Raw genomic sequence first — 72,089 nt, forward strand, 5'->3', positions numbered from 1 at the left:
AAGAGTTGTAGGCTTTTCTTGATTTCTTGGAAAAGGAAAGGGAGATGGAGAGGAAGAAGGGAGGAGAAGAACTTTTCTTCTTTGTGCGTTTCTTTCAGAGAGAACTCTTATTTCAGTCAAAACCAAGGAAGGAGATGAATCCTATCACCATCCATCTATAATCCCACGTACATGGCTGAGAGAAATTAAGAGGAGGGAGCTGTAACTCCCTCTCTTTAATTAATTAATATTAATTTAATAAATTTAATTAATAATAATTATACATATAATAACAATCTTATCATATGTATATAACCTATATGTTATATTGATAACTGGTAGAAATTCAAGTTATTAAAGCTTAAATTATTAAAACAATGGGAGAAAGCGATGGTAAAATAAGTAATATTATATTTGAATGCGCCAAACTAAAAGAAAATTGTGATCGCTAACACTCATCACATAAAAACAGTTAAATTGCGTTATTCCTGCAGGTTTAATGCGATGGTGCGTTTGAGTTGGCGATCCAAGGGTACAATGCGATGGCGCGTTTGAGTTTGCGATCCAAGAGTACAATGTGATGGCGCGTTTGAGCTTGCGATCCAAGGGTACCTCAAAGATGATCGCGTGATGACTTTACATAAAGGCGGTAGCCTAATGTAATGAAACATGATGGGACGTAAAGCTGATAACAGTCAAATCGGAAATGCAGTTGACGGCCATTGAAGACCATACTGTTACAAATACATTGAACTTCCAGTGACTATCAGACGACGTAACAGGGTATGGAAATTAATGTTGCCCATCCATGCAATCATTAGTGAGAAGAACTGTTTCGCCTAAAAGTCTATAAATACCCAATGTTACCAAACCTGAAAGAGCGCGCGAGGAGGTGAGGTGAAGCCGAGGGAAGGGAATCTTTGAGAAGAAATTAATTTTCGGAGAGGTTGAGAGACTGCCGGAAATAACACGAAAGAGAGATACCCAATCCTTGCGAGAGCAATATTCTACAATTCGGGAAAGAGTTGAAGTGATAAGAGCAGTGTAAAAAGCCAGAGGAAGCAAGACATTGCTTACCTGGCTTGATACTTCTTACACCATTTATTGCTTTGTACTTAAATACTTTATTTGCAAAATTGAAAACTTCATTTCAATTTATGTTCAGTCTCTCCACACCATGCATGAATAACTAAATTTGTGAATAAGTTGAGAAGTACTTAGCTGGCATGACTTAAGCTATGCACTTTAAACGATCATCTTGTCTTATGTATGCTTCATTCATCATTTGGAGTTCTTGAGAGAGTAGTTTGAAGACAAAATCTAGGCTTGAGAGAGTCGGATTAGATCGCATAAGCAAGAATGGAGACTTAGAAATAAGTTTTATCTGCTACATTCCATACACATTCATGCATCCTAGAAATAGGAAATGTGGCATTATGCATTGAGAAATGTAGTGCTTAATATTTGTGTATAGCATGATCGCATGACTTGTACAAAATCTTAAGAAATGCTAGCTAAATCTCTTCTTAACCCCTTCATCGCATACTTGTTATAACACCACCCTTTCATCGTTACGCATTAATTCCATCGCATTAGAAAATCTAAGTTAAATCACCATCTACTTCTTTATCACCATCGCAATAGGATCAGAGAGTCCGTCGCATATCTATTTAGTAATCCCTGCATTCGACTCTGGACTTACCAGGACTCTAAGAAGGCTTATACTTGGGCTTTGTTAGGAAAACTTGCATGATCATTGCATCCACACATCCTTTCATCGCATGATAAATCAACGCATCATATATCCTATATAACACATAATCTATAGTTACATATTATATAAAATACAATATAATCTATAGAAATATTTTCTTTCAACCATACATGACATTTAATATAAATCACAGTTATATTAAATTCACTTATATGAATCTCATTCATATAATTGACATTTGGATCATATCCAAATATTTAATTCCTCTCAATATAAATCATATTTATATTAAATTAATTACATGAATCTCATTCATATAATTAGTATTTGAATCATATTCAAATTTCTCTCATGTTACCTTATATTATAATGTATCAAATACATTATATTAATTATATCTCATATATAATTAATTTAATTAATTATATCATATATAATTAATTCCCTCAATTAATTTGAACACTTCAAATTAATCCAATAATAATTCTCAATTAAATCCCTATTAAGTTACAGAGGAGATCTTATGGACTTGTAGATTGAAGCTCTAATGATACTCAGGTAATTAATTAAACTCTTTAATTAAATTATCCAACATCCGTTAACTGTTGGTCATTCCACTAAAGACCGACAACTGCACTCTTGGCACTACAAATAAATTTATGTGTCCATTGGATATAACCAATCAAAAGTGCGATGACCTTTCACAAATTACTCGTAAGTACACTTGGGCCAAAATACCGTTTTTCCCCTGTAATTACATCTAACTCCTTAAGTACCACTGATTCCTCTAATGAACAATATGTCATAGTCCAACTATGACCAAGTCCTTCTTAGGCCAGGAGAGGGTGTGGCCACTATGTTCAAAGTTCGGAATCAGCCCTTAAGGGAGCAATTTATCTACATGCCCCTGCATCAAGAAATGAGTGAATTCCGTCTTGTGTAGCTATGTTCTCAACTCCCTAGTCAAACGAATCCCCAAATGGTAGGCTTGTTGAGTTGGCAATCTAGCCACTCTCACCTATCAAATCAAAGGACCGCCTTCATGAGCAGGAGTTCACACCTCACTCAGTATTCAGTTTATGTCACCTATGGTCATCCTAATGAAATGTAAGTCTCTATTATTAACGGTGTAATATAAAGAGACTAATCATTTCATGGTCCGGTCTTATATAAACTCTTTGTATAGGATAGCCCGCTCACATATCTCCACATGAATGATCAGGATCAGATCAATTGTAGCACTTTACAACACTTGTAACACCTGCAAAGGGGTCGTATTCGTAGTGTCATAAGGATAAGGTACCCAGACTTATCCATCTACTACAGATCATTTAGGTTATTATTTAAACAAGATCCACTTGTATGTCTTTACATACTTGTTTAAATTACATGAAATAACCTCGGATCTTAGTTTATTGGATTGAGTATATGTTTATAAAATAACACTTATTTTATTAACAACAATATGTTTATACAAAGTTTACAAACTACAATATTACAAGAGATTTAGGACACCAATCCCAACAATCTTTTACTTGTCCTAAAGCTTAGGGAGCCTTATGTACAATACAAATAAAGTACAAAATCACAATAAACTATGGCATACACTATACCTTAGTAACATCTCCCATTTGCCCTAGACAGTATGCTGCATATCCCGTAGACCCAAACTATCTAGATGACCCTCGAACACTTTAGCTGTGAGAGCCTTTGTAAACGGATCAACAATGTTATGCTCCAAAGCAATCTTCGTGATAATCACGTCACCTCGATGCACAATTTCCCGAATCAAATGATATTTTCGCTCTATGTGCTTGCCTCTTTGGTGACTCAGGTTCCTTAGAATTTGCCACAGCACCACTATTATCACAATAAAGTGTAATGGGCAAAGACATATTTGTAACAACTTCTAAATCAGTAAGGAACTTCTTAAGCCAATCAACCTCTTTAGCAGCTTCACAAGCTGCTACGTATTCGGCTTCCATAGTGGAGTCTGCGATGCATCCTTGCTTGATGCTTCACCATACTATAGCTCCTCCATTTAGAGTAAACGATGACCCTGATGTGGATTTCTAAGAATCCCGATCAGTCTAAAAGTCAGAGTTTGTGTATCCTGTAAAGACCAAATCTTTATCTCCATACACGAGCATATAGTCCCTCGTTCTCTGAAGATACTTGAGGATTATTTTGACCATCGTCCAATGATTTAATCCTGGATTGGATTGATATCAACTGACAATCCTTACTGCATAGCACATGTCAGGTCTAGTACATAACATTGCATACATAAAACTACCAATAGCCAATGCATAGGGGATTCATCTTATTTCCTCAATCTCTTGAGAAGTCTTAGGACACTGTTTCTTAGACAATACAATTCCATCCCTAAAAGGTAATAAACCCTTCTTGAAATTATTCATCGAATATCTGACAAGCATCTTGTCAATATACGATGCCTGAGACAAGGTCAATCTTTTATTCTTATGATCTCTTATAGTTTGGATCCCTAAAACAAACTGCACCTCTCCCAGATCTTTCATTTGGAATTGGGTGGCTAGCCATTTCTTTACATTAGTCAGAAAACCTACATCGTTCTCAATGAGTAGGATATCATCCACATACAACACAAGGAAAGCTACTGAGTTGTTGATGATTTTCTTGTAAACACAAGGCTCATCAACATTCTGATCAAAGCCATAAAATTTGATCGTAGTATCAAATCTTATATTCCAAGATCGAGATGCTTGTTTCAGTCCATAAATGGATCGATTAAGTTTGCAAACCTTTTGCTTATGATCTTGTTCAATGAATCTTTTTGACTGATTCATGAAGATGGTCTCTTCAAGATTACCATTCAAAAAGGCAATCTTGACATCCATTTGCCATATCTCATAGTCATAATATATGGCTATAGACAAGAGAATCCTAATAGACTTTAACATGACAATAGGTGAGAAATTTTCTTCATAGTCCACTCCTTCAACCTGGGTATAACCCTTTGTCACAAGTCTAGCTTTAAAGGTTTGTACCTATCCGCATGCACCTCTTTTCCTCTTGTAGATCCATTTACAACCTATAGGTTTTACCCTCGTCAGGTTTATCTATAAGCTCCCAGACAGAATTAAAGTACATGGACTCCATTTCTTGATTCATGACTTTAATCCATTCATCCTTGTCAACATCTTCCATTGCTTGTATATAAGACAATGGTTCATCAACTTCATCATCAATTATGATGTTTTGGGCTTCTGTTAAACCCATGTAGCATACAGGTGGGTTCATAACCCTCCCACTATGTCGAGGCAATCTCAATTCTTGAGATGGATGACTAGATGAATTGACATCAACAACCCTTATTGATCTATCAGCCCATTCAACAACTCTTGTTAAAGTCTCAGCAGATTCATTAGAAATCTCACATAAAACCAGTTTACTTCATGGTTTATGATCCCTCATGTGGTCTTCCAAGAAGGCAGCGTTTGTCGATACAAACACTTTATTTTCACTTGGATCATAGAAGTATCCACATCTCGTTTCCTTGAGGTAACCTACAAATAGGCATACTTTTGAACAAGGTTCCAACTTTTTGGGGTTTTCCATTAGCACATGGGCAGGACATCCCCAAATTCTGAAGTGGCGTAAACTACCTTTACGACCTCTCCATAACTCAAAAGGTGTTTTAGAAACACTCTTTGAGTAGAGATGTCCATAGGGCTGGGGATGTCATTCCCTATCCTCGTCCCCGCTCCCCATTTCATTCCTCATCCCCCGTGAAATTTCCCATGGGGATCGGGGCGGAGGTTCCCCGTAGGGAATTTTTCCCCATTACTTTTTTTTTTTTTTTTTTGTAAAATTTCAATTAATTTAAATCACTAATGTGAACAATTTCAATTAAACAATTACTTTATCACTAAATTGTTTATTATGGTTAGTTTTACACAATTTGAATTTAAAGAAAAATTACTCAAATTTTGGCCTAAAAAAGCTAATTGATTTTTTTTCGTAGAAAGAAATAAATATAAATCAAATTATTGACATATATAATCTAAATTTAAATATTAAATTTAAACATATTCGTTATCTTTCCCAATAAATAATCAAATTTGAGATTTAAATGTAATATTTATATAATAATAAGAATAACATAACATTAGATAACTATACTAAATGAATACGTAGAAGCTAATTGGGGTGCGGGGGGAGGGGGAATGTATTCCCCGTCCCCCTCCTCGTTCAGCTCATGAGGAATTTCTTTCCCTCATTCCCTTCCCCCTTCCCCGCCCCGTCCCCATGGGGAAATTGGATATCTCTATCTTTAAGGGAACGTTGTTCAAAATATAAACTGCAGTCTCTACTGCATATCCCAAAACGAGTCAGGAAGATGAGCATAACACATCTTAGATCGAACCATGTCCAATAGGATTCTGTTTCTCCTTTTTAATATACCATTCTTGAGGTGTACCTTGGACTGAGAGTTGGGATATGATTCCATGTTCTATCATATAGTTTTGGAATCTTAAGTCCATATACTCTTCACCACGATCATATCATAGTGTTTTTATCTTTTTACCTAACAAGTTTTCAACTTCAGTCTTGTACTCCTTGAATTTTTCAAGAGCTTTAGACTTATGTTGTATTAGGTATAAATACCCAAATCTAGAATAATAATCTATGAAAGAGATGAAATATTCATACCCACCTCATGCTCTTACATTCATCAGACCATAGAGGTCTGAATGTATAAGCTCCAATGTTTCTTTGACTCTATAACCTTTTTCAGTAAAAGGTCGTTTGGTCATTTTGCCTTCAAAGCATGACTCACATACTGGTAAAGAGTATTCTTCTAAACCATTTAGAAGTCCACTTTTCACCAACCTCTTAATCCTATCGAGATTGATATGACCTATCCTTAAATGCTAAAATGGGCATTTTCTTTAGGAGAAATTCTCGGTCTTTTTACAGTTGTTGCCAACATTTCAGTATTGAGCATAGCTTTTATGACTAACGACCTTAGTACATATAAGTTATTTTCCATTGAACCAAAACCCAACTCCATTCCATTCTTAAAAATAAACACTTTATTCTCAGATAAGGATATTGAATATTTTTGTTCAATTAGACAGGAAACAAAAATTAGGTTCCTCTTGATATGAGAAACTACATATACGTCATCTAATAACATATATCGTTTCTTGTCCAAAAATAACTTAAGTCTGCCTACAGTAACAGTTGAAACGGCCTCGCCAGTATCAACTCTAAGAGCCATTTCTCTCATCTTCCAATTGTTTCTAGGAATTAAATCCTTGATAGGAAGAACACACACGGTTAGTAGCTCCTGAATCAACTATCCAGGTAGAATCATCATTCTCTACTAAGCACGTTTCCCTAACAAATAAATCAAATTTATTTTCTTTGGAGTTCTTTCTTTTCTGGAAAGTAGTAGGACCAGCTCTACAACCCAAGTCATAATCTCCAAGTTTCATCTCAAAGGACAATCCTCGTCAATAAACTTCATCAGAGTTGGCAACAATTGCTTTCTCTATTAGTCCCTTGACATTCAATATGGAATGGTGATTATCATGGGAACTGACACTACTGATTTCATTGTCATCAATCCCTTTTTTGCTTGAATCGTGAGAATATTCGTTCAAACAATTCTTGCATTGATTGCATGATCTCATGTGCAATTACCATGTTCTCAAACCTTTTGGCCAATAGCTAGACGCATTTATCTCTTTAGCACAGATTAAGTTACTCGTTTAATCCATATTAATTACCAAGGTATTAAGAAAACTTCATGGAGAAAACGACTAATGGAGGAACGGAAATAGACAGAAAAGTGGAAATGAAAGTGATCGAGACATTCAATAAAACTATTTAGCATCTGATACATGATTTATGAATGAAGAGATTAAGAGAATGAAATACAATTGATGAAATAGAGTTAGAAACAAATACAAATAAGTGTCAACGTCTTAGCGCCGATCTGGATGGAGATTTGCTTGCCGGTGTAGATGGATTGTGTGGAAGGATGAGCTTCCCTCTCAGGCTTGCTCAACTGGTAGCAGGGATCTAAGCACAGAGCTTCAAGGCGGGGATTTGGCAGAATTGCACTGAGACTCACCTCTCGGCCTTGTCTCTTCTCTTCCCGGATTTTTTCCGATCAGTATTCAACTCAGCCTTTCTCTCAGTAATCTAGCATCAATTAGCCCTCATATCCAGTATATATTCTCTGAATTCTATGGGGGTATTTATAGGTGAAAAGCTTTGACTCTTGGCTTGTGGACCCCACTTCTTGTTATAGAAATTCCGAAGATGGAGGAATAAATATTCCTTATGTTATGCAATCAGACCGTCAAATCTGCACAACGGTTAGTTGTACATGTGTCACAATCCTCTGCGTTTGCATTGCTCAGCTGCATCTTTCGATCGATTGCTCGCATGCGGTGTTGTTTTTATTACCGCATACGGTTGACATTCAGCTTGGGATCAACTGTCGTATTACGCCGTCATTGCGTTAATCGTCTCTTCATTGTTGATTGACGGGCGCAATGTTACAGAGATGCGTTGTTCAGTTTCTCGTTGAGTCTTGATCGCAAGCGGTAACTTAGTTTCCTACAAAACAGAGTAGAAATATCCTCTTCTACCATTTTAATGATGTTAGTGGGTGTAATTGTGATAATTTATATTTATTGTATTTCTGAGCTAATTTTCATACAATCGACGCATATTCCTTCTCTTTTGGCCGCAATATCTGAATAAGACAGCATAAATAACTTGTATTTCTATAAGTTATCACTAATGCATCAGGTATGCTTGCCAAAATGTGAACTCGGGTGCTCAAATTAGCCTTCATCTACACCTCATATGCATTACGAACATTTCGTGGTGCATCAGGGGCTGGAACTTAGGATAATCCTTAGTCATGACAATTTTGAGGTCGTTTACCACGAAAAACGTTAATGGATTCTTTCTACGTCGTGTATTTGAAATCAGTTAAATTAGAAAAGGCAACTAACGAAAAAATGCTATTTGACATATTTGCTGGAAAAATAAACACATTAATCTACATTAGATTTTAGCATAACTCTTATAAAATCCAATCAGTTTCAGCAAAATCTAAATGAACCCCATTTAACATCTAATTTTGCAATGACGCTTTAGTGATTTAGGACAAAAGTCACCGAAGGGTAGTCAATTGTCCCTTCACTAAATTGAGACACTCTTAACCAATCATTACACCAGAATAACTCTTATTCCCTTGTACTGGGGTTTTTTGTGCCCTAGTTTATTGTTTTGTGTACTTGTAATTTGATTATCTTGTACATCGCACTCGCTTTAGGACAAGTGTGAGATTGTTGGGGTTGAAGTCCTAAATCTCGTAGGGTTCTATAGTTTGTAAACCTTGTATGATTAAACATTTTTATGATTAATAATATATGATATTTTATTCACTTCTGTCTATGAAATATGTGATATTTTAGTTGCATTAACCACAAACCAATAAACTAACATCCATGGTTATCGTTGTAACTTAAACATGTATGTGGAGGCATATAGGTGGATCATGTTTAAGTGATAACCTAAATGGTCTGTAGTATATGGATAAGACTGGGTACCTTATCCTTGTGACACTATGAGTATGGCCCGCTTTGTAGGTATTACAAATGTTGTAAAGTACTACAAATGATCTGATCCTGATCATTCATGTATTAGACATGTGAGCGGTATTCTATATAAAGACCACGAAGTGTTTAGTCTCATTATATAATGTCGTTCATAATAGAGACTTTCATTTCACTAAGATGACCATAGGTAACACGACTTTAATCTTGAGTGAGTTGTGAACTCCTGCCTATGAGGGCGGTTCTTTGATTTGCATGGGTGAGAGTGGCCAGATCCCCGACTCAACAAGCCTACCATTTTGGGGATTCGTCTGATTGGGGAGTTGGGAACTCAGCTACACAAGATGGAATTCACTCCTTCCCCAAAGTAGGGGTAAGTAGATAAATCGCTCCCTTAAGGGCTGATTCCGGGTCTTAAACAATGTGCCACCACACCCTCTCTTGGCCAGAGAGAGGTTTAGTCATAGTGGGACTATGATCTATTGTTCATAGGAGTTAGATGTAACTACAAAGGCAAAACGGTAATTTGGCCCAGTTGTACTTACAAGCAATTTGTGAAGGGTCATTGTACTTTTGATTGGTTCTATCCAATGGACACATAAATATATTTGTAGTGCGAAGAGTGTAGCTGTCGTCTTTAATGAAGTGTCTGGCAGCTAACAGATGGTGGATAAAGTAATTACAGAGTTTAATTATTTATTCACATACCGTTGGAGCTTCAAGCTACAAGTCCATAAGGTCCCCTTGGTAGCTCAAAGGATTTAAGCTGAGAATCAGTTTTTGGGTTAATTTAATATGTTTAAATTAATAAGAGTGAGTTTAATTATATATGATATAATTAAATTAATTCAATTATATATTATATAATTGACATGATGTATTTGATACATTATAGTTTAATTGGAGGAACAAATATTTGAATATGATTCAAATATATTTTCTATGAATAAGATTCATAGTCGTTAAATTTAATATAAATATGATTTATATTAAATGTCATAAAATAAAGAAAAAGAACTATGGTTTATATATTGTATATGATGCAATATTAAAATTATAGGCTATAAATATAATATGATAAATTGGTTATCATATTTATTTATATTATTAATTATTTGATAATTAATTTTCTTTTTCTCTTTAACCATCCTTAGTGGGATGTTAATGGGTTTTATGACAAAAATGGGATAAATGAAAATACGATTTTTATTACTCTAAGAGATAAGCATTCATGATTGAGAGACTATCGATCGCGTAAGAAAGCCTATGCGATAGACTTGATCGCCTACACGATAGAACAATACTCCATGCAATAGTGTTAGTTCTTCCTCGATCGTCTTCCTCCTCCATCCCACAAACTCCTTCTAACCAAAATAGCCAGAGCCCACCGCTCCTGGGTTCTCACATCAAGAATACCAAGGTCACCAAGTGGTATCGTCCTCCTTTGGTTCAAGTTATTGTTTGCTGCTGTTCGTTTGGAGTGTTCGTGACTTGTTCGACGCGTTCGTGAACGTTAGTTCGAGGGATTTACTTGAAGAATAGTTATTCAAAGGTATAATCTCTAAACCTTGTTTATTGTTAGAAAGCATGCTGTAATTTATGTTTTATGCATAATCTATCTGTTTTACTATAAATGTATGCGTTAAATCGAAATGGGATTTGGACGATCCGCTTCCACTCATAGGTTTCTGTCAAAAGAGTTCCTTCACCTATAACAATTATTCATTATTTATTTGGTTAAGAAATCATTAACATACTTAATAATTTCTTGTAAGTGTGACCCTCCATTTTAGATCCTAGAGTTCGCCCTAATGAGCCAATCGAAGGAAAAAACCGATGGGGGCAAGAACTAAAGCGATCTTATCCATTTCTGGAGTTTGCCTTGATATTAACCTACTGCAAAAACCATCTGAAGGGGGCTGCTCCCAGGGCGCCTCGAGGTTGTGTAAGAAGGTCTCACATTGTAAACTAATGAAAGTGACCGTAGGACATGTTAACACACATCCCTCTCCCACTTACTATAAATACTCTCTCCATTCACCTTGATATTGACCGATGCAAATACCATTCGAAGGAGGACACTCCCAGGGTGTCTCAAGGCCAAGCATGAGTCTCACGGTGTGAATATTAAGGGAGAAACGTAAGTGGAAAAATTGACGCATAGGGTCCTATAGTTTGTAAATGTATTGAATAAACCCATTGTCTATTTAATAAAATATATGATATTGTATTCCATATTTTTGTTGCATTAATGATGCGTTGTGAATTATGATGCAATTATGGTGTGAGTTTGCAGTGATGTGTTATGCGTTTCACATGCAAGTTTTCCTAATAAGACCCAAGTATAAGCCTCACTAGGTTTCCTAGTAAGTCCAAGGTCGAACACAGGGACTACTGAGTAATTATGCGACAGTTACTTCGATTCTCTTGCGGTGGTGAAAATAAATAAGTTGGATGGTGTTTCAAACAAAGAGTTGATGAAATTGAGAAGTACAATGAGTATGCGATGAACGGGTTGAGAAGGGGTTTAGCTAATATTTCCTAAGATTATGTACAAGTTATGCGATCATGCTACCCACAAACAACAGCATGTCATCTCTCAATGAAAATGCCATAATTCCTATTTCTAGGACGCATGCGATGTATACGAAAAAGTCGATAGGACTTATGTCCAAGCCTTTATTCTTGTCTATGCTATGATGCATGATGCACACATAAAACAAGGTGACCGCATACTATCATATCCTATTTCTAGGGTGCATGCGATGTGTAAATAGCGATAGAACTTATGTCTAAGTTTCTATTGCTTGCTTATGCGGTTTTAATCTGACTCTCTCAAGCCTAGATTCTAATCTGACTCTCTCTCAAGTCTAGATTCTATCTTTAGATTACTCTTTTAAGTATCTTTAAAGGGTGAATGACGCATACATAAGACAAGATGATCGCATAAATGTAAATCTTAGGTCATACCAGCTAAGTACTTCTCAACCCATTCGGGAATTTAGCTACTCATGCAAAGTGTGGAGAGATTGAACATAGATTGAAATGAGATTTCCATTTTCTAAGTAAAGTGCTGAATACAAAATAGCAACGAAATTTAGAGATAAGAACCCTGGTAAGCAATATCTTGCTTCCTGTGGCCTTTTACACTGTCTTTTTCACTCCAACTTTATCCAGATGAATTTTCTTGCTATCGCAAGTGTTGGCCCTCTCTCCTTGTAGCGCTTTCCCGCAGTCTTTCGATCTGTCCTGAATGATCTCTCGGCTTCTTCGTCTCCTAGCTTGTCTCCGTCCTCTAAATCTAAGTATGTACGTGAGCAGACTAACGGCTCTCTAACTTGTTCTTTATATCTATTTGTTTTTTTGTTACAATGGTGGCCTTTGGTATTTATAGAGCTCAAGGTGAAACAACCTTTCTCTCTAATGATTGCAATGATGGGTGGTCATTAAATCTCCTACTCTGATGCACCGATTAATGGTCACCGAAAGTTGAGCGTACTTGTGACAGTGTGGCTTTAACGACTTGTCAACTAAATTCGGATTCGACCGTCATCAGCTTTCCGTCCTATCATGATTTATTATGCTGTCATCTTGATGCGCAGTCTTCATGCGGCCACCTTTCTGAGTAACTTCTCATGAACGCATATGATCGCATAACTTTGCGATCGCCATCTTTTAAGCGTGTGGACGCCTAATTCCTTGGATCGCAATTTTACTTGTGCCAACACATTTTTCTTGTACAAAATAAGTAAATTAACTGCTTTTATGCAATGGGCGCATGCGATCGCAATTTCTTCAGTTTAGCGCTTTTGGACATGATATTGTTTATTTCTACCGTCGCATTCTCTCATTGTTTTACTTATTTGCGTTGTAATAACATGTATTTCTACCCGTTATCAATTAACCACAAACCAATAAACTAACATCCAAAGTTATCTTGTAACTTAAACATGTATGTAGATACATATAGGTGGATCATGTTTAAGTGATAACCTAAATGGTCTGTAGTAGATGGATAAGGTTGGGTACCTTATCCTAGTGACACTACGAATATAACTCGCTTTGGAGGTGTTACAATTATTGTAAAGTTCTACAAATGATCTGATCCTGATCATTCAAGTATAGACATGTAAGCGGAGATATTCTATATAAAAGAGTTTATATAAGACCGGACCACAAAATGCAGTCTCATTATATAACACCATTCATAATAGAGACTTACATTTCACCAGGATGACCATAGGTAGCATGACCTGAATCCTGAGTAAGTTGTGAACTTCTGCCTATGAGGGCGGTCCTTTAATTTGTATGGGTGAGAGTGGCTAGATTGCCAACTCAACATGCCTATCATTTTGGAGATTCGTCTGATTGGGGAGCTGAGAACATAGCTACACAAGAAGGAATTCACTTTCCTCGAGGTCGAGATAAGTAGATAAATTGCTCCCTTAAGAGCTAATTCCGGGGATTGAACAATGTGGCGTCACACCTTCTCTTGGACCGAGAAAGTTTAGTCATAGTTGGACTATGATCTATTGTTCATTAGAGGGATCAGTGGTACTTAAGGAGTTGGATGTAACTATAGCGGCATAATTTTGGCCAGCTGTACTTACAAGCAATTTGTGAAGGGTCATCGTATTGTTGATTGGTTATATCCAATGGACACAGAAATATATTTGTAGTATGAAGAATGCAGTTGTCGGTCTTTAGTGGAGTGCCCGACAGTTAATGAATGGTGAATATTTTAATTAAAGAATTTGATTAAATATTCATGTACCGTTGGAGCTTCAAGCTACAGGTCCATGGGGTCCCCTTGGTAACTCAATAAGATAAAATGGGAATCAAATTTTGATTAATTTGAATTGTTCAAATTAATAGAGGGATTTAATTATATATGATATTATTAAGTTATTTTAATTATATGTGATATAATTATTATAATGTATTTGATATATTATAGCTTAATTAAGAGGAAATATTGAATATGATTCAAATATTATTAATATGAATTGGATTCATGATTGTTAAATTTAATATAAGTATGATTTATATTAAATGTTATATAAGAGAGAAAAGAATCTATAGGTTGTATTGTATATGATACAATATTAAACTATAGATTGTATGTTATATTTGATATAACATATAATCTAATATATATGATATGATAAGTTAGCTATCATATATATATATTATTTTATTTTAAAATGAGGGAGGGAGTTACAACTCCCTCCCGCTCTTTTTACGTGGGTGGTTGTTGCAATTTTGGCTTTTAGGAAGAGAAGAGAGAGTCTTCTTATTCACGACACACACTGTGAGAAAGACAGAAGAGTTCTATGAGTTTTGGATTTTTGGTTAGTTAATGATCTTCAAAACTTCTTCCTCTCTGTTCAAAACTTTCCCTCATTCCAAAATAGTCAGAGCCCGCCACTCCTGGGTTCTCTACCTGAGAATACCGAGGAAGCCTTCGTGGTAGTATTTGTGCTCTTGATCGAGGTTTTCTTGAATAAAGTCTTCAAGGCGTTTATGTACTGTTCGAGGGATTCTTGAAGAAAAGTCTTCAAAGGTAAGGTTTCTAAAACCTAATTATATAGTATGCTTTAATTTCTGTAAATGCATATCTTGTTCGTATTTTACTGTAAAATTTACATTCAATGAAAAATGGGATTTGGGATGATCTTTCTTCCGCTCACGGTTCCCTTCAATTAGGGATCCTACATATCAAAGGATACTCAAGGCTTAAAAGGCTAGGAAGGGAGCTAACAAAGGGTGAGTGGCTTCTAACTCTTAAAGTATTTGAACATAATGCTTTTACTAGTTTCAAGTCCTAGCATGTTGAAAATGGCTAAGTATAGAATGTTGATGAATGTTTCCAAGCATGTTTTAGACGAATTAGTTCTCAAACATGTTTAAGTTTTCTTAAAGACTGCAGTTAAATGCGTAAGAGTTTTATGAAGAATGAGTTCATGGAATGTTTTCTCTTATGAGCTAATGTATGTATTGCTAAGTTTTAAAGATGTTTTCTTTTAAGAAGTGTCATGCATGAACTTTAGTTTTATGATGAATTATCTAAGAAAACATGATTTCTTCAAGCTCTATTTGAACACATGATAAGACACTTATGGACGCATGACTTAAGATTTCTAATTCTAAGTTTCATGAAGCATGCGTCGTTCAACATTCCTTTATTCCATGCTAGTTATTACAGTAAATGCTTTTAAAGCTTGTTTTAGTGGAATGCTTGATATTCTAAATTGAATGATTTTCCTAGAAGTTTAACTAGTATGATGTGATGAGGAAGCCGATACTGAATGAAGATGAGAAGGTGTCTGGCTTATGATGAAGAAACCGATACCGAAGGACTATGAGAAGGTATCTGGTCCCTGGTACCTAAGGTTGATGGTACCAAGAATATTACCACGTGCACATAGGTATAGTTTGATGTTGGTCGTGTTGAGATTACTCCACACGAACTAAGGATTTCATCGTTGAGTGATTGAGCAAAATGACTCTCCTCAACTATGGTTATAAGGTGAAGAATTCTATTTGAGATTTTCAGTATTTTATGCGATATGATGATTTACATGTTTTACGACATAATATTTTTAAAACCCTGGGTTTCAGTGTTATATGTTTTTCAAGAAGAAAGATATGTTTTGAATCATTTGAATGTCGTTTTCAAAAGTTGTGTGAAAACATAGATTTTCATGGTAAAAACATATGTTATTTTTTAAAGTATGCCACTCACTGAGCTCCCCAACTCATGTTTTCCTATGGTTTCATTTCTCCCCTGGTAGCAGAAAAGTTCCAGGATTCCAGGGTTGCGGGTTACTTGACAAAGATGATTCAGTCTGCCACCATTGTAAAAGAGTTCGATAGTCAAGTGTGTTAGGCCCTACCTAATTAGAGTATGAATTTGGTCTATAATGAAATATATCTTGAGTGATAATGTGGAAATAATATAAAGTGATGATAGGTTATGTTGAGTTATGTAATGGTTATGACGTTTTACAGATTCAGTTGGCTGAAGATGTCATAAGAGGGTTGACATTTGCTGTTTTCACATGTTCTCTTGGATTAAATAGGTAATATGAGAGGGGTTGTGATATAACATCTTAAAACTTGGGACAAATGAAAATTAAATTCAAAACCTAAATATTAAAAATATATATTTTTTTTCAATATTTTATTCGTTAGCATATATTTATGTCGATTGAGTTAGGCTCATCTTAACGAACTTCATTTAATTTTAATTATATATTCAGCAAAAAGATTGGTGTAACCGGATGTGCCAAAATATTTTTGCTTTGATTTATTTTAAGAAAAATAAATTTTAATCCTTATCCCTTCCTTTCACCCTTTGGCCTTTGTCGCAATCCGACGCGATCACACGTGAGTTCAAGTCCACGAAATTTCCACTGTCACCATACCCCACATCTCGCAGTCACTCTCCAACCCAGTCCCTTTCTTTTTTTCAAAAAAGAAAAAAAGATTACCTTTTCGGTTTATTAATCTTATTTTAAATTTTAAGTTTAATTTCTATTTCACTCTAAATTTTTAAATGTTATATTTTTTTTTTTAAAAAAAAAATCGAATCTAATATTCATTTGATTATTAAATTTCAATATTTTACAAGTTTACTTTCGAGTTTTCGCTAATGCTCACTTTGATCTTTTACATTTTCACTTAAAAAAATTTAAATCATTTATTTAAAATAATCATGGAGTTAAAATTCATAACTATATAGTAATGAAAATTAGTTAAAACTAACTAATTAAAATTATTTTGGTTCTTTTAAATTAATCAATAGATATTAACACTAGGGGCTAAAGTGTATATTTAGTGAAAAATCAAGTTTAAAAGTGTGAATTTTGAAATTTAGGAACCAAATAGAAATAAAGCTCAAAATTTAAGGGTATAAATGTAACATTTTGAAATCTAATTACTAAAATAAAAATTAAACTCAAAATTCAGGGATAATTATGTAATATTTTAAAACATATAAATCAAATCAAAACTAGACCCAACGTCTAGGGATCAAAAAGTTAATTATCACCTTTTTAGGCATATTTTCACTTTTCTAAATATTGGTTGAATTATATGTTTGGGTTATAACTTCTGTTTTGGTTCTTTAACTTTAAAAAAATATTTAATAGGTGTGTGAACTTTTAATCTTGTGTTTAATAGAATCCTAAGTATTAAAAACTATTTAATATAACCTTTAAACATTTAGTTTTGTGGGAATAGGTTCTCCAAATTTTAATGTTCTTTCTAAGTCTTTAAAGGAATTCAAAGAAAAATTGTAATTTAACCCATAAATTATTCAATTAGACCGATATAAATACAATCGACAACTTTATGTTAGATATAGGGAAAAAAACAAGCGAAAAATAATTGTTACACTCTTCGTCCAAGTGTTGAGGAGTGCAACAACTACAATTTAATAGTTACATTGAATAATTTTCCTTGCTAGTCTCTCTTGTTCATGTTCGAATAACAATGTAGTCAATATTTTTATAAGTTTGGATATATAATGAAATTTTAAAGATGCAAGTTTAAACTTCATTTCAATCCTTTCAATCTTCCTTTTATATATATATATATATATTCTGTCTTAACTATTATAATTCAGAAAGTATCGACTTCGTTTTTTAGTATTTTTTTTACTTTGCAGCATCTATTTATTCAATACTCGTCTCTAAAACATGTGGTTCAAATATAAAGTTATATCATAACATGTATACAAAAATTCAAACGCGCGTGATTAATTCATGGAAGGAAAAAAAGAGAAGAAGCAAAATGATTAGTTTTCTAAAATTGAAAGAACTAAAATAAATATTTTGAAATCTCAACGATATAAATAGAACAAATTTATAGAGATGGAAATCGACGTTTTTGAAAGCGAGTTAAACCGCGTGGAATGAGAATGAGATAAATCGATAAAAATTTGAACTTAGCATCAAATAGCATGACGCTAAACCCACATTAAACCAAAAATGACACTTTCTCAAAGTCCATAGGGGAATGAATTCTCTCTCTATTTCTCTCAGACGCGTCTGTGTGCTGACTGTTTGCTAGGGATCCTCGCTTCGTTGGCCTCAAAAGTTAACCCTTGTCACTCCTTAACCGGCGACCGCCGGCTCTCCTCCGTTTCCCCACCCACAGCCTTCCGCCAGACTTGCCTCCGCCTCCATTTCTGTCACGCCCATCTTCTTTTTCTTCTTCAAATCTCATCGAGGAGCAGCCAAAATCCAGAACCCACCTAGATCTTCCTCTATATAACATCTGCTATTCATCCCCCTTTGCAGATCTTTCTACTTTTCTTCTTATTCTTCTCGACTGTACTTTAATCTCTTGGTTCCTCTGTTTGTTTCCTACCCTTTTGGTCAAGTTTTTGACTGGTTCTGTTGATTGGGGTTAATTGGGGTTTTGGGTTATTTTTATTTATTTTTTTTTTTAAAAAAAAAATTGAATCGTTTGTGGGTTTAATTTGTTGAATGTGAATTCGTAGACTTGGTTCTAGATTGATTAAGTGTTTTCTCTGACCAATCCGCATAGAAATCTGGTGGAGGAAGTGGGTTTGGCTTTGACTACTATTCTGTTTCAAAAACCTCTTGAATCTTCAACTTCGACTTTGATTTCGTTATTTCTTTCTTTTTCTCTATTCATTGTTTGTGACCAGTAATTTTCCTGGGGTTTCTGGTTGGGATAAGAGGCAGAGAGGGGTTTTGGAAAATATCTCCTTGACCCCGATTGTTATGATAAGCAGAGGAATAAAGAATGAGAATTCAGTCCATTTGTACGGTAATGTTTTATTAGTACATTACCTACGTTGTGTTTGACTGAGAAAGGAGAAGGATATAAAATAAGGTAGGGGAAAAGCAAAACCTTCTGTGATTGGAATTTTTTGGTTTGAATAGAATCACTTAGGGAGGAGTATTTTTCTTTCAAAATGTGGAGGATTTTTTGGATGAGATGAGGGATGTTATCGGAGTTGATGAACTTTTTGAGGGCCTGTTTCCAGCCTAGCTCTGATCCGTATGCGGCAGCGGAAATCAGGGGGCGGCAGGACGGGCTGTTATGGTACAAAGATAGTGGACAACACTTGAATGGCGAGTTTTCAATGTCTGTGATTCAGGCCAACAATTTGCTTGAAGATCAGAGCCAGATTGAGTCGGGCAGTTTGAGCTTACACGAGTCTGGTCCCAAAGGAACATTTGTTGGTGTTTATGATGGCCATGGAGGCCCTGAGACTTCTCGGTATATCTGTGATCATCTATTCCAGCATCTCAAGAGTGAGACATCTACTTTCTGCACCAATTCAAAACTCAGAACTTTCTTATTGCAGCTTTATATTTTCTGTTTCCTATTTGATCATGGAGAGAAGGGAAAGAAACTAGTTTGTGGATCATTTAGGTATATTCCCTGTTTTTTAATGAAAAATTTCACTGATTTCCTTCTCTCACTTTCTCTCTTTCTCCTGTTTTCTTTTTTTCATGAAGTATTTGCCTGAATATATGATTTTTTTTCAATGAGTTTTTAAGGTATCGTGCACATCAATGATTCTGTAATAGTTCCTTTATAAAAAAGAGCAACTTGGAGTTAGCTACCGTTGATTCAGATAAAAGGTGACAGGCAATTGGGATTATGTTTACTAGGACAGAAGATTCTAGTTTGCACCTATAGTTTTCTTAATTAAGATGCTCGCTTCATATGCGATAAAAGGAATGTATCCCTGTCATAGATTTTTGGGTGGTCAGGGATACATCATTGATATTTGAAAGTTTTATTGATCTGTTTTGTGTAGGATTGACTTCTGAGCAAGATTTAATGTCTGCTGATGTAATACGCAAGGCATTCCAAGTGACAGAAGAGGGTTTTCTTTCAATAGTTCGAAGTCAATGGTCAACAAATCCTCAAATTGCAGCTGTTGGTTCATGCTGTCTAGTTGGTGTAATTTGTGATGGGACTCTTTATGTTGCAAATCTAGGTGATTCACGTGCTGTTTTGGGTAGAGTAGTGAAGGCAACTGGCGAGGTTCTAGCCATTCAGTTATCAACTGAGCACAATGTTTCTAATGAATCCACGAGGCAAGAGCTGCAGTCTTTGCACCCTGATGACCCACAAGTTGTGGTTTTAAGGCATAATGTTTGGCGAGTAAAGGGCATAATACAGGTTTGTATGTACAGATCTTTGCACTTCTCTAGTCTGTTGTAAGTAATTGATTGATTGGATTTGTGTCTGCTTTTCATATTCTGTATTGCTCCTACCTTCTATGTGCCGAATCATAGTAAGAGCAAAGGCCGAGTTTTTCTTGTGCGTATTGCGTCAAGTAACTTTTTCCTGCTCCACTCTTTGAGCAGAATGGAATTCCTGGATACACTAACCTTAAGGGCGTGCAAAGAATGAGTCTACATTGATTCTTTGGCATTGAAAGTTTCCTCCTTCCTCATATTTTCAATAGCAGTTTAGTTAGAACAGACAGCCATTAGTTATCCTCTTAGGTTCTTACAGATTCAGTATCCTTCGACCTTCCGACCCTAGCAGCTGCCTTCAACTCCAAACATTGTGCTTGCTCCTGGATGTGTAACCAAAACTCTTTTGGATTATTTTTTAAGGAAAAATGAAAATAACTCAGGATGTGGACTGCATATTTCTGGTTTTTATGTATTGTGGTTTAGAAAGGACATGTTGCATCCTTTTGATGAACACAAATTAATAACTTAAGGGTCGATGCTTAGGATCGATAGTTCAATTATCATTCAAGCTGAAAGTTAACCGGTAGGCCTTAGAGTTGATAGTCATTTGCATTGAATGGTATCAGGCATCAGCTTCTCCATTGTTAGCCGGTTATGGGGGAAAATAGCATAACACTCGTTTCATTTTGGAGAAATTAGAATGCCAAAAGATGTCTTTTCTTCTCTTCTTTCTGTTTCGGTTGCATTTTGGAAATATAAATTAACTTTAGAGACAAATGAATTGGATATTTTTATCAATGAACGCCATACACTAGTAGGATAGCTTGTCTAACTATTAATGCTTCTCATAATTCTTAGACCCATCTGGAGAATGCTTTCTTGTTGGGGCTATGGTTTTAATCTTCAGAGGTTTTACTATTACAGATTTCCAGATCTATAGGCGATGTGTACTTGAAAAAAGCTGAGTTCAATAGAGAACCGTTGTATGCAAAGTTTCGAGTTCAGAAACCCTTCAAAAAGCCATTTTTGAGCTCTGAACCAGCCATTTCTGAGATCCAGTTGAAGCCAGATGACCAATTTGTTATATTTGCATCAGATGGGTTGTGGGAGCACCTTAGCAATCAGGAAGTGGTCGATATAGTTCATAGCCACTCTCAAAATGTGAGATCTCAATCTAATTTTTCTCGGTTTCATCACCCTTTCCATTTAACAAGATATATAATTTTATTTTTCCTTATACTCATGCGGAGAACTAGAAGTTCAAACTTGCATTACTCTTCTTTTTGACGTAAGTAGTCTTGTTCATTGCGGTTTGAAGGAAGTTTGTTGAAGGATCTTGGATGTGATGAATTTTATTTTCCATCATGATGGCTAGAATTTGCATTTCATCTTTATTGTCTAAAAATTTGCACGAACTGATTTTGAGATTTAATAGGTATTGCCATAGATTTTCATCCATTTCAAATCTCTTTTTCCACTGATATACCAAGGATTGATTTTTTAGATGATTTCACTGTGGTCGACAAGCTTTAGCGGTTTCTTAGCCATAAGAATCTCTAGAACTTTTAAACTTGCAATTTCGTCCAGAAATTCTTTTTACCAATATCAGATGATTCTCAAATGAAATCTTCCATTTAGAGGTTTACCCAATTCACCAGTCTTCCCTTTTCAATTTTACCCAATCGTTTTTAAAATTCCAGGACTTTTTATGATTCCCTATTTAAGCACATATGAACAAATCTAGAGCCAAGGACCATTCTATTCTTTTTAACATATGCTATTACTTTTGCAGGGAAGTGCAAGAAGACTGGTCAGAGCTGCTCTTCAAGTAGCTGCAAAGAAAAGAGAAATGAGGTACTCAGATTTGAAGAAGATCGGTCGTGGTGTTCGTCGCCATTTCCATGACGACATCACCGTGGTGGTTGTGTTTCTTGATACAAATTTGCTCTTCAAAGCCAGCTCAACAAAGAGCTCAAGTGTCTCACTACGAGGTGGTGGAGTCAACCAGCTTCCTAACTCTTTATCCCCCGTCACTACGCCCGTGTAGAACCCAGAAAACCCCTGATTGAAGGCTTGGTATGGATCTTCTGCTGTATTCCCCCTATGTGAATAGTAAGTAGCTTCCAATAGAAAGAAAGAGCTGCAAGGCCCATCCAACTTATTGTACTAGATTCAAAGCTCTCAACTGAATAGTCTCATGTAAAAGAAGAGTAAACTTAAAAAAAAGGTGGTACAATCAGATATTTATTAGTGGGTTAGATCTTGTAATGTAAAACTCTATGTAACTCTGCCTGTTCCACCCCTTCTGGTATATTTCAGGTCTTCAAGTTCTTTATACTCAGTGTTAAACTTTTGCCCTTTTCCACTTAGAAAATGCAACCAACTTTTGTAACTAGCTTCAATTTGAAAGACACTAATACCATTTAGCCTTTGTAAATGCATCATGTCTTAACAGGGTTGAATGGCTTGAAAGAATTCTAGTTCCTTTGTAGTAAGGTGTTTTCACTGGCTCTATTGTTTCAGCCATACTAACTGTCCCTAATTCTCTACCTAGATGTTCTAAACCTATGTTAGTACGAATAGAAAAAGACAAGAAAACATAAGTAATTATGGCTTTAGATTCATTTGCATGGTTGTAATTTTTAAAATAATTGTTAACTATTTTGTTTTAAAAAAATCAATTGCGAACGAAGTAAATTAGTATTTGGTAAATTTAAAGTTGAAATCTAAAAAAAGTAGGTATTAGCGTTTGATAAATAAATATTAAATTATATTATTCTAGCTATAATTATAATAACTAAAATAAACTTACTACTAAATCTTTTATCTTTTTTTTAAAATATATAATTTTAGGTAATTATTTAGAATGATATATTTTGTTTATCGTAAATTAATTTTTAAATATTAAGAGTAATAACTTTGTTTTTTTAAAAAAATTGATATATTTTTTTTAAAAAAGGAGATGCATTCAACTTATGAAAAATAGAAAGTATAGACTTGATTAGGTGAGGAAGAAAATAAGTGTATGAAATAAATCTTAATTCTAAAAAATATAATTAAAAATTAAAATTTAATTTAAAACTATATCTAATTTTACGATAATCCAAAAGCTTGAACGTGCGATATTAAATGATTTAAATCCTAATCTATTTTACCAAAACACAAAAATCGTTAAGATTTGCTTTTAATTACTTTTGTTCATCCCAACATCAACTACAAACGATATCGATGAAAAAATTACAAATAATAATAACATTTCAAAAGGAGTTTCTCTCAAGTCCTACAATGGACGTTCCCTCCAAAGACCCTCTCTCTTATTTATAACCAAAATCCTCTATATAATTACCACTTTATCTCTTACTAATATCCTATTAATATTTATAATATACATCCTTACTAATAATCTCACGATCTAGCTTTAAATGTGTGGTTGTTGGCTTAGGTTTGAATTGAGGTAATGTTTTGTGCGTTAGGTTGATCTCTTAGGTTATGAGCTTGTTAATCTTATAGATTACAGTTTACACAAATTAATGTTACATGACCTTAAATTTATAAAATCCTTTCGATGTTATGTGTTGGTATTTACAAATCATAAACCCACAATCGTGAAATATATGTTATCAATCGGACCATACCTCGATATATAAGACATTTATTATTTTACTTTCGAAAATTCAATCTTCTTTTACTCCACTTTTCTTTATGTAAAATAATAAAATAAGTACATAATTTGAATACGAAAAATTATTTTAAATGACATAGATGGTTAAAAATATTTACAAATAATAATAAAATATTACAATCTATATACGATAGACTATTATTTGTATCTATATAAACACATTTATTGCAGTCTATGGACAGTGAAATTTTATTATTTTTATAAATATTTTGTCTCATTTTCATATATTTGAAAACAACTTCTTGAATAGATATTACATATTTTGATCATGTTTATATTTTGTTTTATTACCACTTTTTGATAGGGCCAAATTTTGATAAATGGTTTTAAAAACTTGACTTTTTTTTTTTTTTTTTTTTTTTTTTTAATTTAGCTTAGAATTCAAATGTACTTAAAAAAAACAAACAAAGTGGAACAAGTATAATTTTTTTTAAAATAATAATAATAAAAAAAAAATAAAATAAAGCTCTATTTAATAATCATTTGATTTTTAAAAATTATACTTGCTTTCTTCTATTTCCTTACTATAATTTTCTTCTTTGTGAAGAAAACATTTGAATTTTATAGTCAAAATTCAAAAACAAAAACAAGTATTTAAAAACTTTTTTTTTAATTTCCAAAAACTTGCTTTTATTTTTGGAATTTGAATAAAAATTCAAAATTTAGAAAACCATACCAAAAAAATTAAAAGCCACATTGTTAACTAAGGGTGCCAAAATGATTATCTACCTCAAATTGTTCAAATTAATTAAGAGGATGTTTGACTCAAGGAGTTGGAGGTAGAAAAGAGTGGATGGAGCTTCTGAACTCCACTCTTGTTTGGTTCAAGGAGTTTGTGGGTCACATGACTAAAAAACATCAAGTTTATACTTTATTAACTTCTTAAACTATGCGCCGTAACTTCACGACTCCACTCCTTATCCCAAACATCCCATAAATCCGTCCTCTAGACATAGCAAGGTGCTAACATAGAACTACTTCGAGAAACATTGACATGAAACGAGAACTTAAAACCGGTAAAATTGGAATGATCAAATTCTCTATAAAACCAGTACAACTACTTGGGACTGTATTCTTTTCACTTCCATAATCTACAACTCAAACTGGAATCTTACATTGCAGACACAGGCTAAATCAGCATTGAACAGAATCGATATCTGCAGAGTTAACAAGTTTCAAAAACTTTCTCAGAGGGATAACATGGACACCTACCAGAACACTTCCTGAACAGTAAATTGATCATAACTATGTCAAGAATTTTTGTTCTGTTTCCCCTTTGTACAATATGAAATGATACACATCCTCAAAAATGCTAACGTATGAACATGTGAATGAATTTACATTGTTATGGAGATTTGACTATAAATCCAGAGCCTATCTCATCCCTAACCCAAGTAAAGAGAGACGAAAAGTTGAGAGAAGATGATAAATTCACTTATCATAGCGGCTGGAGAACGTAAGCCGAGGAATGGAACGACGTCAACTTGCAACCAATTCTCAACTGCTGAACCAACTACTGCACCTGCCACAAGCCCACCTATGACTATGATGGATGCTTTTCCTGCAAAGAACAGTAGAGCTAATAAAAAATATTATCATATGAAAATTGCAGGACCTATATATGGCTCCAAGATGTGAGATCTGTATTTCTCAGCACAAATTTGTGCGCACGAATCAAAATAATTTCATTTAGGTCAAAATTCCTGAATATCTGTAATAAAAGTAATTTAAATATCGCTTGTAGTATAAAAGAATATATTTTTCTTAAATCACCGATTGACCCAAAAACTTAAATTGATGGGTGAAGACAAATTTAATATTAAGCCTGTTCCCCCTCAACCATCAAAGTCTCCCCTTCTAAAATCAAGTAGAGAACAATAACTTAAGTTTTATTTCTCAAAACCTCAACAGCATCCGCAAGCAGAAAACCATGCAATTCCTTCTATTGTTCTCCAAATTCACAAAGATTGAGATAGTTTTAATCTTGTAAGAACTAAAAGCATAAAGAATTAGCATTAGCAGAACTCCTTACCAAGCTTCACATTCCTTTTGGTCATGAAATACAAGGAAGCTCCACAACTACTTGCTAAGATTAGTCCAGGAACATCAGCTCCATCATATGTCATTGTAGTAGATGTGGCTGCTCCATTTACATAAGTTAAAACCATCAAAGCTCCATATACACCTGCTTGTATGCCAAAATTACTAATGGTTGGCGTTTCAATAGACAATTGTGTGTTCTTCCTTGTAGACTTCAGCCACTGAGGCATTAGGCGAATCTTTGGGTCATTGATGGGTTTGGCATCAGCATAAAGGATCCCACTACTCACAACTTTTCCTGCTCGTCGCTGAGTCAAGCTCCGCATTAGCAACATGTCATATGCAGCCTCAACCTAGTACACGTAAAAGAAGCAATGACCGACCATGAGTGAACTGAAGACCAACACTAATGATTGAGATTATAGCGAAAAACAGATATTGAATTGCAATCATGGAACAAGACCAAATCAAAGTGGCTCAAGAACAAAATTTCCAATAACTTTAAGATTGAGCGGCAGAGATAATCTACTGTACTAAAATTGTACTCAATCGATGTAAAAAAAAAAAAAAAAAATTGTACTCAATCTGCAGCAGCATTATGAATTAACCAACTTCGATAAGTTTGTCCCGTGCCGTTAAAAATAACAACTGAGCTGCAAATAAATTTAATAATCCTGGTACAGTATTTTGTTCAAAACTATAACTACCTCCTTATGTAGTAAAAACGATCTGAATACAATGTGCGAATCTAAATTGTAGAGTCATGCACGTTTTCTTAACTCTTCATCTTAGCCTAGCCAATTCCTTCTACTTCCCGTTTGCCTGGTTCAATTTACAGTTTATGAATCAAACATTTCTCACAGTTAAAACTTCAAGCGCATAAAAACGAGGTACATGGATTCATAAATTGGACCATGTCGCCGGATTTATAGATTAATTGACAATGAATAGGTACAAAAGGAAAGTATTACTCACTCAAGAAATTCACAAGCTCCATGATGATCATATAAAATAAAATATAAAAAAAAAAACAAAAAAACAAAAAACAAAAAAGATAAAGATCATACGAATAATTACCAAATCAATCGGAGTTCAAAATTCAGAATGCCAATATTCAAATCAAAGAGGACGCAATAGTTAGATCCCTAATTTACCAAAATTCCCCTAATGAAGTAGAAAAATCGAACTCCTTCTACCTGCGCCACTGTTTCTTGGTCGTCGTTGCAAGCAGCCAAAATCGAATTCCTAGCACGAAGAATGTCATCGAACGAAGCCGCATCGGAAACTCCGAGGACCTTGAGAGCGTTTTCCACGGACATCTCGAACGGCGCAGAGTCATCGGCTCTCGAGCCCGCTTGCACCGGCGTGGCCGTCATCGTCGGCGTTCGAGAGGTTTGTGAAATGCTAACGCCTTTCCATAGACTCAATTTTCCGATGAAGTTCGAACGAAGACGGTGACATGGCGGCGTAGGAAAGGCAGCGCCGCCAGAAAGATTGTTGGGGCGGACGGAAAGAGTGGCTGCCATTCCTTTGAATTCAATGAAAATGTAAGGCTTTTCTTCTGAGAGGTGTGTATCTGTGCGTGGTTTCCAGTGTGAGCTGAACGAAGCAGAGCTGGTTGGATTAGGCTGCGCCAATCTTATAGTACGCTATTGTGAGCTCTCCTGAGTTTTTTTTTTTTTTTTTTTGACCCAATCCAATATAGTACTTTGAAAAGAAAAAAAAAAAAAAAAAAAAAATATATATATATATATATATATATATATATATATTATTGGTTAAAAGACTATTTTGGTTGGTTCAATTTTAGTCATAGTCAATAAATCTTAAAGGTAGTTCTACTATTTGCATATTGTTTTTATTTTTTTAAAAAATTGTTATCTATTATCATTTTTACTAGATTTTAAAACATATTCACATTTTATATTTTATTATAATATAAAATATTATTATTATTATTTAGTTAATTTAGATTAAAATTTGAAACATTTATTAAAAGTATAAGATTAAAATTATATATTTGAAAGTATATTATTAGAGTTGAACAATCTCAAATACATATATCAAAATGATATTTTAATTCACAAATTTAGTCTCTATATACTTATTTCTAATTTTAGTTTATATAGTTCAAATAAATTTTAGAATGAGTCTCTATTAGTAGTTTATTATTGTTTTTTCACAAAAATATTTGGTTATCTATTAACATTTTAACTATAAATTTTCAAAACATATTTACATATTGTATTTTTTTACATTGATATTGTTATTGTTTACTTAATTTTGATAAAATTAACTTCGAATCATTAAATTTAAAATTTATTGGAAGCTACAGAGTATGTGGGAAAAAAAAAAACTAAGACTAATTTGTACTCTTGCTTGAGAAGATGAGCAATATTTAGGTGCATTGTGGCAACCTCTATATTTGTTTACCTCACCTTTAATCACACAATAATGAAATTAAAAAAATATTTTAAAAAGAAAGAAAACAACATTAAATTTTTTTAAATATTTTAAAAAGAAAGAAAACCACGTGAAAAATTGTCGTTAAATAATTTAGTGGATGACAACAAAATAGATGCAACCCTCAGGCCTTGATACGCCTAAATATTTTCTTTAGAAGATACACAAAGTATTTTAGCTTTTTTTTTAGTACTGTATTTTAGTTCTTTATCTCCTATCATGTAGTTTTTAAACTTACTAATTACAACAAAGGTCGAGTATTGTCTAAAGTTATGCTCGATTAATATACAAAATTTATAGAGAATGTCAACTTAGCTCGGTTGTAACTGATATGTACTCTCTTCCTAAAAATCATATGTGTAATCCCTATCCTAAATATTTTCAAAACAATTTGATTTATTTTCTCACATTTAATTAAATAGTTGTACGTATCAACATAACTATTTGATTTTTTGAAAATCATGAAGTCTATAAATATTACTCCACTCCACTAGATTTATATTGTCATTGTTTTGTACTTTTCATATATATTTTTAAAATTTAAGTCAAGTTTTGAAAAGAAAAAAAAAAATAAGTTTTACAATTTTTTAAAAAAACCAGCTAAGAATTCATTTTTTTTAAATGATAAAATTCACCGTAACAAATTAGAAGAAAAACAAACATAAATTTCAAAATTACAACTAACAACCAAATGATTATAAAATCACACATGAATTATGTATTTTAATTTGAGAAAATCATGTACTAAAATAATAATAGTAATAATAATAATTTTAGAAAGTCACAGTCAACAATGTCAATGCAAAGTTTATTTATATATGTTTGTACATATAGGTTTTCTTTTAATATAAAAAAACGTTTTTTTAACAAATAAAAATTTATGGATATTAATAAAGGCTACATTATTCAAAGTTTACGAAATTGGTTTTATGAAGCAAAGTTTCCACAATGTTGACTATCGTGTGTGTCTATTAAGGATGTTTATGGATTAAGCCTGTTATAAAATTTTCAACCAAAATAATATTTATTAAAAAATGAATCTAATCAAACTAAACCATAAAATATTTAAATTGGATTAATGCAGATTAATCGGGTCATTTATTTAAATTTTTGTTATAAAAATAAGCAAAATGTAAATATGTAAAAATCTAATTTAATTATTTTCATATATTGAATTAAAATAAACAATCTATTCTCAATTTACATAGTCTAACACCGCAAAGAAACTATTTTAAGAGTTGTTGAAGAATAAATTATTAAAAAAATATTGAAATTAAATTAAATTAAAATCAATATATATATAAATAATTATGTTATATATAATTAAAAATATATATATTTTAAAATGAGTAATAAATTCGGGTTGGTTCGGATTATATTAGGTTAACTCATAAAATTTTCAGGTCATCGGATTTTTTGAACACCCTCTATAAATAATAGGGGTGCAAGAAACCGAACCAAATCGGTTCAGACCGAATCGACCCAAAACGTTGAGGTTTGGTCGATTCACCGGTTCGCCCGACCCGCTTAAGTAGGGTTAGTGCAAATATCTTCGATTCCATCTTCTTCGTTCGGTCACCCGCCGCTCCCCTTTCTGCCTGTCCGTCTGTCAGCGTCGATAAGGTATGTTTGAACTGAAATTTATTCTGGGTTTTGTTTATTTTTTTATTTGAATTTTCTTCTAGGTTTATCGTGGACTTCTTCTGAAATTTCTTCTGGATTTACTGTTTTTTTTTTTTGGTTGTGATCTTGATTTCTGAATCGATTTTTCTATTGACTGCAAATTGTGGGTTTGTTGTGATATTGATTTCTGAAATTACCGACTTCTTCTGGGTTTTTTTTATTCCCTCTTCTGCAAGTTTTTTCCTTTCTTTTGTTCTTATGTTTTCATATTTTGATTTGGGTTTTAGTGGAAAATGTTGGATTCACTCAAGTTTTAACTAGTAATCAGTTGGGTATGTTTTTTGTTTTTTTTTTTGTTTTTTTTTGTTTGGTTTTGTTTTAATTTTTTGTTTTTGTTTTTAATCTGTTGATCCAAATCTTCTGTTGGCAGAGGTTAGAGCAATACCTCTGGAATATGTTTTCATTTTTTTTTAAAGTAGAAAAAAGACTATATGATTATATGATTATTTGGCAGAGGGCTGCTTCCGTAGATTAAAAAAAACCACTTGGCACGCCTCTGCCTAAACCCGTGGCAGGGTATTTCTTAACAGAATTGGAGCTTGCTAGCAAAAGTTTGGCCAAATCTCTAAGATGAGGGCACAACATTGTTGAACACTTGGGTTCGGCCATCACTTGTGGTAACCTTGAAGGACAGAGATTGGCCATTGAGATAGGAATTGGACTGCCAATTGGCCCCCCAATTCCTTGACATTGTGGTCCAATGGTTAGATTTTGAGCCTTTAATTGACACAGATTTGATGTCTACCTCCCACATTGCTTATCAAAACTAGTTCAAAATAATCTCTTCCATTCACTGTGAATCTCACTCCTCCTTTCTTTATGCAAGGAACCCTATCATTGAAGAAAAATTAAATTAATTACTACATTAGTTTTTGTCCCGGTAGTAATTTTTCATTTGGAGGATAGAATTTACCTTTGGTAGACGCCTGGGATGATTCCGCCTCTGTAAATGCCGATCTTCTGCCAAGCAGGCTGAGCCATATCGAAAAAAGATTATATGATTATATGATTATATGATTATTTGGCAGAGGTTAGAGGAATACCTCTGGAATAGGTTTGAATTAGAATACACAATTTTTAAAAGCCTTACCATCAAATAATACTCACGATCAGATGAGTTCAATATGAAAAAAATTTGATTTCACATTCACTAGTAGGTTAATGGAAAGGGTCATCCTTCTTCTCTGCCTCCATTTATTTCACATGTTGAAATGAAATCAAACTTGTATTAAATTTTGTTAATCCTATGGCATTGCTTGAATTTAACTGCTATCAGAAAAATTAACATGAAGATAGCTTATTCCTTTTTATGAGAGATGAGACAGTTGCTTGAATTATTTTGTAAAGAGAAAATGGCAGGGTGAAAACTTTTGAACCTTGCAAGTTTGATTTTTTACTTATATTTATGTTGTCATCCTTCTTCTCTGCCTCCATTTATTTCACATGTTGAAATGAAATCAAACTTGTATTAAATTTTGTCAATCCTATGGCATTGCTTGAATTTAACTGCTATCAGAAAAATTAACTTGAAGATAGCTTATTCCTTTTTATGAGAGATGAGACAGTTGCTTGAATTATTTTGTGAAGAGAAAATGGCAGGGTGAAAACTTCTGAACCTTAAAAGTTTGATTTTTTCCCCTGTTTGATTTTTTACTTATGTTTATGTTGGTTTGATATTGTCAGTTTGGTTTTGATTTTGCTAAGGAAACTTACTCATTTTAAGATTTTTATTAATAATTAGTTTTTTTTCTTCTTCTTGAAGATGAAAGCTAGATTGGACGGTAGTAGTTTTTGTTGAGAATTGGGGTTTCATATTTCACCATAATCTTCACATTCTTCACCACTACATTGTTGCAGCTATTGATCACAACATGACTTTACTGACTATTGATTGATATTAGCCCATTTATAGTTGATGCTGACATCTAAAGATTATTAAACTTAGTAGTGTGTTTAATTTAAATATTATTTTTCATAGGATGACTTCATTGTTTACGAATGAGACTTCAAATCAAAGTTGTTTTAGTCCAGTAAGATTGTTAGGAAAAAGAAAACCTATTAAACCAGTTTCATCGGCCTGGGAACATTTTATTAAAGTAGAAGGATGTGATCTTGAATATCCTAGGGCCGCTTGTAAGTACTATGGGGTTACGTATGCCTGTGATTCCAATAAAAATGGTACAACAAATCTAAAATGACATAGAGAAATGTAAGAAGTATACAAATAAGTCAGAAGATTATGTTGAAGGAGAGGGAGATTCTGAAAGTAGTTTGATGGCTACATCCTTCACTCAAGAAAATTGTACAATAATGCTTGCTTGTATGGTCATATTAGATGAATTGCCATTTAAGTTTGTAGAGAGTGAAGGATTTCGTAAATTTTGCCAGGTATTAAATTCAAAGTTTATAATTCCATCCAGAGTAATTGTTGCAAAGGATTGTTTTCAAATGTACATGGGAGAGCAAAAAAAGTTAAAGAGGGCATTGACTCAAAGTGGTCAAAGAGATTTTTTAACAACTAATACATGGACTTCGGTGTAGAATATTAACTATATGGTTATAACGGCTCATTTTATTGATGGTGATTGGAATTTGCACATAAGGATTCTTAACTTTTGTCAAATAGCTAATCATAGAGGAGATACGATAGGTAGAGCAATTGAAAAATGCTTAGAAAGTTGGGGTATTGATAGGATTTTTCCCATAACGGTCGATAATGCAAGTTCAAATGATAAAGCTATTGCATATTTGGTTAAGTTTAGAGGCAAAAATGGATTGGTGTTAGATGGTGAATTTATTCAAGTTGGATGTTGTGCTCATATCCTTAATTTAGTAGTTAGTAATGCTTAAAAAATTTGCACACGTCTATCACTCGAATTAGAAATGTTGTGAAGTGTGTTAGGTCATCTCCTAAAAGATTGCAAATATTTAAAGATTTTGCTAATGAAGATAAGATGTCAACAAAAAATTGTCTTACAATGGATGTTCCAACACGATGGAATTCAACTTTCATTATGTTGGACGGAGCAATTAAGTGTCAAAGAGACATTTGAAAGATTAGAGGAGTATGATCCAAGTTATTTGTCAAAGGATGATATGCCTACTATTGAAGATTGGGATAATGCAAAAGTGTTTGTAGAGTTTCTAAAGACTTTTTCAGAGGTAACGATAAAGTGTGTTATGAATTTCATATCAACTTAACACATTTCCTCTAAATTTTCCTAATTATTCTAAAGAAAGAGATACAATAACTTGTATTTCTACAAGTTATCACTCGGTCATCTACTCGAGCAAGGTATGGATCGGGCACAAAATTTGAGAACCACTGTCACACTAAACCTAATCAAACACCCTATTAGGGTGAGATCGGGACCTCTACCCACCCGATACCAGGGCAACAATGTCTAACCTGGTCCATAATCGACCAGGGTTTAAAACAGGCCAAAATACTAGTATACCTATTCTTGTTCTACTCCCGATTCCTACCTGGTCGGGGCGACGCTAGGGTCACCCCTACCTTCTCGGGCACCAGGCTCTCCTTTCCCTCAAGCTCGGTCCTTACCCGATTGAGGCAAGACTAGGGCCACTCCTACCTACCTCAACATAGGCTCATCCTTTCATTCAAGCCCGATATTTACCAATTAGGGTGAGACTAGGGTCCCCCCTACCTACCCCAACCCTAGGCTTCTCCTTCCCAACCCAGTTGCGACCCAACCAGGCTGTAAGCTAGTCCACCTGGTCAATACCTGGCCAAGGGTAGTTTGGGCTCATTCATATTTGTTGGATTTTATGCCTTAAAACTCGTAAACAGTAAACATTATTAATTGATTGTCATTAGTAAAAAGTTATCAATGTTAATTCAATAAATGTTATTGTTTGTGTTATTTGTCTATTTTATCTTAATAACCCTAAATTGAAAAAACTAACATCCAAGGCTGTCTTATGAGTCTTGAACTATATGTGGAGGCAAACAGGGATCAATGTTCAAGATATAGCTTAAAGGGTCTATATTATAGAGATAAGGTTAGATATCTTATCCTGGTAACACTATGGATAAGACCCACTTTGTATTCGATGCAAACGCAATGATCCAACGCGTTTGTGTAAGTGACACGCGAGTGTGGGTATCCTATGCAATGAGTTTGCATAAGATTGAACCGCAAAATAGTAACTGCAGATATAACATCGTTAACTAGTTAGGTTCCTATTTCAATTGGATGACTTAGACAATTTAGTCTTAATCTTGAGTATATTATGAACTCCTGTGCATGAGGGATTATCCTTTGACTTGTACGGGTGAGAGTGGCCAGATCGTCGATCCAATATGCCTACCATTTTGGGGACAAGACCGAGTGGGAGTTGGGAACATAATGATACAAGATGAAATTCACTCATTCTCGTCTTAAGGGTAGTAGATGAGTGTTCCCTTAAGTGGTGTCTCCGAGACTTAAACAAAGGGCCCTACTCTCTCATTGGCCTGAGAGGGGTTTCTGTTTATTGGTTGGACCATAAACAAGTTGTTTGTTAGAGAAGCATTGGTACTTAAGGATTCATAGGTAACCCAAGGGTAAAATGGTAATTTGACCTAGTTGGTGTTAAGAACACTCATGAAGGATTAACTTGTTAGTGTTGGTCTATATCTATGGGCGCATAAATATATCTGTAGTGAGAAGAGTGCAGCTGCGGGTCTTTAGTAGAGTGTACCCACAGTTAATGAATATTGATTAACTTGATTAAAGAGTTTGGCCAATTAAACTAAAAGCCAATATCTCAAACATTTATTTAATTCGTAAATATCAGAACAAAAACAAAACAAAAACCCAACATTTTAACGGCTCAAACATAAATCAACAAAATTAGTGAAAAGATGTGATGGAATCTGGCCAAAATCAAACTTGAGTGAAACGTGAAGAGTGAAGAAGAAAGAGTGAGGAAGAAAGAGTGAAATGTCTTGTGACTTTTAAAATTCAAGGGTAAGATTGTAATTTCACATTTTTTTTATAAAAAAATTGGAGGTGTAAAAAAAATTTAAAATGTCAATTACCCGAAAAGAAAGAGGCCTTAGGCTCCCTCTTCTTCTCTCCCTGTCCGGGATAGCTGCCCAACCCACCCCGGTTGCATACCTCTTCATCGGCAACCACAGACCAGAAGTGACGGTCGGCGAGTCTTCTATGACAACAGTGCTAAATTCTTCTTGGTGCTGACAACCTCAGACCCCGTGAGCCCTTGTGTTGACGGCAGTACCCATGAAACTCAACCAAGGCGACTGCATTAGCTTCGTCGGTGTACTCTTCTTTCGACGATGAGCGTCTCCTTCTCCAGCGTTTTTTTAATTGAGCTTGCGAACGCCGCACCAGCAGTGGTTTTCTGTTAGTTTTGAAGTTTTCAATTAGGTTCTCGAAGTATTAACACATTTTGAACCCTTTCGGACCCGTTTTAAAGTATGTTAGATCAGTCTATAACATGCGGAAGCTATCTGTTTGTAGTCTTGGACGTATTTGAAGTGGTTGATTAAAGTTTATGGTGGATTTTGGACAAGAATATTCCTCATGAATGATCTTTCAGTATTTCTTGGTAGTGATTAAAGTTTTTGAGCAGAGTTCCTAACACCTATGTATTGTTGCTATTGTTTAGGCTTATATGATATTGATGCTTTGTTCAAGTTTTGGATTTTGGATTGAGAACAATAGGTTTTCGATTATGGTAAGCAGTTTCTGCATCCCTTTCAAAGTATAAATTTTGATAAAGTTATGTTTTGGTTGTTGTGATTTGACAAACGCCCGAAAGTATATTTGTATGATTTGAGAATTGACCGAACTTGTTTTGTTTGTTTTCAATGGTTTTTCCTAAATGAAAGTATGCGACTGTTTTGAACGATCTTTTGGAAGTGTTTTGATTGGTTTCAAATTGAAAGTTTGTTTTAGTTTGGTCACTTATGAAAATTATTGAGTCTGAATGTTTTGGTTCCATGAATTCTTCTACATGTGTTGTTTCAAATGCTTGTGTAAAATTTTTGGAAAATACGGGCAGTTGCACTATTGAAACACTATTGAAGTGCAGGTATCATAATCTATCTTATTCAGAGTAACAATTAAGCTGTTTGATTGAGTTTTGAGCAACTAGGAAATCTTGTAATAATTCGTATGTTAGTTTGTCTGTTTCATATTGATTTTGTTATGGATCGATGGTAAGCATTTTTTTTCTCCTGTTGCAGTGGTGTTATTAAACTCTTGCTCAAAGATGGTGATCGCTTCTGCACTTGGGGCTAATCCTATTGGTTAATCCACTTTTCTCTCTCATAGTATTTTTGTTTGTTTGTTTAAGTATCTTTTGGTCCTCAAAAACTCGTTTCATTTTAGGTACGGTTTGTATTCCTCAGTCCAAGGAACCGTTCCATGTTCTACATTACAACACAGCAAGATTCAACAAGTCCACTATCTTGCAGAGACTGCACACAAGGGTACTTTCTACTCATTTTAAACTTTGAATTTGATTTCAGTTATAATCTGATCATTTCAAATTTTCAATTGTTAGATTTCTAAAAGGACTGGACATCATGTCTATGCCGGGAGAATGGGCTTTAACCATGCTGCATCGGGACAAGATAATCAGCAACTGAGTTTTAATGATGAATGGCCTCCAGAACCTTTCTTCTTGAGTCTAATTAAAGAAACCGTTTGGTAATCTTTCGCGGCTCTTTCTCCCGTTCTTATTCGTAATGAATGTTGGACATTGAAGATTAGAACTGGTTTTAGTTCTACAATCACTTGGTTGTATTTCTGGAGATATATTTGCCCTGGTCTGCTTATGCTAATGTGCCCCATATCTACACTTGAATCTGGACACTGAAACGGTGTTTGTTATATTGCATTTTTAAAGATGATTAGTACGTTTTGTTCATTCAAAAAAAGTAATGAATTTTGGATCATCATGTGTAGGATGGTTTTGTTTTGAACTTTAGGGGATTGAGATCGTTGTTAATATTTCTGGCTGAGCAGCCCAGTCAACTGAAGTACATTGAATGGCCTAGCTTCCAAAGCACGGTATGGAGGCAAGATTAGTATGTTAAATATTTCATGTGCATTACCTTCTTGTAGTTTGTAAGATTTATATTTGATAAAATATTTTAATTCATTATGGGAATTCTCTCAATATTCTCTTTGAAATTTGGCTTTTATTTTGAATTCAATTCAATTTTGTGCAGCTGAAGACTGCCACGTTAGCTCTCGTTCTCGTTGCTTTGTTGATCGTAGCACTCTCATCGGTGGACTCGGCGCTCAGCTACATTTTGACCTTATTTCTCAGAAGAACTTCGTAATAAATGCTTCTACTCTTGTTACAACAGTTACTCAGAAATTTAGCTTCTCTTTGCCTTTTTTAAAATGATAACTGAGAGTGAGAGTTGTTGGTATGTTAATGTAGTTGGAGATGTTCTGAAATAGGTAATGCATAAGCATCTCTTTGAAATCATGCCACAAAGAAAGTAGAGAATGTTGTCTTCCATGTTTCTCATATACTCACACTTGCGACCCTCCCCATATGTACAATCAAGAAGGTTGGGTCATAAGTAACTATTATACACTTCCTTTGTAGTTAAGGCCGTAGGGGTATTAGTGGTTCGGTTCTGACTGTTTAAATATATACAGAATAATTGAAAACCACTCGAAACTGACAACCGACAGTTTAGTTGGTTATCAGTTTGTCGTTCCCGTTTATTACTCACTTGCAGGGGCAGTGTGGGTGTTGGAGCGAAATGGGTCAGTTGGCACCAAAGCCAACTTGACCAACTCATCCACTTGATAACTAATTCACATTTTTTAATATAAGTATTATCGGTTGGCTCGATTTATTTCGGTTTAGTCTTAACATAATCTGAAACTAATCGAAAATATTCAGTTTTCTTTATTTTAAAGTTGAAACTGCCAAACTGAACTGTCTCCAACCCGATCCGGCATTGGTTTCGGCTGGTTTGAGTGATTTTTTTATTTTGGTTTTTCAATTTTTACTTGTACTCCTAGTTGAGGGGATATTCTGTCATCACCTTCCAATTTTTTCCCTCGGTTATCAAGTTTTATGGTTAAAAAAACAATTTCATTGATCAAATGAAATATCCAAAGATATACAAGATAAGCTCGTATAAAAGATGTTTTTAATATATAACAAGAAAGGAAAAACTATGACCTGTTGAGTTTTTGGAAGACTCCGGAACTAGAAGGATGTATATTGAAACTAGGTGGAATAGACACCCTGCATCTCTTCCTGATCATCTCCAACCTTTAGGAAAACATACTTCCAAATGCCCTATCACATGCTCCAATCTACCCAACTAAATTGTTTGTACTACCTTTCAGTATTGAATCTCAAGAACCATATAATACTTGAACACATTACACATCCCAAAAGTGCTAGACCTGCTGTTAAGATTTGTATACTAGATTTAGAATGACAATGCCTTGCTTAGAAGTAAGCTTTTGCTTTACAATAATGGATCTCCATGTTAATGTTTTGCAATTTATCATCATTATAAGTGTTATTATCCTTCAATAGATTTTATCCGGAATCAAAATTTAGTAAACAAAACATTAATTACACCAAATAACCAAGTTCCTTCTATGGATGATGAGTATTCCTCCCATTGGCTATTTGGCCATATTTCAAAATAGAAATGTGGTCATGGATTCACTCCAATTATCCTTTTTGTTGTTTGAATACAACCACCTATTATAAGCACATGTCTGCTTAGTTAATAATAATATCCAGTGTGAAATACATGAATTTGAACCAGAGTGATACACTCCTGGTTTTAATTATATCAAACCGTACCTAAAATGAAACGAGTTTTTGAGGACCAAAAGATACTTAAACAAACAAACAAAAAATATTATGAGAGAAAGAAAAGTGGATTAACCAATAGGATTAGCCACAAGTGCAGAAGCGATCAGCATCTTAAAGCAAGAGTTTAATAACACACTGCAACAGGAGAAAAAAATGCTTACCATCGATCCATTACAAAATCAATATGAAACAGACAAACTAACATACTAATTGTTACAAGATTTCCCAGTTGCTCTCAATCAAACAGCTTAATTGTTACTCTGAATAAGATAGATTATGATACCTGCGCTTCAATAGTGTAACTGCCCGTATTTTCCAAAAATCTTATACAAGCATTTGAGACAACACATGTAGAAGAATTCATGGAACCAAAACATTCAGACAATAATTTTCATAAGTGACCAAACTAAAACAAACTTTCAATTCGGAACCAATCAAAACACTTTCAAAAGATCCTTCAACACAGTCACAATACTTTCATTTAGCAAAAACCATTGAAAACAAACAAAACAATTTTGGTCAATTCTCAAATCATACAAATATACTTTCGGACATTTGTCAAATCACAACAACCAAAACATAACTTTATCAAAATTTATACTTCGAAAGGGATGCAGAAACTGCTTACCAGAATCGAAAACCTATCGTTCTCAATCAGAAATCCAAAACTTGAACAAAGCATCAATATCATATGCACAATAGTGACAATGTATAGGTGTTAGAACTCTGCTAAAAAACTTTAATCACTACCAAAAGATACCAAAAGATCATTCATGAGGAATATTCTTATCCAAAATCCACCATAAACTTTAATCGACCACTTCAAATACGTCCAAGACTACAAACAGATAGCTTCCGCGTGTTACTGGTCTAACATACTTTAAAACGTGTCCGAAAGGGTTCGAAATGTGTTAATACTTATAGAACATTAATTGAATGCTTCGAAACTAGTAGGAAACCACTGCTGATGCAGCGTTCGCAAGCTCAATTAAAAAACGCTGGAGAAGAAGACGCTCACCGTCGAAGGAAGTGTCCACCGACGAAGCTAACACAGTCACCTTGGTTGTGTTTCGTGGGTACTGCCGTCGACACAAGGGCTCACGGGGTCGGCACCAAGAAGAATTTAGCGCTCTTGTCGTAGGAGACTCGCGGGCCGTCACTCGTGGTCTGTGGTTGCCGGTGAAGAGGTCTGCAACGGGGGTGGGTTGGGCAGCTGCAAGGGACGGGGAGAGAAGAAGAGGGAGGCTAAGGCCTTTTTTTTTTTTTTTTTTTTTTGGGTAATTGACATTTATAATTTTTTTTTACCCCATCAATTTTTTTAAAAAAATGTGAAATTACAATCTTACCCCTAGAATTTTAAAAGTCACAAGACGTTTCACTCTTTTTTCCACACTCTTTCTTCTTCACTCTTCACGTTTCACTTGAGTTTGATTTTGGCCAGATTCCATCTCATCTTTTCAAGATAATTTGGATTTCTAATCTCAACATCCAAGTTTTGTTATACCCCATTTTTTCGTGAATTTTGTTGGCTTTTTTAGCTGTTAAAAACGTTGGGTTTTTGTTCTGATATTTATGAATTAAATAAATGTTTGAGATATTGGCTTTTTGTTTACTTTATTTGGAGGCTGCTCGTTCTGAGAAAAAACAGTAGGACTTCTAATCGTTTAGGGTTTTCGATGGATTTCTCTTGCATTCATATTTGAGTGAAATTTCTTCGTTTTGAGAATACTTTAATACATTTCCCCCCTCAATTTCGACGTTTTCTAAATGATTTGAACCCAAAAAGATGATTTTTCACCTAAAAATCAGATTTTTATTTTCTGTATTTCGTTCATTATCTGATCGGGCTTCATACGAGGCTAATCGAGTAATGATTTGGGCGAGCATATTGGGGTAGAAAATGATTCTTATCTTTGTAGATTCCTTAATGTCACGAACAAGTCTCTACAAGGTTCCAACGAACGGATCTCCAAACGGTCTTGATTATGAACAATTCTTTGACGGATCTTGAACACTACCATGAGAGAAACCTCGTTTTCTCTTAGGACTGCAATAGATGATAGGTGATATCCAACTATTAGGAAATGGAGAGAAGAATAGTGTTTTGGAGAGTAGATAGGGTAAGAGAAAATTCTGCACAATAGCATTACGGTGTTGTATATTGTCAAAATTTCTCTACAATGAGACTGTATGAGAATGTGTGTATTGCCATAGGGAGGTCTTCAGCTAGAGAAGGGTCAAGACCTTTCCCTAATATATTTTCCTTTTTCTTAATATATTTTCCTTTTATGTAATTAATTAATTAACTCATTTAATTAAATAACACTTATTTAATTAATTAATCAATTAAATAACAGTTATTTAATTTATCAATTAAATAATAGTTATTTAATTCTAATTTGCATAATGATTAAATAACCATTTATATATTACACCCAATTTAATGTATGTATTTAATTATCATATACATCACATGAATATGTGTAATACCTCTCTATAAATTAATTCTTTATGAATCTAATTCACTTGAATTGATTAATTTTGAATCTTATTCAAATATTACTTTCCAATTTAATTATAGATCATATCTATAATTAATTATATATTTATCACATTAATATATAGTTTCCTTAAATTAATTTGAACTACGCAAATTATTCATTTTAAGTATTCTCTAGTGAGCTAACGAGTGGATCTGATGGACCTGTAGATCAGAAGCTCCAACGATATGAGATTAATTAGCCGAACTTTTTAACCAAGTTAATTAATATTCGTTAACTCTGGGTACACTTCACTAAAGACCCACAGCTGCACACTTTTCACTACAGATATATTTTGTGTCCACAGATATAGATGAACACCAGCAAGTTAATGCTTCACGAGTGTTTGTAACACCATCTGGGTCAAGTTACCGTTGTATCCTTGGGTTACCTCTGAATCCTTCATTACCAGTGCTTCTCTAATAAACAATCTGTTTATGGTCCAACCAATAAACAAAAACCCCTCTCAGGCCAATGAGAGAGTAAAGCCATTTGTTCAAGTCCCGGAGATACCACTTAAGAGAATACTCATCCACTTACCTTTAAGGTGGGAATGAGTGAATTTCATCTCGTATCATTATATTCCCACCTCCTCACTCGGTCTTGTCTCTAAGATGGTAGACATATTAGATCAACGATCTGGCCACTCTCACCCATACAAGTCAAAAGACAATCCTAATGAACAAGAGTTCATAATATACTTAGGATTAAGACTAAGTTGCCTAGGTCATCTAATTGAAATAGGAACCTAACTAGTTAACAGTGTTACATCTAGCAGTTACTATTTCGCGGTCTAGTCTTATGCAAAATCATTGCATAGGATACCCACACCTGCGTATTACTTACACGAATGCGTTGGATCATTGCATTTGTATCGAATACAAAGTAGGTTTTATTCATAATGTTATCAAGATAAGGTACTTAGCCTTATCTCTATACTATAGACCCTTTAGGCTGTATCTTGAACATTGATCCCTATTTGTCTTCACATATAGTTCAAGACTCATAAGACAACCTTGGATATTAGTTTTTTGGATTTAGGATTATTAAGATAAAATAGACAAATAAAACAAACAATAACATTTATTGAATTAACATTGATAACTCTTTATTAATGACAATCAATTAATAATGTTTACTGTTTACGAGTTTTAGGGCATAAAACCTAACAAATATGAATTGGCCCAGACTACCCTTGGCCAGGTATTAACCAAGTGGACTAGCTTATGGCCTAGCTGGGTCGCGACTGGGCTGGGAAGGAGAAGCCTAGAGTCGGGGTAGGTAGGGGGGGACCTTAGTTTTGCCCTAATTACAGGCTTGAATGAAAGGATGAGCCTATGTTAAGGTAGGTAGGAGTGGCCCTAGTCTTGCCTCAGTCGAGACTGAGCTTGAGGGAAATGAGAGCCTGGTGCCTGGGTAGGTAGGGGTGACCCTAGTGTCGCCCTAGTCGGGTAGGAATTAGGGGTAGAACAAGAATGGGTGTACTGGTTTCGACCTATTTTAAACCCTAGTCGGTTATGTACCGGGGGGAGGTAGGGGTCCCGGTCTCACTCGGGTTAGGTGTTTGATTGGGTTTAGTAGGGTTGGAAAAATTCCCTGCTGGGGACCCGATTGAGGAATCCCCGATTTGATCGGGGATGGGGTCAAATCGGGAAAAAAATTTCATAGCCCCATCCGGGGACGGGGACGGTATCCTCGCCTCGACCCCGATCCCGATTAACCCCCGACCCTTGATTTGATATATTTATATTTTGATAAATATATATTTATAATATATAAAATAATTTATTTATATATATGTTTATAATGTATAGTGTTGGATTGGAGCCCAATATTAAATATCCAAATTCTAACTTTAAGCCCAAGAAGCCAAGCACAAACTTAAAAAACTTAAATAAAATCAAATTTTAATTTTAAAAAAGGGGAATCCCTACGAGGAACTAGTAGGGGATTCCTCGCGGGGAACTAGTAGGGGAACTAGTAGGGGAATCCTCGCGAGGAAACGGGGAATGAGGCCCCGCGGGGACCCCGTTTTCTTAATGGGGAATTCGTGCCACTGTCCCCGCCTTCAAATGGCGGGGATGGGGGCAGGATGCGGGAGAATTTCCCCCACAGGGTCGGGGACGGGGGACGCTCCCTCGCCTCGCCCTAGCCCCGTTGCCAACTCTAGGGTTTAGTGTGACAATGACTCTCAAATTTTGGGCCCGATCCATACCCTGCTCGGGTAGATGGCCGTGTGATAACTTGTAGAAATACAAGTTATTGTATCTCTTTCTTTAGAATAATTAGGAAAATTTAGAGGGAATGTTTAAGTTGATATGAAATTCATAGCAAATAATCTTACTCTGCATTCATATACTTACAAAACTCATAATCTTGAACATTATAAATTTGGTCATTTTTAATGCATGATTTGAAGAAAAATGGCCAAGGAAGAAAAAGTTGCAGCCTTGAACGCATAAAAGAGATTGGCTCAATTTCCAACTTTGCAACAGAGAAAACTACACGATGAGATGAAACATGAAGAGAGAAAACTACAAACGCGTAAGCGGTGGATGTCATATCAAGATGCAAGTTGGTAGCTGATTTGAAATATCCACAGCAGAGCCAATGAATTTGTGACGCAAGTGGTCGACGCAATAGGACATGAAATGAAATGAAAGGTGTCAGTGCATCATTAGAGAGAGGCAAAAAAACCTTCTTTCTTATGTCTATAAATAGTCCATTGAAGATTTGTTTAAGTATCAGACGAGACTTCTTACCTAGGAATTGGCCAAAGTTCTATAAATTCTTCACTTGAAACCCACCATTGCCACCACTTCAAGTTTTTCTTTGGAGAATTCTGAATGAAAGCTCAGTTTTCTTCTCTGGAAAATGAGAAGAGAAGCCACCACCATCGTGCAGCCACATTGAAGTTGCACCATAAGAGTCAAAGGGAACAAGAAATTGTGACCTGCAACTTGACATTTTTATTTCTTGATTTTCATTAAATTTTTCTCAACATGCTCATTTGCATTAAGTTGTAGAGATTGAAAGACTTTTTAATCTTAATATGAATACAATGTCTTCCATATTCTATCCATCCACATCTCTTCTCGTAAGCATGGGCGGCTAAATTTTTAGTGGGTTGAGGAAGATGAGCTAGCATTTTTAATAAGTTGTGCATAAGTAGGCGTTTATTTTGTTTAATGCATACACAGTGAGTAGCTGAGATCAAATTGAGAGATTGGTCTAAGTAGAAAACAATCAATTACTTGAGAGAGTATGTGATTGTGGAACTCGTTAAACAAGGATAAAAGTGGCTTTAGAGATAACATGTTGCAACTAAAACTCATCACATGAATCCTAGAAATAGGACATTGTGGCTTAAAATACTGAGAAGTGAAATTCATTACTTTATGAGTTTATAGCATGAACACATGACTTATGTACTACTTAGGAAAATGTTAGTGAAACTTTCTCAAACTCTGTCTAGTAACTGATATTCTCTCCATTTTCACCACATGTTGCTTCATCTAGTAATTGAACTTGTCATCACACATTCATCATCATTCATCGCATCACCATCATCCATGCCACTATATTTTTAAGTAATTCATGAGTTAGGAAAACAATATTTTCAATGCATACTTGAAAACAAACTACTTCTTTAAGGTCAAACAATCATATCATCACACTTTAGTCATATGACTCTGAGTTCAACCTCGGACCTCACCAAGACTACCCTTTTTAGACTTGCACTTGGGTCTAAATAGGAAAACATTGCGTTCAAACTAGATTATTCATCACTTTTAGGATTCTAGAAAATGCAATAAGTTTTTGGCGTTGTTATTGGGGACATCTGTATTTGATTTGTGCTAAAATTTGTTTTTGATTTTTTCAGGACCTTGATTTTAAGTGTACTGCACCCTTTTTTGTAAAGTGGTGCAAAAAATTACATGAGTGAAGGCACGATGCCTGAACCAATATATGACCCTTAGATCGAACAAACTTTCTATATACGCATAGGAACAAACTGGAAGAGACGACAGAGAAACAGGCCTCAAGTAATGAGAGATCAACAAAAAAAAACCAATAGCACCAACATGATCATCAATAAAGGCAACAATGTGGTGAACAACGCATTGGCACCTGCCAATCCCACACTTCTTACAAATGATTGCAACGGACCAATCAAAGACTATGCTTTGTCCGAGCTATATGATTTTTCACCAGACATCATGTGACCATTAGTTGAAGGTACACGATTTGGATGAAATCAGTAATGCTGCAGATAGTACAAATAGTTAGATAGTTTGGAGGAACACCAGAACAAAATTCTCATGCCCACTTAAAAAGCTCCATTGGGATTGGCAACTCTTTTGTGATTCTAAATGTCTCAACTGAGGAAATTCGATTATTTTTGTTTCCATTATCTCTGAAAGATGGAGCAAGACGATGGGCATATGAACTAAAATCAAGTGAAATCAGCTCATAGGAACAGATGGTAGCTAAATTCATGAAGAAGTTCTTCCATTCTACGTAAAATGCAAAAAGGCGAAGAGATATCACCAATTTTCAACAAACGGATCAGGAAACCTTGAGTGATGCTCAAAAGAGATTCAAGAAATGAGTAAAAAACTACCCGCATAATGGTCTTCCATACTACGTGCAAATGGAGATTTTAATGATGGACTTACAGAAGCATCACAGACCGCAACTGACTTTGCAGCGGAAGGTGGCTTGCTACAAAAGACATATATTGAGGCAAAGGTCGTCTTGGACCAGATCTCACAAAACCATGAAGATTGGGAAGATAATGGATTTGAATCACGATCAATTTCAACAAGGGGAAAAAATTGGAGAATGGATAATGACACCATCGCAACACCAAAAATGCAAGTGACCACAACGACGAAGTTACTGTTATGACAAAGAACAAAGATGGTGCATAGAATGGTAATCAGTTAGGCTTCGTGAATCAAATCATTAGCCCATGCATGGTCTGTGGTGGACCACACGCTTATGCGATATGCCCGTATAACCCACAATCGGTATGTTTCATCAAGAACAACTCATCCTCAGATACTTACAGTCCAGGCGGAAAATCCACCCGATTTTCTCTTTTGGGGAAGGGGGACAGCTATATGCAAATCAACATGGCAACCAAAGTATGAATAGAAGTGATCACCTGGGTTCCACCAAGGACAACAGAGACACCAACAATTTCCAAGTTCATCGCAATAGTGATCAACTTCATCATCCCCATTGGAGAATCTACTCAAAGAGTACATATAAAAGAATGAAGCTCTAATGCAAAGCATCATCTATCGGGAATCTAGAAGTCCAAGTGGGCCGGCTTGTAGGGGAATTGAAAAATATGCCACAAGGAACCTTATCAAGCAATATAGAAGTTCCACGCCACACAGGGAACTTAGATAAGAAGCAAGGTCATACGGTAGCATTGGGAAGTGGGAAGCCATTGATGGAAACTTCCAGAAGAAACAACTCACCAATCAGATCAACCACTAAGAAGATTAACGATTTTTCTAACTAGTAGCCCAATAATCAACAAATGTAGAATTCGAAAGTGCACAACTCAATGCAAGAAAGCCAAGAATGTGAGTTCAGAGTATCATCTGTGAATGCATCAACCTTAAACACATAATCAAAGATGCGATCACCTCCCTATCCACATAGATTGAAGAAAAAGAATGACGAAAGCCAATTTTAAAACTTCTTAGATGTGCTAAAACAGTTGCATATCAACATTCTTTTGGTAGAAGCGTTGGAACAAATGTCGTCATATGTGAAGTTTTTGAAAGATATTCTCTCCAAAAAAGAAGGATTGAAAGATTTGAGACAATGACTCTGACATAAGAATGTAGCGTCATAATACAAGAGAACATCCTAACAAAAATGAAAGATCCTGAGAGTTTCACCATTTCTTGCTCCATTGGAGGCGTTGACATAGGACAAATACCATGTCATATAGGGGCCAACATAAATTTGATGTCCCTATAAATCTTCAAGAAGTTAGGAATTGGAGAAATAAGGCCAATTACAGTGACATTGCAAATGGTAGATCGTTCTCTGATGCACCTTGAAGGAATAATTGAAGATGTACTGGTGAGAGTTGATGAATTTATCTTACCCATAGACTTCATAATCTAGGATTATGAAGCAGATTGAGATGCACCCATCATTTTGAGTAGACCATTCCTATCCACTGGACGGACGCAACTTGACATTTGATGCGTTGTGAATGTGTGAATGCGACGGTAAATTTTGATTCCTTTGCGTATGTTGGTATGTTGTTTAAAGTATAAATCCTATGTGGTGGAATCGAGTAAAGAGTTAATGATAGCGAAAGTTACAATGAGTATGTGGGGAATGAATTGAGAAGGGATTTAGCTAACACTTCCTAAGATTGCGTTCAAGTTATGTGATCATGCTACATGCATACAACAACATATCATTTCTCAATGCAAATGCCATAGTTCCTAATTTTAGGATGCATGCGATGTATACGATAATGTCTATAGGACTTATGTCTAAGCCTCTATTCTTGTCTATGCGATGATGAATGATACACACATACACAAGGCGACTGCATACTATCATATCCTATTTCTAGGGTGCATGCGATGCATGATAGCAAAAAAAACTTATCTCTAAGTCTCTATCTCTTGCTTATGCAATTCTAATCTAACTTTCTCAAGCCTAGATTCTAACTTGACTCTCTCAAGTCTAGGTTCTTTCTTTAGATTACTCTTTCAAGTATCTCTAAAGGGTGATGGACGCATACATAAGACAAGATAATCGCATAAAATGAAGATCTTTGGTTATGCTAGCTAAGTGCTTCTCAACCCATTCGGAAGTCTTATGCACAATGTGAAGAGATTGAACAGATGTAGAGATACAAATTCCATTTTATAAATAAAATCAGAATACAAACGACAATGGAAAGTAGGGATAGGAAGCCCGATAGCAATGTCTTGTTCCCCAAGGCTTTTACATTGTGTTTTACTCTATTCTGCCCAAAAGAATGTTTTTGCTTTTGCAAGTGTCGGCCCTCTCTCCATTCTCAATGCTTCCTGGCAGTCTCTCGAGCTAACCATGAATGATCTTTCGGCGTCTTCTCTCTTCGCTCGCCTCCTAAGTATAAGAATTACAGACTAACGACTATCTATGGTTTATCTTCTATGTATATGGTGAACTGTGTATATGTCGAACTAGCAAAATTCTGAACTTCTTTGACGAAGGTGGCCCTCGGTATTTATAGAGCTTCAAGGTGAAAAACTTTTCTCTCAAATGATTGCAATGATGGCTGGTCATTAATTCTTCTGTCTGATGTGCCGATTAATGGTCACCAAAAAGTTGAGTGTACTTGCTATAGTGTGTCATTAACGGCTTGTCAACTAAATTCGGATTTGACCGTCACCAACTTTCTGTCCTATCATGATTTATTAAGCTTTCACTTTGATGCGCCATCTTTATGCGTCCACCTTCTTGAGCAGATCTTCGCGAGCGCATACGATCGCATAACTTTGGGGTTGCAATCTTTTAATGTGCTCAGGTGCCGAATTCCTTGGATTGCAATGTGCTTTGTGCCAACGCATTTTCCTGCTCAAAATAAGCAAATTAGTTGCTTTAATGTGATGGGCGCATGCGATCGTAATGTTCTCAACTTAATGCTTTTGGACACGATTTTGCATGTTTTTACCATCACATTCCCACATTATTTTATATCTTTGCATTGTAATAACGTGCATAAGGTGAAATAATAATGAGGGTAAATGGACAAAAGGTATCAACATCCTTAATATTGGGAATGTCCTAAAACTCACCGTTCGTAGTATGAAATATATTCTATCATCAATAAAAGTATTATCGAGAATTTATTCAATAAAAAGTATTATTGAAATTTCATTCTATTATAAAATCCAATAAACGAATCCATGGCTATAGTATGAATACTTTAACTTTATGTAGAGACATAACAGAGGATCAAGTTTTAGTGTATAGCCAAAAAGGTCTATAAGTATATGGATGAGTTTGGGTACCTCATCCTGTAGACATTATTGGATGTGACCTACTTTATATATTCATACAAATGATGTGATCCCAAAATCATTCACGTGGAGACATGAGTGGGGGCATCCTATGCAATAAATATTTGCATAAGACCGGACCACGAGATAGTCACTTTTCTTTATAATAACCGTTTATTGTTAAAATTGACTGTTTCAATTAGATGATCTAAGGTAACTCAATCGTAATCCTGTTCTAACTATGAACTCCTGTTTATTCGGGATTCTCCTTTGATCTGCATAGGTGAGAGTAGTTCAGTAGTACTGCTCAATAAACCTGTCATTTTTAAGATAAAATCGGATAGATAGTTGGGGACATGGTCTTACAAGATGGAATTCACTTCTACCCGTTTTAGGGTTAGCAGATAGGTTGTTCTCTTAAGTACTGATTCCTAGTCTTGAACAAAGGGACCCCACCCTCTCATGGATGAGAGGGAAATGATTTATTAGTTGGACTATAAACCAAATGTTCAATAGAGGATTAGTGGAGAATTAGGGAGCAAAATGTATTTATAGGGGTAAAACGATAATTTTGACCTAGCTGTAAATACGAACAACCTGTGAAGGATCGAATTACTGATTATGGTTAAATCAAGTGGACAGAAATATATTTACAATGAGGAGAGTGCAACTACTGAGCTATAGTCGTATGTCTTGGTAGTTAACGAATATTAATTAATTCACTTTAAAGAGTTCAGCTAATTAATCTTAAATTGTTGGAGCTCATGATCTATAGGTCTATGAATAGGATTCATATTTGAAATAGGTATTTTATTAATTTAATATTAATTTAATAATTAATTAATTAATTAAAATTATGTAAAATAAATAATTTTTTAATTTTACAAAATTCAATTTCAGAATTGAATTTTAGTTTTTATTTAATTTGATTTTAATGAAAAATTAAATTAAATAAAATATGAAAATTGAAATTATTTTTAATTTTGAAATGGGTTTACCTCATTTTTATCTTGTTAGTGGATTAATCCACATTTTTATATCTATCCCACTTACTAAATGTCATTTGAAGTGTCAAATGGCTAGATTAGTGAGTGTTTGCATGTATTTGTTGATTAAATACTTCATTTTTAGAGACTGCATGGATGGCTTATATGCATCTTTATTGCATTTTTATATCTCTCTCCAAACTTGCACCGAAATCGCTCTCTATTCAGAGTTCCACCACTCAATCCAAGTTAGAGGATAGTAGAGAAGATTCTCTTAGTGGTCTACTAAGAATTTGAAGGTCAAATTCGTGGAGTTCAGCTAGGATGAAGAAGAAATCTTCAAAGGTTTTATTTTTTTTTTGAAAACCCTTGTATGTGAAAAACTTATTTCAGCATGCTTTATACTCAAATTAAGTGTAATAAAAGTGCTTAATGATTATGTTTGCTTCCGTTTATTACATGTTTACTCTAACACTTAAGGCGTTGGAATACCCAGAAGAAATGGAGGGATGGCAAGTAATTGATGCAGAAGACGATTGGTGATGTGAAACACATCTTGAAGGTGATATTGAAGATGAAGAAAGTGAAGTCAACACATAGCTCCCTGACACAAGTTATACGACGAAAGTAATTCAGAGAAACTTTGAGCCTCTGGACTTAGGTGACCGAATAGTAAGGTTAAACCTTCACTGGAGTAGTCACTAGCATTAGAGATGAAAATTCTTCCCGCTCATTTAAAGTATGCCTTATTCAGTGAAGGAAAAACCTTGCTTGTTATTATCTTAGCCATGTTTACTTCAGACAATGAAGAAGTTCTTTTGAAAGTGTTGAAGAAATACACCTGAGTCATCAGATGGACTTTCATAGATATGAGGTAAGTAAGCCCTTCATATTGCATTGAAAAGCATCTGAAAAGTGCTTTAATTACTTTCAATTTCAGAATTATTATTGCTAGTCTTATATGGTTTGATGTGGTTTGTTGAGTAATTTCAGGAAGCTGAACCTTAGGTGCAAAATAGGCAAAAATGACCAAATCTTGAAGCAAACCTCCAAATACAAGTATCTAAAGGTCAACTATGAAATAGGAGGGAAGCTAGAGACCAAAATTGAAGAAAAAGAGGCTGAACTTAAAAGAAAAGTCGGGGGGTCAACGTTAAGCTAGCGTTGCAACCCTGCCTCGCGATGCTGAAGACCTAAGAGCAGAAATAGGTTAGTGTCGTAATGTTGCTTTGCAGCGATACAACGCTTTAGATGGTAGGTGCGCATTACAACCGCTTCGAACGTCAGCATTGCAACGTTGGGAAAATCTGTCTTAAAGAACAGTAGCACCGTCTAAGAGAAGAAGGAGAAGAATTGGAGGAAAACAAGATTTTTTGGGAGAGAGTTCAACCTAGGGCAGAGAGCATTCATCTAGAAAGTGATTCCTAGCTGGAGATCAGCCCGGAATTCGTTGGTGGAGGTCAAGAAGATCGTGATTGAGATTCGGTTACGGTGAAGAGAGATTGTTTCTTTAATTCTTTAATTCATTCTTTCTCCATGATAAATTCTCTTTGTCTAGGGAGTATTATTAAAGGAATCATGTGTAGCTAAACTCTAAATTCTAGGGTGGTGTTGGATTTTTGGGTTTCTTGAATGAATTCTTAATATTATGATTGATTAATTCTTGATTAGGTTTCTAAATTATTTGTTCTTAATGTTTTTGCTTAACTGGCCATTAATCAATTGATCTATGGTTAATCTTCTACTTGAGAAAGAGATTAATTTGTTAAACATGGTTATCTAGATTGTTGTTCAAGATTGCATGAGAATGATTCAAGAATAACAAGAGGTGTAATTGACGTGTTTTAATGCAAACTAGTTTAAGCAATAGGAAGATATTCAACTTGATAAACTAAGGTTAGGATGGATTGAGCTTGAAACTTTGAAAGAGAAATTTCCGAATTTAGAACTTCTACCTTCAACCAATCTTTATTAATCAATTGCATGTCAAGTTCCATTTGCACCCCCTTAATGAAACAACACCCTAGAATTGAACTCTTCTTGATTGTGTCTTCCTTTTTATTAATTGTATTTTAATTTCACTCACAAATTGATATTCTGATTGCCTAACTAAAATCAATAAAGAACTACAATAACTAAGCTTAGGAGAAATTATTCACTTTAGTCTCTGAGGACGATACTCGGTTTTAATTGGGATATTATTACTTCAATACCTATGCTTACATTTGGTATCAAGTTTTTTGCGCTGTTGTCAGAGACTGACAATAATAATTTTTCGAAGCTTTATATTGTTAAGAACTGAATTGATCTTAATTTAAATTTTTGTTGTTTTTTTTTGTTTTTTTTTAATGTTTATTGAGTTGTTGGAGAATCCCTGTGTATGCGACGAAGTCAACAATATGATCTTATTCCTTTTGATCCAGAAATTGAATGAACATTGAGAAGAGTAAAAAGGAATGTGAGAGCTGAATTCGACACCATGGGAGACCAAGTGAGAGCTGGTAGAACTATTCGAGATTACTTCCAGCCAGCTGTTCCTACGTCGCAGTCTGGCATTGCAGAGGTCCCAATAAATGCCAATAATTTTGAGCTGAAGCTTGGTCTGATTCAAATGGCGAGAGAACACATTTAGAGGAACTCCACTTGAAGATTTGCACAAGCATATCCATTCCTTCCTGGAAATTTGTAGAACAGTAAAAATAAACAAAGTCTCTTCGTATAAGATTGTTTCCTTTTTCTGTACAGGATAAGGTGAAGGATTGACTGGAGTCACTGTTAATAGGAATCATAACTTGAAGGAAATCTAAAACATAGACATCCAACGAGTGGAAGCGAATCGTTCCAAATCCCATTAGAAAGAACACAACAATTACAGTCTAAATAGAAATGATTATGCATATATTATAAATTACTACATGCTACTTATAAATGAATAAACAAGGGAGACTACAAAATACTATGAATTTGTATCATATCTAGTAGCAGTGGATAATAGAAACATGCACATTTCTAAATTCAGATCCTAACAGGTATCAAAAACCAACCACAATGTGCATATCGTTGGATAATTTATTCCTCCTCGATTTGTTTTATATTAAAAAAGGTATATAAAAATGTTAAGTTATTCACATTTTCTCACTAATTTGCTCCCTAAAAATGGGAATTGAAATTATATATATACACACACATATATTCAAAATATTAAAAAGTGGATTTTTTCCCCTACATATGAAAATTTCTGATCCTGTTACCATATATCCGAAGCCTATCATATAGACTTACTACTCGATCGTGTAGCAACGAGTAATTGAGTAACTATCGTATAGTAAACTCGGAACTCCATCGTGTAGTCTCTCTATGTTATTGTTTAGTAAAACACTTTTACTTGATAGCCTTTCTGTGAGATCAATCTGAATGAATTATCAACTTGATTTTTGGAAAACCATTTTCCTTTTATCTCGCAGTTACCATAACTATTTTAAAAACCTCCCACTCAATTCGGTTTTTAAAGAAAAGGATAATTATCATATAATTAATATATTATAAATAAATATGATAACCAACTTATCATATTATATTTATAACATATAGTTTTAATATTTCATCATATGAAACATATAAACCATAGTTCTTTTTCTATATTATAGTATTTAATATAAATCATATTTATATTAATTTCTCCAATTAATGTATCTAATACATCATATCAATTATATCACATATAATTGAATTAATTTAATTATATCACATATAACTAAATTTTCTCTAGTTAATTTGAACACTTGAAATTAACCCAAATTTTGATTCTCAACTTGTACCCATTGAGTTACCAAGAGCACCTTATGGACCTGTAGTTTGAAGCTCCAACGATATGTGAATAACTGACTAACTATCTAATCACGAGATCCACCATCCCCTAACTGCTGGTCACTTCACTAAAGACCGAAAGTTGCATTCTTCGTACTACAGATATATTTATGTGTCTATTGGATATAACCAATAAACAGTGTGATGACCCTTCACAAATCGCTCGTAAGTACAGTTGGGTCAATTTACCGTTTTACTCCTGTAGTTACATCTAATGTCTTAAGTACCACTGATTTCTCTAATGAACAATAACTCACAGTCCTACTATGACGGAGTCCTCTCTTCCTAAGAGAGGGTGTGGCCACTATGTTCAAGACTCGGAATCACCTCTCAAGGGAGCAATTTATCTACTTACCTCTACTTTAGGAAAGGAGTGAATTCCTTCTTGTGTAGTTGAATTCCTAGCTCCCCAATCAGACGAATCCCCAAAATGGTAGGTTTGTTGAGTTGGCAATCTGTGTTGGGTTTTATGTCCTAAAAACTCGCAGTTTGTAAAATAGTAAATATTTTCTATTATCAATATACTTGTTATTGATTTCATAAATTGTATGAAAGTCTAAATTCAATAAACTAAGACCCATGACTATTGTATGAGTACTTGAACTTTATGTGGAGACATAAGAGTGGATCGGGTTCAAGTAAATAGTCAAAATGATCTATGGTACATGAATGAGATTGGGTACCTTATTCTGGTAACACCATTAGATGCGGCCTACTTTGTAATTGTTACAAAGAGTTGTAAAGTGCTACATACGATGTGATCCTAATTCGTACATGTTATGACATGAGAAGTGGGGGCGTCCTATGGAATGAGTTTGCATAAGATCAGGACCAAGAAATAAGTCACTCTTACTTTATAACGCTGTTTACTATTTAAGACTGACTAGTTCACCTAGATGACCTAGATAACACGATCTTAATCCTAAGCTAACTATGAACTTCTGTTTATTCGGGATTGCCCTTAGATTTACATAGTTAAGGGTTGGCTCAATAGCGCCGGCTCAATAAGACTCCCATTTCAGGGGTAAGATCGGATAGATAGTTGAGGACATAGAGTGCAAGACGGAGTTCACGCCTACCCGATTTAGGGATAAGAGAAAGGTTGTCTCTCAAGTACTGAATCCAAAGGGCCTAACCCTCTCACTGAGCTGAGAGAGTTTGGTTTAGTGATTGGATCACAAATCAATTGCTCATTAGAGGATCAGTAGGGACTTGAGGAATAAGACGTAATCTCGGGGGTAAAACAGATATTTGACCCAGCCGTTATTACGAAGAACTTGTGAAGGGTCGACTTGCTGATTATGGTTAAATCATGTGGACATAATATATCTAAAGTGAGGGAGTGAAACTATGGGCTTTAGTGGAGTGACCCATTAGTTAACGAATGGGGATTAATTTAGTCTAATGAGTTTAGTCAATTAATCTCGGATCGTTGGAGCCCATGATCTGTAGGTCCGTAAGGTCCCCCTACTAGCTCATAACGGACTATCTCTAGAATAGCGTGATAAGTTAATTTGCATCGTTCAAATTAGAATTAAGGGAATTAGTAATTATATGAGATATAATTCATGTTTAATTTGAGTATTAAATGAAATAGGAGAATTTATATATATATATGTATGTATGTATATGTATGTATATATATGTATGTATGTATGTATCTATATATATGTATGTATGTATATATATATGTATGTATGTATGTATGTATGTATATATATATGTATGTATGTATGTATGTATGTATATATATATATATTATAAATGTGATTTAAATATATAAAGATGAATTTGTGTTAAAATTAATTTAATATTTGATATTAAATTGATTAAGTTTTATTTAATAATTAATTTATGAAATTAATTAATTTTTATTTTTTAAAAATCAAAATAGATTTATTAAAATCAAAATTTTGATTTTATGATAAAATTGAAAAGAGAGAAAAAAAATACAAAACACTAAATGGAAAAAAGAGTTTTTTCATTATCCATCTTTGTAGTTGTTCAGACATGAAGCATTTTCTTTGGCTTTGTCTTCTCCAAACATGAGCTGCAAATCATGTAACTCTTTTATTTGCATGTTGATCTGTAATATAATGAAGAGATTGGAGTAAAAATTGGGCATGCAATTTATAGAGATTTTGAGAGAAAATTTGGTTTGAAGAAAGAGTTCTTCAATTGGTCTTTTACAGTGAGCATTTCTTCTTCTATCCTTGATTCAAGCTTGTTTTGAGTCCCACAACCCAATCTAGAGCACCAAGAGAATACTGAGGAAGATCTTGAGGTGGTCTACAACAAGATTTGGAGAAGATAGCAGCTGGTGAAGGAGCTTTGAAGAAGTTTTACAAGAGGTATGTCTTTAAACTCACTTGTTTCTGCAAAAGCATGCTTTATATTTTGCCAAAATTAGTGAATTTGAGTGTTTAGATGATCTTTGTGCTTCCACTACTGTTGATACAATCTACAATTGGTATCAAAGCATCAAATAAGCATTCAATTCGGTTTAATTTTGGTTTGGTGGGTGTTTTATATGAGAAATATGAAACTGGTTCACTAATATGGTTTTTTGAGTTTTGGCTGTTTAATTCTCATTAGTTTCTGATTTAAATTTGTAATTGGCTCTTGTTTGATAAGCGTATATGTGTTAGCAAGAGTCTATAATTTATTTGAAGTCATTAGAGTTGAAATTAAGATGTAATTGAAGAAACAAGTGAAGGAGGCCGAGCTGCTGTACCAGTTTTTTAGCTTCTGCTCAGAATCGTTGTTGAGTTTCCAGTTGCTAAACGATCGTCTAGCTTTAGATCCTACACGATGTGAAGAAAAGCTAGACGATCGTATAGCAATGGGCACTGGTCGTTGTGATGTTGAATTCTAAACGATCGTGTACTTGCGGGAGCTAAACGATGCGTTCAATTTGCTATACGATAGCACTAAGCGATCATTTAGTTTTGGCGTGGGAACTAAATGATACGTTGAATTTACTATACGATGGTACTATGCGATCTTTTAGCAAAGTTACGCGCTAAGTGATGCGATGAAGTACTACACGATAGTGTTGAGCGATCGTTTAGATGCGAAGCTAAGTGATCGTGTAGACGAAGTGCTAAGCGATGCGTTGAAGTTTTTATGCGATGGAAGTAAATGATTGCTTACCTATGAAATGCTAAGCGACGCGATGAAGTTCTATATGATGAAGTTAAGCGATCGTTTAGCTACGGTGGATACTAAACGATGACATGATGCGCTAGACGATGGTGTTAAGTGATCGTTTGGTTCTATACGATAGAACGAAGCGATAGTTATGCAATAGCTATACGATAGCTAAGCGATGGAGTCGAGCGATCGTGTAGTTCTATACGATAGAGCTAAGTGATCGTTTAGCTTCAACAGTCACTAAGCGATCGTGTTGTTTTATGCGATAAAGCTAAACGATCGTTTAGTTGAGGCAAACACTAAGCAATCGTGTAGTCCTTCCACAACACAAGGCGATGGAGCAAGACGATAATCTTCAACGCTATACGAATGGCCTTTGCAAGATTTTGAGTTGGACCGAGAGTAGCCGGTTCGACCGATTTTCTTAAGGTCCAATCTGGTTCAGCCTTAAAATGTTTTGGCTGGTCCAGTTTAGACTTTAATGGTCCGGTTCAGACTCATCTAGTCCGGTTCAAGATGCTTGGGTTCGATTTGGAGCGGTTCAAAGATGATTTTGAAGCTGATTGTAATAGTTAGGCTTCTGTATGCTTGTTTTGCCAAAACTAAAACCATATCAGTCTAGGTTTAATTATTTATGCATTTGATGTATCACCCTGGAAGTGACCTCCCTACGGAAAGTATTTTTTTAGCTTAAATCTAGATTTCGGTGAATAAGAGGAAGTTGTTCAAACATAAGTCTATTATACGATAAATAGATTTCAACTACCATGTCTCTACATAGTTTACACCGTGAGATTCATATGACGCTTCGTGTCACCCTGAAAGTGGCCTCCCTACGAAGAGTGTTTTGATTGAGTCAATATCAAGGTAAACAAAGGAAGTAATTCATAGTAAGTGGGTGAAAGATATGTGTCAATATATCCTATGGTCTCCTCCATTAGTCTGAACTGTGAGATTCTTATGTTACGCCTGTTGGTTATCTTTAAGCGGCCCTTTGCTAGTCGTTTAGCGACGGCTATCCCACGGAGGGTTGTAACATAGGATTCAGAATAACCCAGGCTTCAGTAAAATGAATAGGGTTTTATAGTTCCGTCTTGGATATTGTCTTCTATTTTGGAGGCAAGTTCATACCGTTCTATAAGATCTGAAAATGGCGGGTCATACTTACAAGAATTACTAAGTTGTTAGTAAAGATCTTAACCGAAAATGATAACTAAACGACTATAGGAATAAGAGTTATTTCGGGGATAGTGTTTGGTCAAAATTGTTTGTTTTAGGAGTATCTGACTACCCCACGGTAGCACATATTTTGACTCACTAAAATATCGTTGCAAATAAATAATGGTTATGGGTACATTATTACTTTTTGCTAAAATTTGATTTTGGATTTAGTTACAATTTGCTAATTAGAATTTGTTTGAATTTTATCAGCATGTCGAATTCTAGAATACTCACTTTCGATATTATTAACAATAAAATAAAATCAACAAACAAATTACTAGCGGTTGATTACACCAACAGAGTTTTAACAGAGGATTGTCCTCTATCTCCCAACTCATATAAAATTATGAATTATGTAGATGAGAATGCTGAATTTGAACAACAAGATAAACATGATTTACTTGTTATCGAAGCATGTTTAGTGGAAAACGATAAAATCTGGATAATTGATTTAGGTGCCGCTAATCATATATATACTATCTCATAGAAAACAAGTTCTTGGAGACAGCTGACAGAAGGTGAAACTTAAGGTAGGGACTGGGGAGATTGTTTCAGCCAAAGTAGTGGGAGATATGAAGTTATTTATAGGAAATAAGTACATTTATTTGAAAAATGTATATATTCCTTCGATGAAAAGGAATCTAATTTCTGTCTCTTGTTTGCTAGAACAAAATTATAAAGTTTATTTCGAAAATGATGAAGTATTAATCAAAATGGGAAATAGACAGATTTGCTCTACAAAATTAGAAAATAACTTGTACATGTTAAAACCAATTGAGGTCAAAGCTGTTTTGAACATAGAGATGCTTAAAACTGCTGGGACTCATGAGAAAAGAAAGATTTCTCCAAATGTTTATCTTTGGCACTTGAGACTGGGTCACATAAATCTCAACAGGATTGAGAGATTGGTTAAGAACGGTCATCTAAATAAGTTGGAAGACAGTTCATTATCACCATGTGAGTCCTGTCTTGAGGGTAAAATGACAAAGAGATCTTTTTCTGGAAAAGGTCTTAGAGCCAAAGAAACCCTAGAGTTGATTCACTCAGACCTTTATGGGCCTCTAAATGTTAGAGCAAGAGGAGAGTATGAATACTTCACCAGTTTTATAGATGATTATTCCAGGTATGGGCGTGTTTACCTAATGTGCCAAAGGTCTGAAACTTTTGAAAAGTTCAAAGAATATAAGGCTGAGGTTGAAAACCAATTAGGTAAAAAGATTAAAACACTTCGATCGGATCGAGGTGGTGAGTGTATGGACATAGAATTCCAGAACTATTTGATAGAACATGGAACTCAGTCTCAACTCATAGCCCCTGGCACACCTCAGCAGAACGGTGTGGCAGAGAGGAGAAACAAAACCTTGTTGGACATGGTTCTTTCCATGATGAGTTACTGATAACGGGCAAAAATGCATGTTATCATAGTGCTAAGTTCTTAAACAATGTTGGATTACATTGATAGAATATGTTAAATTGCGTCCATTAAGCATAAATTCTATAATATTGCGGTTGCATGCGTCCAACGCATTAGAGCAGTTGATCTTTATATTTTTGTGCAGAATAATACGTTAAAGCAATGCAAAAAATGCGATCATAGGAATACATCGGTTGAGCGCAACTTCACCGCAAGACTTTGTGTTGATCGTGCTCGCAAACATCCACCCAAGAAGAATCACCGCAACATGGTGGACGCATCCGGACGAAAGGACAATTAAGATCGATGGGATAGAAATCTGACGGCAGTCGAATCCAAATTAAGTTGACAGCCGATAACGGTCACAAAGTACATCCAGCTTTATTGGTGACAATTATTCGGCGCATCAGTCAGGAATTAAAGCTGTCCCATCTGTACAACCAGGAAAGAGAAGCCGCCTTTTACCTTTGATGCCCTATAAATACCAAGTGCATTCTTCAGAGAAGGGGCTAAGCAGTCAATTCCCTCACCACCATTACAAGTTCACACCTCTGTTCATAGTATTCTTTTCCACATTACGGTGGAGCTAGATAAGAGTGGTGACGCCGGAGATCATCAAAGGCGGTTCAAGAAAGAACCTTGGGGCGTAAGAGCAGAGAGCGAGCTGACTCTCGCGAAAGCGAGAATATCTTTAGAGCACGAGTAGAAACAGTGTAACACCTGGCAGCAAGAAATTGCTCCAGGCTCTTTACTATACTTGCATTGTTATTCTGTACTTCATCTTATACTTCATCTTATATCTATTCAATGGAAGTTCTATTTCTACATCTGCTCACTCTCTTAATACGCTTGAGTAGTTAAACTAGTTGAATGGGTTGAGAGGAAGCTAAGCTAGGAAGTTCATTGCTTGATTGTCTTGTTTTATGCTATGCAGAATACCCCTTTAGAGTTACTCGAGAGAAAATCTAAAGAAAGAACCTAATGTATCGAGAGAGCTAGGTTAGAATCTGACTTGAAAGAACAAGATTAGGCTTGCATAAACAAGAAATAGGAACTTAGAGATAAGCTCTATTTGTCAACTTGCATCGCATGTGTCCTAGGAATAGGAGTGATATTATGTGGTAGAATATTTGTGTGAATGTCATGTTGTCATCTCATAAATAGAGATAGAGGTTTATGTGTAAACCCTGTAGATTTATCGCATATTTATCGCATGCATTCTAGCCTTAGGAGCCGTGGCATTCACGCCGAGAGGTGGTTTACCATTGTATGCATGTTACATGATCGCAAGGCATGAATGCATCCTAGGGAGTGTTAGCCAAAATCCTTCTCAATCCGTTCACCGTATATTCATCGTATTTTCAATTTACCAAGTCTTTTCGAACTCTGCCGCATTTGTTATTATTTTCATTAACGCAACAACAACCCAACACTTATTTCTTTAAACGGTTACCGTAAGTTTTCATAAAAATCTCCAACACAACTATTTTCACAAGTCCCTGTGTTCGACCCTAGACTTACCAGGAAACTTAGAGGAATTTACACTTGGATTCCATTGGGGAAACTTGAGTGCACAACACTATCCATCAACACATATCATCCATATTTTCCACACCTCATAAATTCAAGCATCAAGTTTTTGGCGCCGTTGCCGGGGACTTCGGCAAAATAGTTGTTAACGGTAATTTTTGTGATCTCTTTGCAGTACTCTCAATCTCTGGCGAACTACGACCCGGAGATTGAGAGAAAATTTCGAAGGAGACTAAGAAACCGCCAACAACAACCACAATTCGATAAAGAAGAGATGGCGGAGCAACCTAGGAATGAAGCACCAAACAACAACAATGTCATGGCAAATCCAATTCTGTTGGCAAACGCTCGCAATAGGCCCATTAAGGACTATGCATCGCCAAACCTCTACGATTTCTCTCTGGGAATCATGAGGCCCGCCTTAGACGAAAGTAGATTTGAAATGAAATCGGTGATGCTGCAGATGATCCAGGCTGCAAGATAATTCGAAGGAAGGCATGGCGAGGATCCGCACGCCCACCTCCGAAGTTTTATAGAAATCTACAATACTTTTGTGTTCCCAAATATCTCAACCGAGGAAGTTCAACTAACTCTGTTTCCCTTTTCTTTGTGTGATCAGACGAGGAATTGAGCATACTCTCTCGAACCGGGAGAGATAACTTCGTGGGAACAAGTGGTAGAAAAGTTTATGAAGAAGTATTTTCCACCAACTGAGAATGCTAGGAGAAGAAAATTAATAATAAATTTTGAACAAGAAGATGATGAATCGCTCAGCGATGCTTGGGCGAGGTTCAAGCGGTTGGTAAGAGACTGTTCACATAATGGATTACCAAACTGCCTATAAATGGAGATTTTCTACCAAGGATTGAATCCCTCTTTGCAGACCGCTGCCAATGCGGCAGTCGTTGGTGGTTTGCTCGACAAAACCATACGAGAAGGCTAAGAGTATACTTGATCGCATTTCCAAAAATCATGAGGATTGGAGGGAAAGCGATCAGAGATTTAGAGTCAAAGAAAACGACGCAAATAAAGGGGCCATCGCATCCCTGCAAAATCAAATGACTGCGATGATGAGTTTAATACAAAGAATCGCAATTAATAATGCGGGAGCGAAAAAAGGGCAGGTCAGCATAATTACGCAGACGAACGCAAGTTGTGTCCTTTACTGTGATGCTCACCCGATGGAGGAATGCCCAACAGACCCGCAATCGGTATGCTTCATGAGAGATAATCCCTTTTCCAATACATACAACCCCGGGTGGAGAAACCACCCCAATTTTGCTTGGAAGAATCAACAACAAAATTTTCAACCTACGGCGCAAAAAGAAGGGTCACTAAGATTCTTTCAACGCAACAACGGTCAACCGAGCAATCATGCAAGTAGCTCACAACAACCACCGCAATCCTCTTCTTTTGAGAGCCTATTGAAGCAATATATAGAGAAAAATGAGACGGTGCTTCAAAGTCAGGCCATGTCCATCTGCAATCTTGAAATACAGATGGGTCAGATTGCGAATGAGCTGAAAAATAGACCGTAAGAAGCGTTGTCGAGCTCAACTGAGCTCCCTCACAATGCTGGGGGTAATGGGAAGGAACAATACTTAGTAGTCTTATTGCTAAGTGACGACATGACTGCGGAAGTAGGGGAGAAGCGCATTGTGACCAACTTGAATGTGGTGATAACCGAAGACCCGCTGACCTGTAGTTTGGAGAAACCCGAGAAAATAGACCTTGAAGTTGCGTCCACCCTTAAGCCTCTAGATTTTGAGATAGAAGAAGTCTAACCACCAGTAACTCCGCAAAGATTGAAAGAGGAACAAATTGAGGAAGAAAATATCGCAATAGTGGCTGCAACACAAAATGCTATGATCCCACCTTAAATGGGCAACTCGGAAATCTTCACGATCCCATGCTCTATTGGAGGGACCTTCAGTGGCCAAGCACTATGCAACCTTGGGGCAAGTATAAACATAATGTTGTTGTCAATCTTCAAACAATTGAATGCCGACACACTTACGCCCACAAGTTTCTCCTACTCGTAGACAGATCTCGAGTACATTCTGAAGGAGAGTTAAAAAATGCCACAATTTCAATCGATAAATTCATCCTACCGGCAGACTTCCTCATTTTGGATTATAAAGTGGACGAAGATGTGCCCATCATATTGGGATGACCATTCCTTTCAACCGATCGCGCTCAAATTGATGTGCGCAAGGGGGAAATCACAATGAGCATTCATGAGGAAAACCTCCAGATTAAGGCGGTAAAGATTCCAGAGGACAAAGAAAAGAGAGAGAAGCCACCATGGATGTGAACAAACCAGTTGGAAATAAGAGGTCCCTGCGTTATCAAATGATCGTAACCTCTCAGGGACGCAAGTTTTAGGAAACATCGATTCTTCAACTTTTCTCCACTACTCAGAATCTTTACTATCTTTTTAATGAAAATCTATCTTTTCATTTTTTAGTACTATTTCTACAAAAAAAAAAAAGAAAAGAAAAACATTTTCTTTTGTTTAAAATAATTTGACCCTCTCTTTGTTTTTCTTACAACGAGTGAGGCACTGGATTGCGGGAACGTACGCAAATCAACACTTATCTTATACCATCACCGCAACCCGACGAAGAAGGATCGCCGCAAGTTGGATGCATCAATACAATGCGGGCAACAATACTAAATTTGGGGGTGTACTCTTCCTTATCTTGACTTCAAATTTTGCGCTATCACATTACATATTATTTTTCAAAGTTTATCATTGCATCCTCCTTGATTACTGCAATCATATCACTAGTAGATAACTTTAGTAGTTTACCGTATGTTGTTCTTTGCCAAGTATGATTTCAATGATGAAAAATATGATTCTATCTCTTTTGTATATACTAGAGTCAACGTAAATATTAGGATACTCATCTCATGAAATATTTCTCGAAGTTAGGGGGTTGCTAGCTTTCTTTCAAACTCTCTTTACAATGCATTTTTTTGACCATCGCATGACTTATTTTAATCTTTTGGCAATGAAGACATTGCCGCATTTTAAATTTGGGGGTGGGGTATTTGTTTTCGACCTTGCTACAAAAAAAAAAAAAAGATGATTTTTGAGAATAACAACTCCATTGTCAATGCAATGGGAAACCCATGATTGATAAGAGTTAAGTTGTGAATGACACTTACCCGTAGACAAATGTTCGCATGACACACGTGGGGGCAAGCCAAAGCGAAAGTAAGTCACCAGGATCAATGCATAAATGAATGACTGCAACTCCACTGTCAAATTGGTATGAGTTTAGTCTGAGGAAGAGTTCATCGTTCGTAGTTGGATGTCCGCATGACACCCATGGGGGCAAGTCAAAACAAAGGCAAAGCACTCGGATCAGCGCAAGGTCAGAAAAAAAATAGAAATGAAGAAAATTTTTATTCAAGGATAAATCATTTGATACCCTGGTGGTAAATTTTCTTTTTGAAATAAATCATGCGATGTTCCGAAATTCAGTAAAGTTCTTTTGAAAGTTAAGCTTGCAATCCCTAAGTCTTAGAAATATTTTAGAAAAATATTTGAATAAGACTTAAGGAAATTCTAGTATATAGGATCTAAAACGAAGTATCCTTGAGAAATATAGGAAAGAAAACTTTGCGGTTAACTTGTTAAAGGAATCTTTAACTTATGCTTGAGGACAAACATTGTTTAAATTTGAGGGTGTGATAACGGGCAAAAATACACGTTATCATAGTGCTAAGTTCTTAAACAATGTTGGATTGCATTGATAGAATATGTTAAATTACGTCCATTAAGCATAAATTCTATAATATTGCGGCCGCATGCGTCCAACGCATTAGAGCAGTTGATCTTTATATTTTTGTGCAAAATAATGCGTTAACGCATTGCAAAGAATGCGATCATAGGAATACATCGGTCGAGCGCAACTTCATTGCAAGACTTTGCGTTGATCATGCTCGCAAACATGCACCCAGGAAGAATCACTGCAACTTGGTGAGCGCTTCTGAACGAAAGGACAATTAAGATCGATGGGACAGAAAGTTGACGATAGTCGGATCCAAATTAAGTTGACAGTCGATAACGGTCACAAAATACATCCAGCTTTATCGGTGACAATTATCCGACGCATCAGTCAGGAATTAAAGCTGTCCTATCTGTACAATCAGGAAAGACAAGCTGCCTTTCATCTTTGATGCCCTATAAATACCAAGTGCATTCTTTAGAGAAGGGGTTAAGTAGTCGATTCCTTCACCACCATTACAAGTTCACACCTTTATTCATAGTTTTCTTTTCCATTTTACGGCGGAGCTAGAGAAGAGTGGTGACGCCGGAGATCGTCCAAGGCGGCTCGAGAGAGAACCTTGGGACATAAGACCAGAGAGCGGACTGACTCTCGCGAAAGCGAGAATATCTTTAGAGCACGAGTAGAAACAGTGTAACACCTGGCATCAAGAAATTGCTCTAGGCTTTTTACTATATTTGCATCGTTATTTTGTATTTCATCTTATATCTATTCAATGGAAGTTCTATTTCTACATCTGCTCACTCTCTTAATACGCATGAGTAGCTAAACTAGTTGAATGGGTTGAGAGGAACTAAGCTAGCATGATCTAGGAAGTTCATTGCTTGCGATTGTCTTGTTGTATGCTAAGCAGAATACCCCTTTAGAGTTACTCGAGTGAGAATCTAAAGAAAGAACCTAATGTCTCGAGAGAGCTTGGTTAGAATCTGACATGAAAGAGCAAGATTAGGCTTGCATAAACAAGAAATAGGAACTTAGAGATAAGCTCTATTTGTCAACTTGCATCGCATGTGTCCTAGGAATAGGAGTGATATTATGTGGTAGAATATTTGTGTGAATGTCATGTTGTCATCGCATAAATAGAGATAGAGGTTTATGTGTAAACCCTGTAGATTTATCGCATATTTATCGCATGCGTTCTAGCCTTAGGAGCTGTGGCATTCACGCCGAGAGGTGGTTTACCATTGTATGCATGTTGCATGATCGCAAGACATGAACGCATCCTATGGAGTGTTAGCCGAAACCCTACTCAACCCGTTCACTGCATATTCATCGTATTTCCCGTTTACCAACTCTTTTCGAACTCTGCCGAATTTGTTATTATTTTCATTAACGCAACAACAACCCAACACTTATTTATTTAATCGGTTACCGCAAGTTTTCATAAAAATCTCTAACGCAACTATTTTCACAAGTCCCTGTGTTCGACCCTGGACTTACCAGCAAACTCAGAGGAATTTACACTTGGATTCCGCTGGGGGAAACTTGAGTGCACAACGTTATCCATCAACACATATCATCCATATTTTTCACACCTCATAAATTCAAGCATCACTTACGCTCAATTACCAAAGTCTTTTTGGGCACACGCAATTGAGACTGCGGTGTATATTTTGAACATAGTTCCCTCGAAAAGCGTTTCTAAAATGCCTTACGAGTTCTGGATGGGACGTAAAGAAAATTTACGCCACTTCAGGATTTGGGGTTGTTCAGCACATGTGTTGGTGCAAAATCCTAAAAAGCTGGAACACCGTTCAAAAGTATGACTATTTGTAGGCTACCCAAAAGTAACAAAAGGTGGTTTCCTTTATGATCATTAGGAAGATAAAGTGTTTGTATCAACAAATTAAACCTTCCTAGAGGAAGATTATATAAAGAACCATCAACCTCACTGTAATCTAGTAATAGAAGAAATATCTAGAGAAACGACAAATGCATCAACAAGAGTTATTGATCGAGCAAGTCCTTCAACAAGAGTTGTTGATAGAGCAGGTCCATCAAGAGTTGTTGATGAAACTGATACTTCACATCCTTCTCAAGAGTTGAGAATGCCTCATCATAGTGGGAGGGTTGTGCAACAGCCTGATTGGTACATAGGTTTAACAGAAACTCAAGTCATCATACCAGGTGATGGTTTAGAGGATCCATTGTGTTTTAATCAAGCAATGAATGATGTGGACAAAGACATATGGATTAAAGCCATGGACCTTGGAATGGAATCTATGTATTTCAATTCTATCTGGGATCTTGTAGATCAACCTGAAGGGGTAAAACCCATCGGTTATAAATGGATCTACAAGTGAAAATGAGACCAAGTTGGTAAAGTACAAACCTACAAAGTTAGACTTGTGGAAAAAGGGTTTACCCAAAGAGATGGGTTAGATTTTGAAGAAACCTTCTCTTCACTTGTCGTGATAAAGTCTATTAGAATACTCTTATCCATAGCCACATTTTATGATTATGAAATATGGAAAATGGATGTCAAGACAGCTTTTCTGAATGGCTATCTTGAAGAGAGTATCTATATGTCTCAACCAGAAGGGTTTATACAGAAAGGTCAAGAGCAAAAGGCTTTCAAGCTTAATCGATCCATTTATGGATTAAAAAGATGGACAATCAAACTGATTTCTCGATTCAATAGAAGCCCAAAGAAATCGTTTTGGACCTTGGATTCCACCCGGAGGCAAGGGTAGGCAGAAGACAAGCTTTTAGATCCTGGAATATAAGATTTGATGCTGCGATCAAATCTTATGGCTTTGAACAAAATATTGACGAACCCTGTGTCTACAAGAAAATCGTCAACAAATATGTCGCTTTTCTGGTGTTGTATGTTGATATACTCATTGGGGATGAGGTAAAATATCTAGCTGACGTTAACAGATGGTTGGCTTCACAATTCCAAATGAAAGATTTGGGAGAAGCACAGTATGTCCTTGGAATCCAAATAGTTCATAATCGCAAGAATAGAACATTGGCATTATCTTAAGAATCTTATATAGACAAGATGTTGAGGAGATGAATCGGATTCCATATGCATCTGCAGTTAAGAGTTTGATGTATGCAATGTTGTGTACTTGTCTCGATATATGCTATGGCGTAGGAATTGTCAACAGATTTCAGTCCAATACTGGTCATGAACATTGGACTACTGTTAAAAACATTCTTAAGTATCTTCAGAGAACGAGAGATTATATGCTCGTGTATGGTCTTAAGGATCTGATCCTTACTGGATATACTGATTCTAACTTTCAAATGATATTGATTCAAAGAAATCAACTTCAAGGTCAGTATTCACTCTTAACGGAGGAGCAATTGTGTGGAGAAGCTAAGTTGTATTGCGGACTCCACAATGGAAGCTGAGTATGTAGCTGCAAGCGAAGCAGCAAAAGAAGCAGTATGGCTCAGAAAGTTCTTGACAGATCTGGAAGTAGTTCATAATATGCACCTACCTGTCACTCTCTATTGTAACAATAGTGGAGCAGTTGTAAATTCAAAGGAACCATGAAGCCATAAAAAGGGAAAGCATATCGAACGGAAGTACCATCTCATCATGGAGATTGTACACAGAGAAGATGTCATTGTCACTCAGATTGCTTCCCCAGACAAATTAGCTGATCCATTTACGAAGACCCTCTTGGCTAAAGTGATCGAGGGTCACCTAGTAGGACTAAGTCTATGAGTTTTGTATCACTAGGGCAAGTGGGAGAATTTATGGGTATTGTAATGCCCTAGTTTATTGTATTTGTACATTTTATTCTCTTCCTGTAAACTCAATATCTTTGTATATATTGATCCACTGAAGTTTTAGTCCAAGTGGGAGTATTGTCGGGTTTTATGTCCTAAAAACTTGCAGTTTGTAAAATCAGACTTTTTCTATTATCAATATACTTATTATTGATTTCATAAATGGTACGAAAGTCTAAATCCAATAAACTAAGACCCATGACTATTGTATGAGTACTTGAACTTTATGTGGAGTCATAAGAGTGGATCGGGTTAGAGTAAATAGTCAAAATGATCTATGGTACATGAATGAGGTTGGGTACCTTATTTTGGTAACACCATTGGATATGGCCTCTCTGTAGTTGTTACAAAGAGTTGTAAAGTGCTACATACGATGTGATCCTAATTCGTACATGTTATGACATGAGGAGTGGGGGCATCTTATGCAATGAGTTTGCATAAGATCAGGACCAAGAAATAAGTCACTCTTACTTTATAACGCTGGTTACTATTTAAGACTGACTATTTCACCTAGATTACCTAGGTAACTCGATCTTAATTCTGAGCTAACTATGGGCTCTTGTTTATTTGGGATTGCCTTTAGATTTTCATAGGTGAGGGTTGGCTCAATAGCGCCGACTCAATAAAACTCCCATTTTAGGGGTAAGACTGGATAAACAGCTAGGGACATAGGGTACAAGATGGAGTTCACGCCTACCCGATTTAGGGATAGGAGAAAGGTTATTCTCTCAAGTATTGAATCTAGGTCTTGAACAAGGGGCCTGTAAATAATAAAAATTTTATATCTTTATCTATTATAAAAATGAATGATGCGCTAAGATTCAAGTTAATGAAAGAATGGTTAGTGCTCAATGCACTCAAGTTGCTTTGTGATAAAGATATTGCGATACTACGTTCTAAATGTATGCGATGATTATGATAGGCTGCGTAGTATGCATTCATGTAGTGCATGTCACAAGTTTTCTTGCGCTGGAACCAAGTATAATTCCAACGCAAGTTTCTCAGAGTGATCTGAGGTCGAACACGGGGATTGTTGTGATTAATGTGATACTAATGTGGTAAATGCGACCGGTTACAATAAAGAATAATAATAGGATGTGCAGAAAAGTAAATTGCGATGGTAAATAAAGTGCGGTAAAGTAAATTGCCGTGAAATAAATTGCAGTGATAAAATAAATGACTAAACTATTAATGATACAGGTTGAGAACTGGCTGTGAAATTGTGCAAAAGAGTTTAATGAATACGGTGACAAGTCTTGCGAATGAATCGGAAAGAGAATGGGTTGAGGGAAAGGACATCGCAAGTTCGCCAATCTTTTTGAGGATGCAACTAAGGTTCCGCTTTCCCTTGGCTTACACCTTTCAGTGATCGGTCGTGCTCCCATATGTCTATGGTGAAACAGGGATGAACGTTATGAACGCAAGGTTGTTTCCATCTTTGAAAATGCTTCTTGCTTTAGTTAATACATTCTTCCAACCTTCTTTCGATAGGCGAAATAACATCTTCACTTCTGCTCTCACAGGTGAAGATGCCGTCGAGCATGCTTTAGCTAAACTTAGCCGATTACCTTAACAAGGATTAACTCACTCGCTTAATCCTTCCCCTTTACCCAGGGGATTAGTGACACATGATGGAGAAAATGGATGATGAATGTGTGGAAAAGAATAGAGAAATGACAATGATTATGATAATGATATTAAAATCTAAAGATCAGCGTTTGATACAAATGGTGAATGAAAGATTGAAGATAGATGAACACAGTGGATGAATGGAAGAATAAAAACAAATACGGAAAGAGTGTCAATGTCTTGACACAGATCCCGATCGAAGATGTTGTGCTTGCCGGCGTGTGGAAGAAATGGAGTAGAAAGCTTCCCTCTCAGGCTTGCTTCCAGGTAGAAGTGACCTCTCGCACAGAGCTTCTTCTACGGGAATGGAAATAATTTCTTACTCGGAGACTTACCTTTCAGTCTTGTCTCGTCATTCTCCCAGATTTTCTCTGGATTGTCTCTTCAGACCAGCCTTTCTAACATTGAATTTGAGGAAGCTATTTATAGACCTTGGCTCCTATATTAGTGGTCCCACTTTGAAAATCTGATAATTCCTGCCATGACATATTGGAAATGTCCGCTCTGCTCCATGATCAATTTGTCAGAATCGTACAACAGAAAAGCTATACACTTGTTAGAATTCCATGCGAATGCATTGCTCTTCTCATCTTCGTCCGATCGCTGCATGCAGTGTAATTGTTTTGATCTCTTATCGATTGCCGCATGCAGTGGAAATGCGTTGATCGCTTGAATCCATGATCGATCATCGCATGCATTGCAATTGCGTTGATCTTTTCCATTCTTGATCGATTGTCGCATGTTGTGTGGATGCGTTGTTCATTTTTGTCCTTGAGTGGCTATCGCATGCGGTGACCTATTTCCTGCAAAACAAAGACTTGGACATTCCATTTCACCATCGCAATGGGGTTAGCGGGTGTGTTCACGATACTTTACAATTTTCGTATTTCTAAGTCAATTTCTATACTGTCGATGCAACTTTTCCTTCTTTTTGCCGCATAATCTAAATAAAATGGCAT

General features: G+C 35.5%; 3 protein-coding genes, 3 long non-coding RNA genes and 1 pseudogene across 10 annotated transcripts; 4 read left to right on the forward strand and 3 right to left on the reverse strand.

The window, feature by feature from the left end:
• The first annotated feature begins 18,203 nt into the window (after nt 1-18,203).
• On the forward strand, nt 18,204-22,848 carry LOC120077782 (putative protein phosphatase 2C 60). The gene is made up of 4 exons (XM_039031802.2): nt 18,204-19,610; nt 20,123-20,490; nt 21,438-21,674; nt 22,306-22,848. The coding sequence occupies exons 1-4, from the start codon at nt 19,298-19,300 to the stop codon at nt 22,558-22,560; spliced, it is 1,173 nt and encodes a 390-aa protein (XP_038887730.1). The 5' UTR covers nt 18,204-19,297; the 3' UTR covers nt 22,561-22,848.
• A 2,556-nt stretch (nt 22,849-25,404) lies between these two features.
• LOC120077563 (protein CHAPERONE-LIKE PROTEIN OF POR1, chloroplastic-like) lies at nt 25,405-27,896 on the reverse strand. 2 transcript variants are annotated; one of them, XM_039031493.2, is made up of 3 exons: nt 27,432-27,896; nt 26,228-26,588; nt 25,405-25,756 (listed from the first exon to the last, which is right to left on the reverse strand). In XM_039031493.2, the coding sequence occupies exons 1-3, from the start codon at nt 27,759-27,761 to the stop codon at nt 25,581-25,583; spliced, it is 867 nt and encodes a 288-aa protein (XP_038887421.1). In that variant the 5' UTR covers nt 27,762-27,896; the 3' UTR covers nt 25,405-25,580. The 2 variants fall into 2 exon arrangements, with proteins under 2 accessions (XP_038887421.1, XP_090169587.1); XM_090313461.1 differs by having other exon boundaries at nt 27,390-27,858.
• A 2,332-nt stretch (nt 27,897-30,228) lies between these two features.
• Nucleotides 30,229-37,864, forward strand: LOC120078486 (uncharacterized). 4 transcript variants are annotated; one of them, XM_039032753.2, is made up of 7 exons: nt 30,253-30,321; nt 36,016-36,084; nt 36,596-36,658; nt 36,741-36,841; nt 36,916-37,061; nt 37,343-37,424; nt 37,586-37,864. In XM_039032753.2, the coding sequence occupies exons 3-7, from the start codon at nt 36,622-36,624 to the stop codon at nt 37,697-37,699; spliced, it is 480 nt and encodes a 159-aa protein (XP_038888681.1). In that variant the 5' UTR covers nt 30,253-30,321; nt 36,016-36,084; nt 36,596-36,621; the 3' UTR covers nt 37,700-37,864. The 4 variants fall into 4 exon arrangements, with proteins under 4 accessions (XP_038888680.1, XP_038888681.1, XP_038888682.1 ...); XM_090313808.1 differs by lacking the exon at nt 30,253-30,321 and adding an exon at nt 30,901-31,084; XM_039032752.2 differs by lacking the exon at nt 36,016-36,084 and having other exon boundaries at nt 30,229-30,321.
• LOC150036297 (uncharacterized) lies at nt 31,063-35,563 on the reverse strand. The gene is made up of 3 exons (XR_016529680.1): nt 35,426-35,563; nt 31,295-31,353; nt 31,063-31,212 (listed from the first exon to the last, which is right to left on the reverse strand). It is a non-coding gene; the product is annotated as an uncharacterized LOC150036297 (long non-coding RNA).
• LOC150036298 (zinc finger BED domain-containing protein RICESLEEPER 2-like) lies at nt 32,309-36,009 on the forward strand (annotated as a pseudogene).
• A 1,169-nt stretch (nt 37,865-39,033) lies between the features above and the next one.
• On the reverse strand, nt 39,034-41,548 carry LOC150036299 (uncharacterized). Its single transcript, XR_016529679.1, has 2 exons — nt 39,845-41,548; nt 39,034-39,351 (listed from the first exon to the last, which is right to left on the reverse strand). It is a non-coding gene; the product is annotated as an uncharacterized LOC150036299 (long non-coding RNA).
• Nucleotides 41,549-50,793: 9,245 nt separating this feature from the next.
• LOC150036300 (uncharacterized) lies at nt 50,794-52,445 on the forward strand. Its single transcript, XR_016529868.1, has 2 exons — nt 50,794-51,649; nt 51,769-52,445. It is a non-coding gene; the product is annotated as an uncharacterized LOC150036300 (long non-coding RNA).
• Nucleotides 52,446-72,089: the final 19,644 nt, after the last annotated feature.

This window comes from Benincasa hispida, chromosome 5 (assembly GCF_027475165.1).
Source record: "Benincasa hispida cultivar pf3 chromosome 5, pf3_genome.v1.1, whole genome shotgun sequence".
Lineage (NCBI taxonomy): Eukaryota > Viridiplantae > Streptophyta > Magnoliopsida > Cucurbitales > Cucurbitaceae > Benincasa > Benincasa hispida.

Excerpts from the sequence above, each read along its gene's own strand:
- LOC120077563 (XM_090313461.1), bottom strand. The coding sequence starts at position 27,761 with ATGGCAGCCACTCTTTCCGTCCGCCCCAACAATCTTTCTGGCGGCGCT. Across the intron at positions 26,589-27,389 it reads ACTTCATTAGGGGAATTTTG|GTTGAGGCTGCATATGACAT; the intron begins GTAAATTAGGGA and ends TACGTGTACTAG. Across the intron at positions 25,757-26,227 it reads CAAAAGGAATGTGAAGCTTG|GAAAAGCATCCATCATAGTC; the intron begins GTAAGGAGTTCT and ends TGTTCTTTGCAG.
- LOC120077782 (XM_039031802.2), top strand. The coding sequence starts at position 19,298 with ATGTTATCGGAGTTGATGAACTTTTTGAGGGCCTGTTTCCAGCCTAGC. Across the intron at positions 19,611-20,122 it reads TCTATTCCAGCATCTCAAGA|GATTGACTTCTGAGCAAGAT; the intron begins GTGAGACATCTA and ends TGTTTTGTGTAG. Across the intron at positions 21,675-22,305 it reads TTCATAGCCACTCTCAAAAT|GGAAGTGCAAGAAGACTGGT; the intron begins GTGAGATCTCAA and ends TTACTTTTGCAG.
- LOC120078486 (XM_039032752.2), top strand. The coding sequence starts at position 36,622 with ATGGTGATCGCTTCTGCACTTGGGGCTAATCCTATTG. Across the intron at positions 36,659-36,740 it reads ACTTGGGGCTAATCCTATTG|GTACGGTTTGTATTCCTCAG; the intron begins GTTAATCCACTT and ends GTTTCATTTTAG. Across the intron at positions 37,062-37,342 it reads CTAATTAAAGAAACCGTTTG|GGGATTGAGATCGTTGTTAA; the intron begins GTAATCTTTCGC and ends TTTGAACTTTAG.